A 72,089-nucleotide genomic window follows, 5' to 3' on the forward strand; every position below is an offset into this window, starting at 1 on the left:
TGCAAACTCGAAAGTGGGAAATGCAAATGGAATTTTGGGAAGACAGGACCTGCCATGATCACAGTGACACTGCAGCTTGTTGTGCAGAGCAGTGGAGGAGGCACTGATGTATCCCTGTGGTGATAACACTTCTGTAAAGAGCTTGGGCCCCTCTGCAGGTACTGACAGCTCTGTACAGCTGCACTGCCATGGTTTAACAGCCCAGGAAGCAAAGCTGTTCCTATATAGAAACTGTTTCTGTAAATGAAAACCAATTTCATTCACAAACTGCAAATTGTAAAACACTAGAAAGCAAAACCTCCAAGTTAATAAAAGGCAAAATCCCAAATTCAACAAAATGCCAGCAATCAATAGATTAGACACACACATGGGGTAAGATTTAGACAGGGTGAGTTTGCTTTTCCTTTTGGGAAGAATATGTTTTTGGAAAGCCCAAGAAAAACTCCCAACATAGTGTTGTGGAATGTGAAAGGATAAGTGAGAAATCAGCATGAAAAATGAATTATAAGGTTCTATTAGAAAGTAAATCTTTGTAATAGTGCCTCTGAAGAGCCACACTTCAACTGGAGTGTCTGCAGCTCTGTCTCCCCAAAAAACCTCTCACCTTTCAGTGCCACCACCTCAGCACAGAGTGCACCTACACCACCCCTTCTGGCAGGTCTTTATTGCTCTGAGATTGGCCCAGATGCATAATTATGAATCTGGTAACAAACACCACCTTCTGCACTTTTATCCTGTTTCACAACTCCCCAAAACACTTTAGAACTCCACCCCACCACAACTAAAACACAGTGTTCCCATATAGAAAGAATATTTAGGTCTTAAATTTATGTTCAAGATCTTTATGCTTATCTGCCTGCAGTAGGGCACAAAGAGCAAACAGAGGCCCCCAAATATACCATATAAACAAATATTTTGGACCTATGATACAGTTTGTATTTATTACTTTTACTGAAATCACAGAGTCAAGTGTTTTAAGATTACAACTGGTAAATTATACATATGTAATACTTTACAAAACAAAATATTGGCCTTCTGTGTGTCATTGTACAGTGTAGACCTTGCACAGTTCAGTTCAAATGAATTTATATTTTGCATAAAATATTTTTATGATGTAAAGTGGCTGACACAGTGGTGCTCTAAAAATATTAACTCCCTCTGATTATACACAGACTAGGGTGAAAAATAAGTTTTGTGACACATCATGGTTTCTGTACTGGTATTTCAGCCAGGTGACAAAGGGACTTCCCACAATATGCTGACACCATCAGTGCACAAAGAGGCACAAGAAGTAACTAAGCAAACCCAAATTTGTACTTTCCCCTTAGCCTTGCCTGCAATACCTTGCTCATTTTCTCTTATCTCATGCTAAGCAGATGACCTGGCAATAGAAGTTAAATTTATTGCTCTACAGAATTATACCCTGTCTCCAACTTACTTAATTCAGCACATTGTTTCCTGTATCTGATGGGATTTTAACAATGCCTGTATGCCTGTCACTATGTTTCATAAGTTAATCTATCTGCAGATTTCACAGTTCACATGGTACATTGTGTAAACCAGTTACTATAAATAAAGAAAAAAACTGTGCTGTCACAGTGGTGTAAGTCTGAAGCACCTCCAGCAAAGCCAAACAATGCCATGAAGTAATTCTAAATTTAAGTAGGTATTACTAAACCCAGTGTAACTTTTTTTTCCCCTGTGAGTGGGAGTTCTGGAGACCCAAGCAGTCACATACACAAGCACACACACAGAATATGCACTGGCACTTAGCCACAGGTGTCTGAACATGGTCTGCACCAGGCTGATGTTTGTGGAGAGGATTTTACTGTCCTTACATTGACTCTGAGCCTCCACAGAAAACTTCCAGGGATATTTGGTGTGGTGTGGGGAGCAGCTCTTACACCACTCACCTGTGTTCAGGGCTTTTCCAATTTTATCACTCAAAACTTGGGTTTGTGGTTAAACCTTCTAAGCCCCAAAGCACCTTTTGGGGTGCCAGCTGAGGACCCAATCATCTCTCTTACATTAACAGACACTGTTGGTGTGTGTAATAAACCAGAAGTATCTGCATTTGCAATGTTACTTGAAACAAGAATTGAAGCAGTTTTACTATGCAAGTTACTACAAGGGCACCCACAGGAAATAACTCTTGAAAATGTTGCACATGGCAAGTATGAATGCAATGAGGCACTCTGGTAGCTCTATAAAAATCAAATCACTTCATGAAAAAAAGGAAAAACCCTCCAAACCACAGAAGTTTTTTTTCCTGAAAATTTTGGTCTATGCTCAGAGAATCTGATTTTGCCTCCTGCTATAGGCACCACTTCCTCAGTGCCAACAGCATGGCACGAGGAGAAACATTCACCTGAACATACTGCAGAAAGCCCACAGCTAATGATGAAACCCTGTTCAAAACCTGCCCTTGAGATCATCAAAGCCCAGGCTTGCATCCCCTGGCATTTTGGATTGGTCCTTGAGACAGGGAGCATCACCCATGGCCACCCCTAATCCCTCAGAGCCTCGTGGCTGAGCTGGAATTGAACCCAGGGGGATGTGGGCACTGGGGAGCTTGAACAGTTTATGTGCAGTGTGCAGTACTGCCCTGCAGAGCCATTGGTATTGGTAAAGGAACTGCAGAAAAGCTGGAGGCTTGTCCACAGCACATTTTTCCCTCACACTGCACCCAATTCTAGTTCCCTTGAGGTCTGCAGTAGTTGAAGTGGAAGAAAAGTGGAAACAAACAGGTATTATTTTCATGGAAACATGCTTTGCTGTTTTTTTGTTTTTCATCTAACATTGCCTGGTGTGGTGCAAAGAGCTGAAATACAATGCAGTAAAACATTGCAAAGCTTTCCAAGTTGGGCTTTTGACTTTTTATAGCCATATATACATACTTATATATGTATATAAACAGTGATAACATGGAAAAAACAGTTTCTTAATGGTTCAGTCCTCACAAACCAAATCATATGTTTATCAAGCTATTTTATAAAGAGCCACCAGGAGCTTTCTCTTTAGTGTTGTCTCTTAAATGTAAGAAGCTGCATGAGAGAAGAGTGCTGGTAATCAGAGGAACTTCACTCCCATGGACAGAACTCCCAGGTACTGAAATTCTGCTACAATTTAAGCAAGGGGTAGGATCAGCTTTGGGGGTCAATCACTGAGGCCTCCAGCATGAATTGCACCTGCCTTTGAGACACTAAATATTTTCTGACTTCTTCAGGAGCCATTACAGAGTTTTTTTTGGTCTGCAGACCTTTGGGACTTGCTTGTTGAGAGCTTTTTGAAGTGTAACAATGAGCTTGGAGCACAAAGTGTCATCAAATTAAAAAGCTACAACTTCTCTAAGGAAAAGGTGGCAGTAGAAAAAGAATAAACATCCATCCATGTGTATACATATACTCCTGTTCCATGCAGAAGGTCTTCTAAATAAAATCATACAAAAAATGACCAGTGCCATATATTATGTAAACTCACTTTCAACACAAATCTGAAGCATAAATTAAAAGAGAGCCAGAAAGAGAGCCAGAGACGATAGCAAAACATTTTAAATATAGAATTTGCACAATTGGTATTTTGTTAAATAAGAATAAATAAATTCATTACATCCGTTCACATACCAGTTGTAAAAACAATAAATTATTTTATTTTTTTCAGTGCTGTGTTGCTTTTTTTCTTTTAAACAGTTGTTATTAATCCACAAGATTATTCCCTCTTCCCCTTGTGATAAAACTGTTTCCACAGGAGGGCAGCTGAACTTAATTTCTTGTAGACAGTCAAAGCAAAGATGCCAGGCTTTTTCCTAATGAGAATATCCTGCTTGAAAAGCAGATGCTGTAAGCCCCACTGATGCTCAGGGGTCCAAATCCACCTAAGGGCAGAGTGAATTTAACACTGAGACTGCTGCTGGCTGTGCCAAGAGCAGAATTCCAGGTTTCCACTGAATCCAGCTGTGCAACACTGGGCAGAAATGTAAACAATGATGTCACAGTGTGAGTGACACAGAATCCAGCTGAGAACAGACCTGCACCCATTCTTCACTCATCAGGTACCTGGGGCAGCCATGGCTGCCACAGGCAAGGTTTGGAACTGCACTCTGATTTAGGAACCCCTGAAAAAGCAAGTGCTGACTTACCCTTTATCTCACTTTTAGGGCCCTGCCTTGGCCTGTCTCCTTTGCCTCCTCACATCTTTGCTTGGGGTAATTTGCTTCACTGCTGCACTGGTGAGAATCACTGCAGTGGTGTGTTCTTGTATTCATTTCCAAACACACTCTTTCATTTTTAAAAGACACTCCTGATGTGAGGAAGCTCTGAATTTAGACCCACATATGGCATGCCTAGATAGCATCCAAAAGCTTTACTCAGCCTGCTGAATATATAATAAATTATCACCATGATGCAAACACAAATACTTGCACATTCTGTCTCTATTATGAGAGAACACAAACACCACTTAATGCAGCAGCTGCATGCTGAGACAAATGATGTCTATGCTGAGGCACATTAAATCTCTGGATTTTTCCTCTCATGATGGTTTCTATTTGTTATGGACTCTTTGGAAAGGTTCTAGGACATGTTTCATACATATATAAGCATCACAATTAGATTACTTGGAAGGAAAAATAAGGCATTTCAAAGTGATCTTATTTTAACAGGCAGAGGAGGCATAAATGTTTAGTTTCCAGCACTCTGCAAAATTTCTGAGCCTTGATCTCAGTTCTTAGATTGGGATCAAGAATAAATGGGGAGTATTCCTCAAGATCCACAGTTTTGCACAGGGTCTAGTTCTGAACAGAGGGCCACACCATTTTTGAATGCTGATTAATAACATTTGTTGGCAATCCATTTAACAGAGGAGGAGGCCCTGCCCTTGGTACTGTTTATTTAAAACAGGGTAAAAAACCAGATCCTTCTCCAGATTTCACAGTTGTAGATGTAGCAACTCTATGCTGTTTTGAAACCATCATATGATTTTTGAGAGTTCACACAAACATGCCACAGTTGCAAAAACATGTTTGTGTCAGCCTGGAGTCAGACCTGCCCTTCTTGCTCCACACTCCAGCAAGTTTTCCCTGCTGATTTCATGCCTGGGATTTTCAGTAGAGCCTGAGGTGTTTCAGTGCTCAAGTATCACTGACCTACAGCTGAGGCTTCTCTGAAAATCCTCCTGCAGTCTCCTCCTCTCCTGTGTGGATGAACAAAGGAGTAAAAAATGGGGTTCTACTTTCAGCAGTGGTTTTTTTACCATTTCTTTTGGTACCTGTTATCTTAGGGTCCAATTCAAAGCCTGCTGATATCAAACAGAACAATTTTACCAGGGTTGCTCTCAGGCCTCCACCTGCACAGGGTGAAATGCCCATCCTCAGTCACAGAACTTCCACAAGACAATAACAGGATTCAGGAATTGCTGCCAAGGAAAACTGTCACCAGCTACTGCCTGTGCTGTGGAAACAGTCTTATTGATATTGGACAAGTCCTCCACATCCTGATGTGGTTTGACTTCCTAGTGACCCCTCTTCCTCCCAAATGTGGTAGATATACAAAACATGATGCCATCTATAGCTTTAAAAAAAACCCAAAACATACAAAAAAAATTAAAAAAAAAAAAAAAAAAGACAAATAGTTACAAACTTTTGCTGGTAAGATGAATACCAGAGTTAGACACGATGGACAAAACAGTGATAAAATATTAACTGCTTGCTGTGTTTTTATGACCTTGAGAGCCTCTTGAAAAGATGTAGGTACATTACACATTGTTAAATTCAAGGCAGAAGCCGTAGAGAAAATACCAGAGAAAGCAGCTGAACACAGCCTCAGAATATCTGAGTCAGAAGACACTTGATTAGCTCACCTGTAAGTTTTGGTTCTCTAACTAGTTTTCTACAAAGTACAGCATGCCTTTGTTTTGTGGAGAGGAGCAGCTGGAGCAGCTCTTGTTGGGTGACAACAAGGAGCCCAGGCTGTGACACAGCTGGAACCAAGTGTACACAAACTCCTCCTGGCAGCCCCTTCCTTCTGTGCATGCCTGACACACACACAGGGAGGAGCTGCTGACGGAGCTGATGGAGCAAGGTGGGGTTCCCTGCTCTGCAAGCTGCTGTGAGGCTCCTCCTGAGAATTTCGGGGTGGAAACACAGGATTTGTCAGACATGAATGATATACTGTCAGGAAATTCCTACCACGAAAACGTGTTTCCTTTTGTCAAAACCAAAAGGTATCACTTTTTAAAACCAGCAGCAAGCTCTTCATTTTCCAGTAAAACATCTGTGGCCCTTTCTGAAGAATGGACTTAGTCCACAAGGGCTGCAGATATACTTTGGTCAATCATTTTGCTTATGTAGTTTGTCTTTTGATTTCTTTAATAGAAGGAAGTGATATAAAGTGATATACCAAATGAAAGATATTTACAGAACAGTATAAAATAAGCTACTGCGGGATCATGGGGACATGTGACATTTCCTAAGGACATACTGTAGTAGAGGTAGGTGAAAAAGGGGAGATGATTCTGTAACCTTCAAATATCCCAGGATCCTCCATTCACTAGTTTTTCTCTTCTTTTGCATTATTTTATTTTAGGTTTTTGCAGACACAGAGGGCTTAGAACAACTTTAATGCTTACTTTCTTTGACACACTGAGACCACCCTACTATTATTTAAAGCAGTGCACATCTTCATTTGGTCCAAACAGGCAGATTCTGCCCATAATTAGAGACTGAACGAGCACACGGAAGCCTTTGCTTCTCTGTGTCTGGGCAGACCTGACACCAGCACGCCGACACCGGCCGACTCCAAGCTGTCGGCGAGAAGGTCCCCGCGCGGGTTAGCACTTCTTCAGCAGGCACTGTTTGAAGGCCGAGGGTCTGTGGGAGAGCAGGCACCCCTTGGCCAGCTTCCCGTGGCCATCCTTGCACTGCACAGTCCTGGTGTGCCAGCCCGTGTCGCACGTTCGAGAGCAGGAGAGCCACGGCCCCGTCACCCAGCGGGGCTCGGCGCCGGCGCCGGGCACGGCGTTGGGCAGCGGCCGGCGCGGCACGAAGAAGCTGTAGCGCACGTCCAGCGGCTGCGCGGGGTCCGTGGCCAGCACCTGCACCACCAGCGCCTCCCTGGTGGCCGAGTGGCCCATGGCGTGCAGGAAGTCGTCCCTGTGGCTCCAGCCGCTGTAGTTCATCACCGTGCCGTTGACGTGGATGATGGTTTCCGAGGTGGAGATCATGTACTTGCCGTTGAGCAGGTACTCCCCGTTCTTCTTCTTCAGGGCCAGGTAGGCCGTGAACCTGCTCTGCTCCTTGCCCTTGAACTGCCGCACTTTGATGTGCGTGGCCCCCTCCGGGATCTTCACCACGTCCGTGTAGCCCTTGCTGAGGAAGGGAAAAAAGGAAAGTCTCACTGCAACGCCTCACTGGCTGGTCTGTCAGCCAGAGTTAACTAAACAAGGCTTACTTCTGAAAGAAATTTTACCAAGGCTGTTGGTATGGAGACCGAGAAGAGAAGAAGATAAGCAAGAAGAAACCTGCAGCTGAGAGAAGTATTTTTAGAAAAGTTTTGTGAAAAACAGTGGTGGAGACTGCATTGCACCAATGAATGTTATGTTGATCTATTGTAACCGATGAATAAAGTGTAAACTTTGTGGAGTGTATAAAAGGGGGCATGCTGCCTTTTATAAGCATTTTATATGCTGCCCCTTTTATAAACAGAATAATAATAAACAGAACTTAGCCTTCTGAAATGTAGTGCATCCCTTCATATAATATGTCCACCCCAACAGTGATATCTGGCATGGCACAGAATCACAGCATCAACCAGGCTGGCACAGATCTTTGAGTCCAACCTATGGACAACAACATCTTGCTTCATTTCAGTCCAAGCCACCTGGATTTTCCCTAAGATTAATTTAACCAGGTTCCACTCTTGGCCTACTGTGCTGTTCCTCATGTTCTCCAAGAAGCTTCTATTGCACTTCTTGCAGATTGCTTAATCTTTAGCTTTAGGGACAGCCTGCCGTGGGTCAGATACCAGAGGAATGAAAAATAACAGATAGCATATAGATTTCAGCAGAGGGTGGGAGATATGAAACACGATGCACGTGCTGCCTGCCAAGGAAAAGATAATGAGATATGCATTGGTTACAGCTGTTTCTTGCTGTCTTTGCTATAATGATGATTAAGGAAAGCACGAGCAGAGGAACAGCTGGGTAGAGGTACCTTGGGAACATTTAAAAATAGTCTTGATCACCAAGAAAAAATTTGTTTACTTTGAAATTTATAAAGGCAAAGATTAATCGTCAAGTGTCTAATAAGAGGGGCACCCAAAGGCTTCATTTGTATCATCAGGGAGTTCTCTACTACTTATGAACTACCTTAACTGGGATTTAGAAAAAGAGATTAAACTCTTTTACCAAAAGTGACGAGCATTCAAAACCTGCAAGTGTGCTGGAATTTATCACTATCTTAAGTATGTTATTTTAACTTTACTGATATATAGAAAAAAATGTAAAGGCTTTACATAGCTGTAAGCTACCAGCTGGATTTTGGAGATGTGTTTTCATTCCTAAAACCATGACAAAGCCACCCTTCAAGTACTTCATATCTGAAAGGTTTAATGAGCAAATACATTAAAAATACATAAAAGTGATGGCATCTCCTGTGGGATTGTTTAAAGAACACTGCTAATTTTGAGAACTTTTGGCTGCACAAGTAGAGACTGCACATATTACAGATGAAACATTTGTGCTGATCCCCTGCTATTTCCAGCAGTTATGGGACAATGACTTAAGACTCCATTGATTTAGCACCTCCATAAAGCTGGAGGAATATGGTGTGAATCCCAGGCTGGGGACTCTGCTCTACAGCACTGCACAAATATTTTTACACAAGAGTTGCCAGAATAGCTCAATTCAAACATGTCATTAAAGTTACAAAATCATTTGTTCAAAAACCTACAAGCAGTCCTGGAGAATTCAAGTTGTCTGCACAAAGAGCTGTAATGCTCCATGTGCACAGATTAATTCCCCTCTTTCCCAACTTCTGATGATTTGGCTTTACAGCTTTTTAAACAAAAATCTTAGGAAGCAAATTTCCCAGAAGATGCTGTTTTGCCTGCTTTAAAAGAAAAAAAAAAAAGCACAAACAAATGTTGTTATGGCAATTGTCTGCAATGGGAAATATTTGTTTTGCCTTGTTCATTTAAATTTCCCTGTACATTTAATGTATAGGTTGTTAAAGTTTATGGTGGACAGCAAAATGGGAGCTGCCATTTTTCAGTGGAGGAAAGACAATTTTCCTACCAGCCCTGTCCTTTCAAACAAAACTGTAAAAACAGTTTACAGACAATTAAGATTTCACTATTTTAATTGGGGGTTTATTTCAACATCAATTAGTCGCAGAGAAGAATTGCCTCAAACAACTTTACCAGTAAAAATAAATCAGCAGTCCCAAAGCCAATCAAAATCATATTAGAACACAACTTTACCCTCTGGCCAGTCTCATGACACTTAAAGGCATGATTTGAGGGGTAAGATGGTAACTTCACAGGGATAACTGGAATAAATCTCTCCATTTCCAAATGGAGATACAAATCTGGCCTCCCTGAAATTCATGGAGCCCCTCTAACACTTTTCCTGGAGCTTGATTATTACCAAATCACATGAAAATGTGATTAAATACATCTCTCCCTGTCATTTAGACATTCCCAGACATCCCAATATTTACACATTGGAAAAGATTTGGTTTATATAATCACTAGTTTGGTTGGAAGGCAATTCTTTTTGGCAGAGGTGTTTTGGCATCATTAGGTGAGCAATCATTGGCTTACCAGGAAGAAGATTAGTTATGTTTATTTTTAGGACAAATTCACTCTCCAAACCATTTCTGACTGCTATTAATCAGTCTGTTGAAATGTATAGAAATAAAAGACCATTCCAGGAGTCAGATTTCAACTTCTGGTAGCTTTCAACATGCTATGTAAGAGTTTGGAAGATATAAAATCCAGTTCATATATAAAAGATGCTTAATGCAGTCACTGATTCTGAGTAGAAACTGTCAACTAAAGTTTCTATGTGTAGATCAGTCCTTTGAGACCTTGGAATCTGTATAAATGATGATTTAAAATCCCAATTTTTCTACGAATCTTAAGAACTGAAAAGGGAAAAAAATTAGTTGACAGAAAGGACTTACTTGAGATTGGTCTATCAGTACTGCCCCCAGGGTGGTGAGGGAAAACCATGGCAGGAGTTCCTTTTATTTTACTTGTATTAAGTTTTATTACAGTTAAAAGGTGAACTCTGAGAGAAAAATGGCTTGTGGATAACTGCAGTAAGTATTTTGACTTTAAAAAATCCATCTGGAGATTGATATTATGCCAGTGGTTATGAGGGGATATGAAGGAATATAGTAATGAGTAAGCCTATGATACTTCTGATTTCTATTTACCTGAACTCCACACATACTCAGCACTGGGAAAAGGGAATTTTTGGGTATAATCTCTCTCAGCTTTTAAGGAAGGTGTTTACAGCTGTCTGCTTCTCTGCACTTCTAATACAAGGAATGTGTGTCACAAAATCAGGTGGGATGTCCTCAGTGCCATTTAAAATAGATGAAATGAAAAAGCATTCTCAGGGTGAAACTTGCCAATGCAGCAACAAGTGGGAAATGCAAAATTTCAGAGAGATGCAGATAATTCTGATCCAAACAACTTTCTGATTAATTTGTCTCCTCCTTTAGCTGGGTCCTCCAGGAACCACAATCCACATCCACACAGCAAGGTTTGCATGTGGCATGAGTTGCTGTGCTTTATTCCTGTCATTGCCCACCTGCCTCACTGGCATTTTGTGTCAGAAATGAGCTGGGTGCAGTGTTTTGCCAGCTGATGCTTTGCCAATTTCAGGATAATGCTAGGAGCCAGCTGTGCACATCTGGAAAGTGCAATAAGCTGCAGGCAGTGTGAAAGCAAATTGCGTTCAGAGACAGAAAGCAGCACATGGCAGAATAACTACTTGCACAAGAAGATGCACTTGCTGTTGAGACCAGTACCTCTTTTTGGTGAAGGTCCCCATGACTTTAGTGCAGCTGGAGTTGTCTCCCCCACACACCCCACACTTGTCATACTGCAGCTTGGAGCCGATGATGCCGTCGCAGCCCGTTCGGACGCACTTCCCTCGCACACACACCGAGTTGCTGTAGGGTCGACACTCCGTGCCATCTGTGACCTGGGCAAGCAAACAGAACTTGGTTCAAACTGCCACAGAAATCTGAGCCTTTGCATCCGCCTGGCAAAACCCAGTTCCTTGTTTAAGTCACCAACTCAGAGCAGGTTGCCTCTCCTGAGAGACCAGATTGAGCTTCTATAATATTGATGGCAAAAAAGGAGATGAAATTTAGCAAAAGGACAAAAGCAATGACAGCTAACTCTCAGTTTTGATTGCATCTGATAGAACAAACTGACCCCAGTTCACATCTGTACCATTAATTACCATATGCTAACTGGTCCTTTAGGAGTTACCCTGGACTCCTTAAACACAGTTCAGGGTCAGACTTACTCTTTTCTCCTAATACTTTTTTTCCTCCAGGCAGAAAGCCCTTTATCCATTACTGAAAACAAACTAGTGCAGAGAAAGCCATATTTTTCATGCATTCATACTGAGATTAGAAAAACTTATCTCATTTTAGAGACCAGCTCTGGCCCTAAGGTGCAATCACTGGATCGAACCATTAAATCTGATCACACAGTTAAATATCTGAATCATATGATTAACTTCTTTTTCCCTGGTTGTAGGGAAAGATTTCTAAAATACAGGACACTCCTAAACTGGAGCATGAAACCCTGACTGGAGCTGCCATTACCTTCTGAGAAAATACCACATAATAACCGGTTCCTTTGGCTCGGCAGGTGAGCTTGCAGACGTCTCCAGGCAGCACTCCAGCATACTTGGGGACCCATTCCACAAAAGTCTTGACCCCCTTTGCATCAGACTGATAGCCATTCCTTGCTTCACACTGCTCTTGTCGAAAGGATTTAGCTGTGGAATTATTCACATCATTAGTGGCTATTTCAGACCATGCTGCAAATATCATTATGTCCATCTATTATTCCAATTTCTTTCCTACATAATTTTTAAGTTATGTCACACCACTTCTTTACTTAGAACTGGCCTTCCAATCCCTTTACTGTTTTAACTTGGAAATCTCCCCATAGCATAACAATCCTTAAAGACCTAAAGTTTGCATGATGTTTCATGACTTTTTTTGCTCCAGTGTCCTTTCTCCACGGCATCCGGGGCGAGGTGTGGGTGAAGAATTAGGATACTGTACTAATGATGAATGCCTTGCCCTGATACATACATTTGGGGAGGGAACAGTGAGCCCTTGCAGCCTGGTTCCAGGGCAGATAACCAGCACTGAGGGCGTGCAGGCAGGGCTGGAGCAGGGGCACTCACCGCTGGCGGGGCAGGGAGTGACGTTGCAGGAGCGGTAGATGGCTCGCTTGCCCGTGCAGTACCTCCCGTTGTTCCTGGGGGCTGGGTTGTTGCAGTGGCGGTAGGCAAACTGAACTCCACCCCCACAGGTACGGGAGCACTGTCCCCAGGGTCCCCAGGATCCCCAGTTGCCATGGCTGGAAGCCTGAAAAACACATGGAACAGTTCCTCATCCAAGCATGAACGGAGCTGTTGCCTCAAAGTCACTGCCAATGCTTTCCTCAGCTGAAGGCAATTCCTTCAATTGGTCATTCAGGGATAACAGGTCTTAGGAACCTTCTTTCTCCCAGCAAAGTTAATTTCTATCTTATTTGCACACTGCTGACATCTCACTTAGGCACCATGGGTGCAAAGTCAATGCTGGACCTTGCTCCACACAGCTGCCTTCAGCCTCTTCATGGAATACACCCACATGGGCTGCTCTCTTATTTTTTGCTATTCCTACCAAAAGGCCCCTTAAACTGGCTTCAAAGGGCTCAACTCCCAGAATATATCCAAACTGCTAATCTGAGATTAAATCCAAGTATTGTGATGCATAGGTATTGCTTGGAATTACTGGCAAGAGATGGAGTTGTCAGCTCTGCTACATTGCATACAGTATTGCAAGATCATTAGAAGTACAGAAATCCATAAAAAAGGTGTAGAAATCCATTTAAAAAGTGTTACAAAGGCTGTAGCTTGATTTGAATGGCTCCCATAGTTTGCAAATATTTTCACAAAGCTCTACAAGACCACATCTCTTCTGTGGGTGTAACAGAAGGGGCTGCTGTCTACCCAGAGAATTTAGAAATAGCAGCTATGCTGTGCAGCTGGCAGCTCTCATGAGCCTGGGGATTCTTCAGATGTATAAAGGGGAACAGGGGCTTTCTGTCACTGGAAACTTTTCTGATCCAGAAGTTATATTCTGGATTAATTTCAACTGCTTTTTTCTTCATTAGAATCAGGGCTCTGGATGAGGGCTGTAAGTTAAACATGGAGATGTGATTTATCTTGCTTTCCATGCTAAGTCACAAAGCCATGTCCTGATAACTGTCATTTACTGAATATGCCAATCAACTCCTCTGAAACTTTTCCAGGAATGAAGCCTTTCCTTAATGAAGAAAATACACTTCCTGAACCTCAGCTGCATTTTTCCTACATCCCTCACCAACAACACCCCAATTAAGTGCATTTGACAGCTATCACGAGCCTGGGGATTCCTCACTTTTCTGATCCAGAAGTTATATTCTGGATTAATTTAATCTGCTTTTTGCTAAAAAAACAAAGCAGCTTTCAGCCTGACTTCCACGCCACAAAACCCATCACCTTCCCAAACCCCCCTAACTTACCGAGTAGTACTTCTTCTTGGTTTTGTCCACGCACTTCCCCTGGAGGCAGATCCTCCCTTTGCCGCAGGGGGTTCCCTCCACGGCCGGCAGCTTCTTGGTGAGGCAGACCATCTGTCCCTGGCGCACCACGGCGCACCAGAGGCGCGCGCACACGTCCATGCCGGGGCACACGGTGTACTCGGCGCCGAACGCCAGCCGGCACTGCCGGATCGCGTCGTACGTCTGCCCCGGCAGCTCCTCGGGGCCCGCCAGCTGCTGCCGGGGCTGGTCCAGCAGGCAGTTCCCTGCAACAGCAAGCCAAGCTGCTCTTTACTGGGGGGACAAACTCAGGCGCTCTGCACGTGCTGGTCTTAAAGTGTGGGAGTCCAGGGTATCTCCCTGGCTCCTTTGGGGATGCAAAAACCCCCATGGCCCCTCTGAGACCCTGCAGGGCACCATTTAGCTCCTTGGATTTAGCTCCTTGGGAGAATTTGCCAAAACATGAGAACAAGCAGAGTGTAAATTAGAATATTAGAATGTAGAACAAGTAGGTTTTTGGATTGTTTGTATTAAGGGCCATGTGGTCGAGATGGAGGAACCTGGGTCCTTCTTCCTTCTTCTTCCTGTCATCCATGTTGGGGTTGCATCCTGGGAACCACAGATTGGATGGGGGAAGAACTGGACATTGCAAAGAGACTGCATGGCATTGGGAAGAGTTTGTAAACATTGTATAGGTAGTTTTAGGTATAAAAGATTTGGCACAGCCCGCCCGGGGGCAGTTCTGTGATGGTCGCCTTGCAGAGCAGACCTGTGTCGGGCTGACTGAAAACATTTTGGAAGATAAGATAAATAAACAGCTTTGCAACAACACAAGGTCATCTGGAGAAGCTTTCTTGCTGGTGACTCTGAGAGAAGCCAGCCTCCTGACCACCTGCATGTCCTCTCTGAAGAGGTCTCACCCCTAAAGAGACCCTCGGGGTGGGACATTAAAGTTGCAGTTTATTGTAAGGGCCTGGGTGTACAGAGTGCTGCTAAGAGCTGCAAGCCACAGCCCAGAGTAGGACAGAGAGAGAATGGGGGAAGAGAAAGAAGTAAGAGAATAAGAGGGTGAGGGGGTGAGAGAGTAAGGTAAGAGAGGGGTGGTAGCAGTAAGGGAGCGATTTTGCTGTTTACAATACTATAAATCTTCTTCTATGATGAATATTCTAATTTCCACTGACCAATCTAACACAAGATACAAATTCTATAGCATTTACATACAGCCTGTAAGAATCATTACATTACCATAGTGTGTTATAAATAAATTCTAAAAACTACTCTTTGGACCCTAGCAGGGTCTTCTCTGACCTTTGGAGCTGCTCTCCAGCAGAAGACATTGTTCTATCAAGAGGGGATTACTATTGTCTTCTAGTTATTTATTAATTGAGGTTTGGTATCTCAAATATGGCTTTCATTTCAATCTCACTCATGGTTTCTATATTCCCAGAATCTAAGCATTCATATTTGTAAGGTTTTCTTGGTTCATCCTTCCCAACACTTCACTCCCTTATTTACTGCTTTATTGTTTATTTACATGCAGCTTTCCCTGCTGTGCTGCTGTTGGGGGCAGGGGAAAGGTCATTTGTCACCTGTGAACCTGATGACTTTGAGGTGACATCAGGTTTGCACAAGATCAAACTGCTGCCACTGCATTCTGACCCTGCTGCTGAGCTGCCTGTTCCCAGCTTGAGGTGTAAATGAGTTTTACCCAGGTCCTTTAGGGCTTTCAATCCTTTATACAAGACTCAGAACACACTCCATGCTATTTATCTGTTTGACTCATGTAAGACTCATACTAAGCACAGTTGTCATTAGAGTTTTAAATCAGGATGTCAGAAATAGTAAAGCTTCTAAAGGGATGCCAGAAAAATCAAAAAGCACAGACAAAACAGATCAAAAAATAGAAATTTCTACCAGGCCAAAGGAAAAATATAACCTGTGTATCAAGACTAATGTTGGCACTAAAGCTGGATTGCATTTTTCTTCTAAGGAGTGATACTTGGCTGCTTATAGAACTAGTTTGAAAAGGGTTATCCATTTTATACAAAACCCCATAAATAACAGGAAGAAAAAACTGCATTAATGTAAAGATTTGTAGATGTATTTTAAGGTCTGTAGTGGTCAAAATTTGTCTGGCACACCCTAAAAATGAGAATTCTCATTTATGTTCTAGGTATCTTCTGATTGCTGGGCTTTTTTACTATTGAAAACCTCACTTGTTGACATGCAGAACTATTTATTCAGTGTAACCTCTTTTACACTTCATGAAAGGGATATGTGGTCTGGGCAAGCTTCACTCATCCTCAGCCAAAATAACTCACTGCAATTTACCTCACTTTGGAATCCACACCAGTGTTCTTCACTTGCATCATGGCTGAAAAAAGCCTATCTATAAAACCCTCACTATTTACACAAAATGGAATAGAATTTCAAGCTATGGCAGGGAGTCTAAGCAAACCAAATACCCCATTTCTCAACAGCCTGAGGTCTCATTCCAAAACACACACTTACTGCAACTGTTCTGCCCTTCTAAAGACTAATGCCAATTAGCCAAATTAGCCAAAAATTCCTTCTGCATGATGACTTGCAACCAAAAACTCTGTCTTGTTAAACCTGTTCCATTTGCTGACCCTGATTTACCCTAGCCTTATATTTGATTTGAATTATACTGAATTTTTAATGCAGACAAAGTGTGCCAATGCTAGCTGTCATGAGATAAAGATAATTAAAAATACATGGTGCTGTTGCAGTGTAAAATATTAGAGACATGATGAGGAGTAAGAAAGCATCTATATTTTTTCCTAGAGTTTCTGGATATAGTTTGGAAAAGTTCTGGCAAAAATACTCTTTGTAAAAGTAAATAACAGTGGAAATCCTTTCTCATATACCTTGTAAGGACAGAAGAAGCTGCTGAAATGTGAGGGCAATGATGGGAAGGCTGTAGCATGTCAGTATTCAGTATTATACACTGCTTTTGTACCTATGCTGAAGTTAATCAAACTCCCAAGTAGAGCTGTTTTTCAGTATTTTAAAACACCAAAATTACACTTCATTTTGGCTGGAAATACAAATTTAGATAAAAAGGAGAGAAAAGTCTCTTCCTTGCATGTACTCATCTGTCAATCATCTCAGTTAAAACCCATGACATGTGAGTAACAAACAGGTTTCACAAGCTCACACAGAAAAGACAGCATTTTCCCCCAAATTCTCCTTAACTGAGGAAAGTTGTGCAATTTCTACAAAGCCAGGTGCTCCAGCTGATCTCACATGATAAATTCAAACCTGAAGATAGGGAAGGCCCCTACAGATTTCCCACAGGAAGAAACCATCTTTATATGGGTAGACTGTAGCAGTGTCTGTGTTTGGACAGGCTGCAGTGAATTGCAGGTGTTTTTACCACCAGCTGGTCCAACCTCCTGCTTCTCATGGCCAGCAAGGACAGAGTGGGGTGGGAGGGCAGAGAGGGCTTCAGTTCTGCACTACATTTCAACATCCACAGCATATACACACTGCTATTCCCATTTTTTCTGTCCTGGGCACCAAAGACCATCTTTGTGCCCTGGAATAGAGCAACATTGTTGGCTGATGACAGTGCTAATTAAGCCATCTCATTATCTCTCTCAATGCTATATGTAATATATCTTGGGGGAAGAAAAAAAAAAAGGGGAACAAGATCTGTGCAGGAAGCAGATAAGCAGGATATAAATTAATTAAAATACAAACAGTCCTTGTTCCAGGTTGCACAGAGCACTGGGACTGAACACACTAAGTCCCAAGCAACCCTCCCACAGCCTGGTGGTTGGCATGACAATAAAGGCAATTAGTACCTTTGGAAAGGCTTTGCTAAAAGCAGATGGATATAAATGTCACTCCTCTGGACACAAACCCAGCCTTTTCTTCCTAAATGTCAAACTGTTGTCTGGGGTCATCTCGTGAGTGTAAAACAAATGGTGATATCATGACAGAGCTGTTTATTGTTCTCAGGGAATCAGCACCTTGATCCTCCCCCAGCCCCCTGGCTGACCTTGGACCAGACTTTTCTGTTGGGATTTACTCAGCTGACCTCATGTCATGCTGGTGCTGCAGTGCACTCAGCTGTCAGGTGTTCCACTGCTGAGGAAAATGAGTTATGGTGTCATTCAGCACCACCCATGTCCCCAGTGCTGCTGAGGCCACTGACTGGCAAATCAAGGTTTCAAATAATCTGAAGTCAAATCATTGACTTCCCTTTCGACTTCATGGATGGTGTTTGTGTTCTGCTAGGATGGATCTGTGATTTAAAATAAGTAATTGGGAGACTATAAACTTCTACAGGAAAGAAGACTCTCAGAAAAGGTCTCTGAAGGGCTGATCCATCAAGAAAAGATTCCTTAAATATTATGGATTTGGAATCACACCAATAGCATCAGTAATAAAATTAATTCCCAGAGGACTATGAACCTACTTGACAAGAAATTCAACTTTTCTATTAATAATTTCATCCTGTCAATAACTCTTGAAGACCACACACCTAAATGATAGCTGCTCATGAACTGAGGAGAAATCAGTTCCTTACACTCTCTGAGAAGTCTTCCATGGATGGTGGGAGAGTTACCTCAGTAGCTCAAAAGGGAAAGTTCTCTTCATTTGTGGAAACTAATTTGGTAACATTAAGTCAATGCCAGAGCAATATGGATCATAAAACAGGATACTACAGATTAACAGAGCTAATAAAATTGAGAGAAAAAATTAAGTCATTCAGAGAAAAATATTTCAGAGAGCACTGAAATCAGCCAGCACAATATTTAAAAGCAAACCTTTACATTCAGCAGACACACCATACTTTTTATCCATAAGCATTCTGGTTACCATAACGACTTGATCCATTCACTCAATTATGTCATTTTTATCTCAGCATTTTGGAATTTGAGTGGTTTGTTTAATAACTGCAGTTGCTTTGGGACCACAGTGAAGACTTTAAAATTCATTAAAGAGTGAAGTTGAAGACTGTGTTTCTATTTCTACTCTTGGAAAACTGAATTGTTGTCCTTATTCCCCAAGGCTTAAATGTCATATTTAGCAAATAAGCTGCCATAAAATGTTCTTATTAAAAAATACAGGTTGCCAGTAAAAAGTGCCATGTAGCTGACACAGGGAGTGATAACACATACCGTGGCCATCATCAAAGAATTCTGTGATGGTTGCTGAAGTGCACTTGGACCAGGGCTTGGAAGCATCAATGCTGGTCAGAATGGAGGACATCAGGCGCTTGTCTTCCATGGAGCCAAAGTTCTCCTCACAGAACTTGGAGTCGTCATGGGAAAGCCCAAGCAAGTGCCCTGCGGAAAGGAACCAAATAAATAAAATTATGTGACTATCCAGAGTCTACCAGCTGGAGCTCACAGCCATGTGAGGGAACTGTATATTCATCAACTGATTTCTTACAAAGTCTTACAAAGTTTTTCCAAATCTCCTTCAGCAAGAAACACTTTGTGAAAATGTTCTGCGACTGTCTAGAAAGGTGCTACATCTTTTTAAACAGCTAAAAACAAAAGTATTTATGATGCAACTAAACAAAGGGTAGAAGAATGAATGGGAATAAAGCTGCAGAGAGCTGAAGCCTGAACTTACTGCTCAAAATGTTCAACCTAAGCCAGAAGTTGATTAATGAGATATGCAGGGCTAAACCAAGAGTGCTTTAACAATAAGAACAAGACCACCCATCACAGCCACTGCAGAAAAACAGCCTGATGTCCTGAAAGGGACACATTCTGCAGGATTTGGCCTTTTCTTTTTTCAGGTAAGTAAAACCATTTTTGTTTGGCAATACTTCCTCTATAAGGCCAGATAATGCTGATTTTATGCTGCACTGAGACACTGAATATCAGGAGGTACATGTCAAGTTTCAATCTGATACAGCACTACATACAAAGACTTGCTCTGAAGAGACAACAGCTTTGTTTCATTTCAGACAAATGCTGGTGTTGAGCAAAACAATTCACTGCTAAGATGATTAGTTCAAACTGACAGATTCCTCTGACCAGAGTAACCAAATAATCAGTGCACCACTTCTAACCCACAGAGCAAGTTCTCCAAGTGGGCTGAGCATTTAATACTTTGTATTTACATTGTATTTACTGATCCAAGACTGCTCACAGTTGTAGAAATTACCTCACTGCAGAATGTTAGTGAAATAAGGCAATGAGGGTCTCCAAGTGGAAAAGGAGTTTCATTTCCAAGTCTTTGCCTTGGTGCTAAACAGCCCTGGGTGAATAAAGAAAAGTTGGAGCATTGATCCAAAGAGTCTGGCTGATTGACATCCCATCAGCACTGGTTCAGGCTGGGATATGAATGACAGCTGGGCGCACACCAGTGACTCAGGGATGTAACTTTTCAGAGTGCTCAGTATTTTACAGAACCATTCAGAACTGCCCAGAACTCTGTGACATGAAGCCTTCAGTGCTGCAGGGCAGAATTCCAGTTTGCCACAGCCTCTGCAGCACCTCACCCATGTCAGAGGCAGTTTTGTTCTCAGGACAAACCCCTTATTGCATAACTGTACTTCACCCTTCAGAACTGTTCATTTTCTGCTAAGGACATCCCATACAAGTACACAATTAAACAATACAGTGCACATATTCACAGGCCTAATAAAGCTTCTGCAGCTTGGGCTGCTCTTGACTTTCTCTGCTACCTATGACATCTTTCTGTTTTCTCCTTCATAGAGACAAATAATAAAATATCCTTTAGATATGAGGAAGCTTGCAGGTAAATTTCAAGCTCTTCACTTTGAGAAGAGAGACTGAGGATTTCTTCACAGCACTGCTGTAATTTAGCCCCCTCCTCAGAAAAAGGCTGGACAGCCTCTGTGGAGAACTTGAGAGTAAATAAATAAAATGAAATGCTTCTCAGGCCACTGTTCAGCACAGAACATTTCATCCCAAATACTTTGGCAAAAGCAGAGGAATCTGAAACAGGGCCATCTCCTGCAAAGTGTCAGGCTACTGAATTCACCTTTAATTAGAGAGCAGCAGAAGTTCTGTGCTTTACACTGATAAATGGGGTGAGCTGAGGACACACCTCATTAGCAGAGTCTACTTTGTCAGATTAAATCAGGCCATTGTTCCAGTGCATGACAAGAACTAAGTCACTTACTTGGCAGACTTCAGCCTTCTGGAGGAGAAGCTTCCCAAAGTATTTGTGAATCTCCCTTGTTATGTTTAAAATTTTCAAAAGTAATTTTAAGAAGCCACCGTGACAAGGAAAGAAGCAGTAAGCAGTGAATAATTTCCAAAATACATAATTCTGATTGTCAGTATTTGGGCTTTTAAATTAGCAACCAGTGATGTCAGTGGGGATAACAGCATTAAATATATGGATTTTAGCTCTCCATACTGATTTGCCAGTTAACTTTGTATGCACTGGGGTGACAAACACATTCACTTACAAACACTGTGAATGCAAGTCTCTAAGGATTTTATGGAGCTAAAATTCCTAATTCTTACCACAACCTTAATTTCTCCCTGTCCTAACTTTGCCTTTTAAGGCCCTCTGACCAGACTTAGAAGTGATTATAGCATATGACAAACTCCCAATGATGCATTAAAAAGAATCAAAATTCAAAAATATCACAGGGCTGTGTAATCTCTAAACACTGCTTGGCTAAATTTTGCTCTTTTTAGCACAGAAGTGAGAACAGCAAAGTCCTTTAACACCTGTACCCTTCATCTTTTTGCACCCAAAAATTAAGGAAGGGATTATTTCCTTTCTTTCTTTGGGAAGTCTCTCCCCACCACCCATCCCATGCAGATGTTATGACATGACATTAGGGTGGTTTCTGGCATTTTCTGGTGGGGTACCTCCCTTCTAAATTGCAAAGGTTGATCCTCCAAGTGACCCTGCATGGAAGCAGAGCTCTGGAGAAAGCTCTGGACAGAAGTGAAGACTCGAGGAATACAAACCTACAAAGGCAGCTTTCAAACACAATGCCAATTTTAGCCCCACCCCATTTTGTACGAGTACAAACGTCAAACCAGGCTATTGAAGAACAAGAAAAGGCTCCCAGCAGCTGTGTAAAATGATGACTGACTGAGAATGGCATTGTAGATCATCTGCTGTTTTCTACTTAATGAAGCATCTTACTGGTGCTGACAGTTCCCACTGAGTGAAAATGACATAATATAATTTTACCAGCAGGATGGTGTTTAGTTAAGTTATGCTGTAGGAATGCATGAAATGGTGAAGGAAGCAGATGCAGGGGAGGCAAGGTTTGCCCTCTTGTAGCTGAGGATGCTTGTAAATCCATCTCAAACTCCAAAAAAGACCAACCACCCAAATGGAGTGACATCCTCCCCTCTCAGCTTTCCCTGCTGAAGGCCAACACCTGCTACAGCCCAACAGGAAATAATACCTGCAATGAGCTCAAAAATGATCCTTACACCTTGCAGGAATGGGGGGTGTATCCCTAATCCAAGGTGGGAATACTTCAGAGACATTATGACAAGCCAGTGAAAACTTCCATCCTCTCTAAGGATCAGGACACAGGAGCCCTGCAGGGAAAGCAGGAGTGCAGCAGAGCTGTGCTGGCTGTGTGGTGAAGCAGCTCTCATTCCCAGGAACACTGGGAAGCAAACCAGAATCACAGAATATCCTGAGCTGGAGGGAACCCACAAGCATCATCCAAGTGCAGCTCCTGGCCCAGCACAGGCCAGCCCCAAGAATCCCATCCTGTGCCTGAGAGCATTGTCCCAACACCTCCTGAAGTCTGGATACTTCTGGTTTTTCTTAAAAATCCAGTTCTAGACTATCTGCAGAGGTTCTCTGAGTGAACAGCATGCAAAATTACCCTGCTGTCATACTGGTATTTCAAGCATTAGAAACAAGAGAACAGAAAATATCCACAACATACAGCAGGCCCAAGTGGGTCTCCTGGAAAAGAGCCACCAATCCCTGCTTATGGACAAGAACTTGGAGAGCACCTTAGAGCAGCTCTGGCACTCCATCTGCCCACAGGAGACATGCAAGGTGGCACAGCAGGCTAAAAAACGCTGCAGGCTCTGGAATTGTTTTGTCAGAGAAGCTCAGCTCGGATGAAGTTTTCATGGGGTTATGCCTTTCACCTCATTTCCAGCTGGGACAACTGGGGAGCAAAAGAAGGGAAGAGATTTGCCCCAGGTTCCCCCTGAGTCAGTGGCTCAGGAAGCTCCTGGCTCCACATTCCCTGGGCTAATCACCAGCCCAGACCTTCTGCATCAGGCTCCTGCTCTCCCCCTGGCTAAACAAACACTGCACGTGGGAACTCTCTCAAAATAAAACCATTTCTTCTGGCATGGGCTGTTTTTCTAACTCCTGTTAGAGTCAGTATCTGACTCCTTCTTAAGAACTTCATGCTGGTATCACTCAGGAATCCTCCTGAAGTCATGATGGACCTATGCAATAACAATTAATAAAGTTGGTGGTTTTTTTAATAAACAGATGTGATTTGAATTACACAAGCTTACCAAAAAATTGCAGAGAATATAAAACAGGCCATTCCTCTTTTTTAAATTTATTTTATCCTTGAACTTTCCTTCAAGTTTTCTTTTCTTTGACTGCTATCAGTCACTTATGAAAGAAAAAAGATTTTAAAAAAATCACTCTCTCCTTTAAATCTCCAGCCCAGAGGCAGTTTTTAATATTTCTGGCTTAAAAGAGTTCTTCATACTCAATGAAACAATAGTCTGGAGTGCAGCTTCTTCTCAGGAGCAGACATTAAAAAAAAAAGCCCCAATCAGACATTCACCCACCAGTGCTGCAGACTTTACACAAAACAAACCTGTGCTGAGCTGGCTTGTTGTAACAGACTTGTGGGAGATCACAGACACATCACCCCTGTCAGACAGGCAATGTGGGCCAGGCAGGCAGAGACCACTGTGCCCACACTGACTTTATAAATAATCATTAAAAAGATGAGGAGGGCCACACTGCACTAATTAATGGGGCATGTAGAGGAGAAATAAATGTTCATTTTAATGAAGAAGCAGGAGATGGTGACACCTATTTCACACCTGTTCAACTCAGAGGAACTTTAAAGGACACAATCCACAGCAGCTCATGGTAAATGAATGAACTCTGGGAGTACACAGTGCAAGAATGTAAAAATGGCATTGTGCTGCACCAGAAGTCTCCCTCCACAAAAACAACATTATTGTATTGGTATTATCTACCTGCCAAGGAGGAATGCAATCCCTACTTTACCCTGGAGGCCCAGAACTTCTTTTAGTATCATAAAATCAGAGATCACTTAGCTTGCTTGGAAAAGACCATTGAGCACAACCATAAACCTAACACTGCCAAATCCACCTCTAAACCAGGTCCATAACATATTTCTGATAATGACTGCTGTGAAATATTAGGCAAAACACGAAGTTTTACAGTTTGCTTTAAGCACCATGTCTGCTGCAGGTGGAATGATTATATATTTTATATAACTTTACAAATTAATAAAAATATTGCTGGGCAAGCCAAGAATTTTTATTCAAAATCTTAACCAGCAACCTTTTAGACAGCTGATGTTTGCTTTCTGAGGCATGAGCTTAATTTTCTGCCCCACCTTCAGCTTTTGTGAAGGCTTAGCTTTGTCTGCCCACCTTTTCTCTTAATCAAAAGGGGTATGTTCATGAAAGCTTAATTTGAGAGCTTTTGCAAGCAGAAGTCAAGACAGAACTTTGAAAAAAGGTTCAAAGAGGAGGAATCAAGCAATTTTCCTGATGTATGTCAGCAGAGAAGACTTGGATGAGTGTACTCTCTGGTTTTTGTGTTGCTTAAAAAAAGCAAATCTGCCTAATTATGATTACCTGGATATTTGCCTAAACTTCATCAGTCCTGAAGGAAACATAATATGAGACTCACAACCTCCACTGTTTTTCTCATGTGGCTGTGAGGCTCTGTGCCCTTGGCAATGTATCCCCCTTGAAATGAAAGGCTCCAGGAGATTTGTAGCTGTCAGGTCTGAAGCTTCTCTTTATCTGCTTTATCTTGACAGCCTCGAAATCAAAGGGCTGCATGTTCAGCAGAACATGGCAAAGAAAAGATTGCTGCATTTAGTTACTTCTGAGTGTACACAAAATGATTGCATGTGGTAAAACAGGGAGTGGGAGGATTTTTTGACTCTTCTAGGGACATCAAAAGACTCCTTTAAGTATCACACACGTTGTTCTCAGTTTCATTTGTTACTGAAGAAGTCAGGATCAGAGTTTGCTGTAAGTTAGACAAGGCATTCCTTCCTCAGTGGCTTGCAGCTCAAACACAGCTCAGGCTCTCAATAAACAGCTCCAATCCACTCAGAGCTCATGGAATTCTGATGTCCTTCAGTGAACCACGTGAGCAGGGATGCCAGGAGCAGTACCTCACTGCTAAAATGGCTTTTTTACTGAAAATTATGCTCTCCAATACATTTTGCTGATGGTACTTGTGACACTTTTGTCCTCAGTGGTGACAGAGGTCTCAGAATGATGCCATGCTGGAAAAGATTTGGTATCAAACTCATCATTTCATATATGAAGAGAATTCCTGGCTGTGAGGGTGGTGAGGCCCTGGCACAGAAAAGCTGTGGCTGCCCAGTCCCTGCAAGTGCCCAAGGCCAGCTTGAAGCAACCTGCAATTGTGGAAGGTGTCCCTGCCCATGGCAGGGGGAGGAACTGGACCATTTTTAAGGTCCCTTCCAAACCAAAGCATTCCATGATTTCCTAGTTTTAGTTTCTGTGCAGTCCCTTGGCTTCAGGCATTACACAGCCCAGCTGTGAAGGATGTTGTGATAACTCCTCAGAACCACAGAAAATGATGCTGAGCAGAGACCTTGAAAAGGCATCCTGTGCATCCCTCTGCCCTGGGGTAGCATCAGCATCCCCTGAGCCACAGCTGCTTTAGCCAGCTGGCTCCTGTGAACCTCCAAACCTCCCCAAGCACTTCAGTCCTGCCCTCAACTGTCCTGCTGTGATGATTTTGGCTAATCCTTAAAGCAAATCTCCCCTGCTGCAACTTCAGGCCATTACCCCTTGTGCTGTCCCAGGTGGACATGGGGAATGATTTATTATGCAAATTTTTGCAGCAATTTTTTGAACATATTTGAAGGCTGCTTTTATCCCACCCTTTGGCCTTCCCTCCCCCAAAGTCACATGTGAAAGATAAAAGGAAACTAATGAACAAAGGTTTAATTAGTTCCACGTAGCAATGCTACAGCTATAGCCTAAAAATAAAATCCTTGGAAAGAACATCAGTAAACCATATTACTCAGGAGGACAGAAGGAGTAATTGCATGCCAGAGTGTTTGTGTAACAGAGGAGTAGAAACATTGCAAAAGGTCAAATGAACATTATCACTGAGAAAAAAGGCTGTATTGCCTCTTTTTAAAAAATTAAATTTCTCAAGATTGATGGAAAGAACAAAGATAGATTTAATTTAAGCTGTTAGACCCATGTAACTCCCACTGAGCTGAAATGGAGCCTGCTTGAAGGCTGCTTTTGTATTTAAGGACTAGATCAAAACCCAGGAGACTCTAGATCAAAACTCAAGTTGAATTCTTGGCTTTCCCTGGGATTCCCTTTGTGATTTGGGGAAATTTCCTATTGATAAAACAAGCAGTAGCTCCACTCAGATCCCCTTGAACTCTTCTCACTTTGCTTTTGTGGATGGCAAACTGTTTAGGGTGGTGGCATGGCTGTGCCAAAGCACAGTGGGATTCCAGCACAAACTTCTGCCCATGACTGTACCTCCAAACACAGCACCAGGCTGCAAAACATGGATGTATCCCATCACAAAATATGTCCAATGTCATTCCAACTGGTGACTGTGCCTGTTGCTGATGCTGGATCACACTGATCTTCACTTGTTTCTAATTCAGCACTGTCAAAGTAACAAATCTGTGATCCAAAAGTCCAGAGCATTAGTGCAAATCTCATTGTTTTTTGCTTCCTGATGGTTATTTTACTAAGGGATACATGGAGAAGCAATGTAGTGCTGCCCTATGAAAACCATTAAATAACTGTTGAGATTATCAGGAATCTCAGGCTCTTTAATGCTCTCCTCCACATGTCTCCAAGAGACAGGGAAATGCATGAAGCAAGGAAACATTTTTTTTTGCAGACAATAGACTGCTGACAACTAAGGCTTGGAGCATGCCTACATACTCCCAACTGACAGCAGCATGTCCCCTGCTAGAAAATAACCAGATATGGATTTACTGTTGGTGGCTGGATGTCTTGGCAAGCTGTGATTTCAAAATAACATTTATAGTATGAGCTCTGCTCCCCTGTGCTCTGAGGAGAAACTGGGTGATCACATTCAAAGTTACCAAGTTTCTTTCTGGCTTTTTGTTACATTATCCTCTTTTTTTTTTCCATTCCACATTGGAGACAAGCTATTACTGATTTTCCTACATACAAGTAGGACAAGATCCAGGTCCTACCTTATCAAACTTTATATAAAGATCTCCATCTCTTATTGCCAGCTACATGAATTTGGTTGCATCTATTCATGCCTGTGGAGGTTTTGCCTATTGCTGCTCATTCCTTCCCTCCCCCTCAAAAACCACTGGTCAAAATCCATCTATTTTATCTGAAAGAAATAAAACAAAATCCATCTACTTTATCTGGAAGAAATAAAGCAAACACCTCACATGTGATGTGGCAGAAACCCTGGCAACAGAAGCAGCAGGTTTGTTCTGCAGCAAAGCTGCTTTTTGGCTTCCTGTGCACCAGTCCAACCTGAGCCTCTGGGCTGTGCATCCTCCTGATGGGTTGAGCTGCACTTCAAGTTACTTTGGCTGCCTTCCAGAGAAAGGATCCAAGCCTGGAAAATGCTCTTGGATCCTTCAGGGGGGAAGCAAGAGTGTTCAGACCCCCTGGAAGTCACAGTGAGGACACTCTGAGGATCAAGTCCATGTCAAAGATGCTGCATCTGCTCCCACACACAAAAGCTGGTGAGGGTGACTCTGCTTCACTCAGTGCCTCACCCTGACCTTCCAGCTGACAGAAAAGAACATCTGGGGCTCACAGCATCCCCTCTGACTGAGGAACTGAGCCACTGTAAAATTAAAGTTACACCCTGCCCACAGGACAGGGGAACTTGCAGATTTCTGGATTGTAGGAAGAAATCTGGTCTCCAAAAAAAATAAAGCAAGGTTTTCCCCAAAGTGCTTAACTAAAGGGTATCCATGCCACACTTTTATTTTTCATCCTTTTTTGACCTTTGATTTAATTTAAGTACTCAAGCAATTTTAGCTGTGTTTTCTTCTCAGCTTCTCCCACTTCAGGCCACACACACAAAGATCATTCTGTGACTTGACACCCCTCCTTTCTTAAAAACTTCTGGTGAGGAGGAGAAAAAAAGAGGATGTTATTTTAAACAGCCTCAGACTAGAGGTTTTATGTCCATTAGGGTTCTTATTTATTCATTTCAATTCATGCCTTTTTTACATTGAAAATTATAGTTTTCAGAGATTCCTGTAAATGCCTAGGTATGAAAATGGCCTTTTTCCAAAATGTGCTTCTAGGTCACTAAAAATAATTCACTTTTGCTGATACTTTCTCTGTGTGGAATTCAAGGTAACAATGTGAACGTTTGCCACTCATCCCTGTCTTTACTGATCTGTGTTGTTTCATTTTTAATCTACCTAAAAATGTATTTACTGCTGATAAAAGGGCAGGGAAGACATTGCTCTCCTCTTCATCCATCAACAAGAGAGCTCCTCACCCAACCCTACCCTCTGACCCTCAGCAGAGACATCACCTCTGGGTGCAAGGGACACAAGCAGTGTCCCCAGCACCCTGGCTCTGGCTGACAGGCTGTTTGCCATTTAACACATCCCAGGTTTGTGATGGCTCATTCACAGCACCCACATCCACATCCCATGTCAATCTGTCTTTCCACACTGCTGTAGCTCTCTCTAAAGGCACTCAATTAGTGATTCCAAAGGACTTTTTCTTTTACTGTGACATTATTGCTTACTGAATTAAAATTTCTGCTTTGGGGACTCATCCTGCCACTGTATTCCATGTTTTCATGCAAAGCCTGATCCCTTCTCCAGCCACTCCAGATGGAATTCCTTTGCAGAGCTGTAAGAGGAGCAGGTTTAAGATCACTTGTCACTGAAGAGTCAGGTCATTTTCCACCCTTAGTGACCTCTGTTTCCTCAGCCATATGTGTAAGGCGCTCAGATCTCAAACTCTACCTGCAAGCTCCTTGAAAATGGAACCACTGTAATGATATTCCCAAAGCAAACTTTACTTTGGTTTGGCACGAGGTATAAGGCAATTCAGCAGCTGGCTCTCTGTGAAAGTTCTCCTTTCCTTGTTATTTCCTTCCAAGAATATTTTTTTAGAAGAAGAAAAAAAAGAACATTCTCCACTCTCAAATTGCTGTTCACTCCCCAAAGTGAACAGCCCTCATAGCAAATGTATTTCCAGTGAACACAGTTCACAAGACATCAGTAAATTAAACACAACCAAAATGGCAGCAGTCTGTCTTGAAGGGATATATCATGACAGAAGTAATATCCCAGAACACAAACTTTCTTTTGTCACTAATTCTAGCTTAAACCCTTCTGAAGGGCACTTGCAAGGCTCCTAACTTAATTACTGTCCACTGAGGTGGAAACTGAAACAAAGCTAAGCAGGTTTTGTGACCAATCCTTTATACTATTTCACTTATTACAGGATTCATAAATGTCCTTACACTTACAAGGACACTAGAATTATTTTGGGTTTTTCCTTCCTAAGAGCAGCGCATGCAACAAGCTGAAAAATGTGACTTATTTTCCAATAAACAAGTGCATGCAAATGACAACAGATGGGCCAAAAGCTTTCTCAGGAGGGCCATGCACTGACATCTCTGGGCAGTAGCAGCAGCCTTTGAATTTTCACTTCCACTGCTGCTTGGAAAGGCACTGTCAGGGAGGAAACACCTACTGTGCTCCTTCCCCTGCCTTCTGATCCCTTATTAGTTAACCCTCAAGTGCAGATGTACACAGCCCTAATCCCCAGGCGGGGCTGGGGCCGGGGGAAATCTGGAATTAATTGTGGGGTGTTTTGGCTGCTGCTGCAGCTGCTGGGATGTTTGGCTTGGCAGGGGAACAGAAGGGCAGTGCATACCGATCTCGTGAGCCACGGTGAAGGCGGCGTGCAGCCCGTCGTCCTCGATCACCGCGCAGCTGCGCTCGGGGGAGCAGATGGTCCCAACGTCTGCCATCCCCAGGGTGTCACAGGAATGGTGCCCACATAAATCCTGCCCGGCAAGGGGAGAGGGAAAAACAAAAAGAAAAAGAAGAAAAACGGTTACAATGGATTTTTACACCCGGAAACAACCGGTTAAAGTCGCCTCTGCCAATGGCTGGAGCTGGATGAACATGGCAGTGTGAAGCTCCAGTTAAGATGGTAAAAGCTCAGCAAGGCAATCCCTGCTAAGGCCAGTGGGACTATTTGAATGGACTTTAACAGGTTTGGATATGTTCTGCAGCTAATTGCTGTTAGGTAAATTTGTATTTCTGTGATGTTCACACTTGCATTGAGGTAGGCACTGAAAACATGCTGTGGAAGAATTTCCTCATTGACAATAAAACCAGAAAATTCTCTTTATTTACAGAAGGTAAACAAAGGCACAGAGAAAGCTTCAGTTTCCTGATCAGTCCCTGAACCAGAGATCATATTTTTTTTCTGAAGCCAATGCTACACTCTCACTTAACAGAAATGAGATTGTTACATATGCAACTTCATTCCACATCTGTCAAGCAGTACAATTAACAGTGTGTTACCCAATAACATTCCAAGTATTTAGCAATTCTCAGAGATTGCTGAGAGCCACTGATATGAGAAAGTGCAACATCCCAACAACTTAACCACTTCTCCCACATGTAGATATGGGATGTTTCTGAAAACCATGCAGGTAGCATCAGGTTCTGTCTTTCAGCTTTGGTCAGACATTGTGTTTTATCACCAGCAGTAATTCCTCCATGCTGCTGTTGAAGCAGAGGGAAGAATATTAGTGTGAATGTGCATATATACACATTTTTTGGATGAGAAGGAAAAGCAGGGGCCATGCTATTTGGAACACTTAAACACTTCACTGTGCTTGAATGAAATTATCATTTTCAAGGCATGACAAATGTTATTATCAAAATGATCAAAGAGCACTTTCCTCCCTTCATTTTCAAGATTCTCTTCTTCCCTTCATATCTCTTTCTACAAGAACTTCCTTTTATGAAGCCTTTCATGATTAATCCATCTGAGTAAGAGACACCTTGTAGGAGGCTTCAGAGCAGCAGTGTTCACTGATTATGACAGGTTAGGCAAACTTGGAAATGCACAGGATTCAAATCTCGCTGAAGTCAAAGAAAACCACACTGAGTGCACAGATACTATGACAGAGCATCTCTTTAAAAATACAAAAAAAAAAAAAAAAAAAAAAAAAGAAGAAGAAAAGGGGTTTTTTCCCCCAACAGAGAAATTTTTCAAGCTACAAACACAAAGCAGTATTACATATATGGAGGAGAAATTTCAGGTTCAGTTCTGACTTCCAGCAAACTATGAATGGGACAAGAAGAGACAGTCTTAAGCTTGAAGTTCAGATTGGACATTAGGAAGAATTTCTTCAGAGAGAGGGTGATTAGATATTGGAAAGGGCTGCCCAGAGAGGTGGTGGTCACTCATAGGATGGACTCAGTGATCTCAGAGATCATTTCCAGCATAACTGACCCTGTGATTCTGTGACAGAGCAATGTGATCTGAATCCACACCAGCAGCTGAACTGAAATTTTTACAGAGTACCAAAAACCACATAAATCAGACAGAAAGCAGCTTGCTGGAGGAGGGCTAGACAGGCTGACAGTGCCAAAACAGTATAAACTGCATTAATTCAGGCTTTGTCTCTGCAGGCAGATTCTATGTCACTCAGTCTTTGCTGAGTGTCATTATTACATAGGTACTGACATCAGTGCTGCTCCCAGCGTGGGCACAGTGGTATCAGCACCCAGATGCCTCATGCCACTCAGGATTTACTCCTATTTGCACACAAGAAGATATGCTGGGAATTTACACCAGCAGGCACAGCCAGATTTCAGAGTGATTCACCAGGCTTGATGACACAAATATAACCAAAAACCAGAACTTTTCTAAGCAGGCAATCTTGTAAGCTTCTGTAGAGCTAATTCTGATGGGATGTATGGAGCACAGAACCATCATCTCACCCCAGCATTTCAAGAGCTGTGCAAAGGATTGCATTACAAAGTCTTCCCTAGGTATCAGGGCTGCACCAGAGGCTGGTCCTAGAAAATCCCACAGCAGGAAAGATGTAAAATCACCCAGCTCCTCCAACTCCCCATGGACAAGCAGGTGTTCTCAATGCTGTGGGACCAGCCATCCCCAGAAAGGAGAGTGCCCACCCTGTGTCACAAAGTGGTGGCCAGTGCTACAGCAAAGCCCTGCTCCCTCAGCAGCCCTCTGGCCACCTCCCTGCAGCCTCCCAGCAGTCAGTGTGGGATCCTGCAGCCAAATCCCAGCTGGGAAGCAGCAGAGGGGTTGTACAGGATTCTGGAAACAAGGACAGGAAATATTTTGTGGTATCAGCTGCTTTGTAAGAAGCTGTTATGGGGATGTCTGTGGGTTGTCCATCTGCTGCTAGAGCAGGGCATGCCATGGCTGTGCTTCCAGCACAGCATGGATTCAGCATCCTGGGTTTCCCTGCCAATTCCAGCCCTTGGTGACTGCCTGAGGATGCTCATATTCAGCTAAGGCTGACATTATCAATAATCATTTAGGCAGATTACTGAGGGCTCCTCTATGTTGTCATTGTGTCACTCACTTCTGTGCTTCTCCTGCCTCTGCATGATTTGAACTGGAATCTATTCCTATTGATAGTATATACTAAAAACAGAACTGCAGCCTATAAGTGGTTTCTCTGAGACAAATATTCTGAAAAGTTTGCTTTTGGGCCAATTCAACAATACCAGCTTCCATAAAACCTGACTGCAAGTGATGTTACTGAAAATCATGCCTGCTTAGCCATCAAACACTGGCTATGGATTATTCATTACCAGAATCAAGTTTCATTTGTTTTTGTGCTTTCCTGGGCAGTCCTGGAAAGCAGTCTTCTACTTTAATGAAGCAAACTTTCTGAGAGTACAGTAGAATATTTTCTTTCCCTGGAAAATATTTTAATTTTTTGTTAAAAACAAGCTTCAATGTAATGATGCAATCTTAAAAAATCTATGTGGGCAGCCCCAACTTTTCATACTCCAGCTAAAGCATGAGGCAAGAGGGGACTCATGATACATAAAATCCGTTTCCAATGATTATTTCACTCTGTGGTTTTTTTGCTTCTATTAGAAAGTTAATCAGCTACTCACATCTGGATGCTCAATTGCTTTGAAACAGTGGCAGAAGCCTTAAAGAATGTTTTTTGATATTTCTAAAGAAGGAAAGCAGCATGGTCCTTGAGCTGCTTTACAGAAGTTTCAAAACAGAAGAATGACAAGTAAATGCATTTGCTATGCAGGAGGCAAGAGATGTTAAGGCTTAAGTTTTGGCAAAGGAATGGCTTAGTAAAACTAAGCTGTACATCACAAGTCTAGTAGTTAATTAGACAGCTCATTAGAGGCCAAGTTTTCTTGGCATTCCAGATCCATCAGGAGCAGCTGGCTGGCTGCCATGTGTACATGGCCTTGTTGTGAAGGGAGATAACTGTCACCATGTCCTGGATGGAGCAGGGAGTTTATTTCACCTGAAATGTGCTCTACAATATGTTTCAAAACAAGAATAAACTGTTTAGTGAAACCTGGTATTAGGTCAGAGCCCGCTGACCAGATCCAAAACATGATGTGAGCACCAACGTGGAGATAGGTGGGATTTAAGGGCAGAAGAACAGCTCCTCAGGTCTTCTGAGTTATCTGCCCCCCACAGGGCTTGCAGTTTGGATCCTGTGGGCCCCAAAGTGCCACAGTCTGGAACAGTTGGGCACTTTGCTTATTGGGGTTCAGATGTTTCATGTTTCTCCACCTTTGCCCTGAAGGAAGCCGAGCCTACAGAGAAGCACAGCTAAAACTTTCACAGTTCTGCTCACCTGCTCTCCTGTTCCCTTTGCAGCAGCTCATCAGCTAGAGCCTCTTCCCAGTAAGAATGTGATCCAGCTACATGTTCCTGCCAACTAGAAGCACATTTTTTAGGACTGTATGGTCTACACCAGGCTCCTGCCATGCACACAGGGAGCTGTGGCTCCTCCTGGAGCAGCCCCCAGCCCAAGGTTTCTCTGGCCCAGGCTGCAGCTGAAGTGCAGGCAGTGAAGGGATCCAATTTTTGGTTCCTACTGCTCATCCTTCTCCTTTCCCACTGAACAGCCTGTGATAAATCACAGAAACAGCCTCCTGTCCATGCCTGAGGAACCCAGACCACCTCGCTCCAAGCCCTGCGCTCCACTCAGCTCCAGGTCACCATTCCTCTCGTTCTCACCACATGAATTACTCACTAAACAGTGACAGACCTTTGGTCAGAGGGGTGGAAAGTTTCCTTAACACCTGGAACAGCTTACAACCTCCTGGTTAAGGACCTCTCCTGGGAGGTGGGCATACAGACCTAACAGCCCTGAAGCAGAGGAAGGAATTAAGCAGGACTTTCCACCTCCTGCAGCAGCTCCCACTGCAGGGCTGGGCAGGGAGGCTGGGCTGAGCTGGTGTCAGGAACACACACACACACCCTCCCAGAGCTCCTCTGCAAAGGGGGTGAACTTCCACTCATGTCACAGCAAGGTGGAACAGCACACATGGTTTCAAAAAGTAATGGTCACACAAGCAGAAGGGATTCTGGCTGAGGAAAGACTCACTGGGTCACTGCTCTGTCCTCTCCTGGTCACATTTTGAGAGGGTGGCCAAAGCCTGGTCACCTTCTGAGGAAAACCACAATGGTGATACATACCATATCTACCAAAAAACCCCAAATATATTTCTCCGGTAGCTTAGCTAAAAAAAAACAAACCAAAAAAACAAACCACAGTAAACTACAGGTTATTCAAAATATTGACACAATGCACATAAATCATTTGGAATCTGCATGGGGGGGAGAAGTTTCTGTTATGAAACTGGTGACTGATGACCAAGTAAAAACATGTGATTTAACCTGCCTAAGCTACAGTTCCTTTGTGGGGAAACTCCACAGCATCCCTCCAGATCAGGGTGAATCCAACTTCTTCTCTGTCAGTTATGTCCCACTTTGTTTTCCCTAGAGACATTATTTAAATGTATAAGATGTGCAAGAAAGTTGGTGAAAACACTATGAAACTGGTATACACATCACACTACAACTCCTTCACAGTAAAAATAACTAACAGTGAAATCTATTCTACCGACCATTGGTACAGTGACTTGTTTTACTACTAGGGGATAATAATTGTTGGAAGATGATAACAGGGAAAAAGAAAAAAAAAAGAAAAAGAAAGTAGTAGAGCCAAAGAAAGCATGTGCTCCATGCAATGAAATTATCATCTACAGAGCTGAGATAATACAAAGCTTGCTGTTAAATTTCAACAGCACTGCCAGATGGACAGTTAAACTAAATCAAACACACCAGCCCCATATAATTACTGTGCAGAAAAAGGCAGGACAGTGGCCTTTGGCTCTAGCATGAACCCTCTGCTCGAGCCAGGCATGATGGCACTATCACAGATGATGCTAACAAGCACTTAGGACTTCTTTTCTTGCTCCTAATGTCTGCATCTACTGTGAGAAACATCTATTTTAATCTTCAGATGATTCAGAACTGGGGGGAAAGGAAGAGAGCTGGATTTTGTCCAAATGCATTCAGTAGTTCACTTGAAATTTAACTAAGGGCCACTAATGAAATAGACTGGATGAATTCTAGAGGATAATTGCAGAGAAGGATGGACCTCAGAAAAAGAACAGTGTGAGTTCAACTGCAGTTTGCAAGGCCCATCTAATCTATTTTGCTGTGACAAATAATCTGGCAAGTGTTTTGTTGCACCCATAAAAATCTGAAGATAATCTGCTTCCAGCTTCTGCAAACTGTTTGCTATAAAAAAAAGGCTGAAACAGAATAAACTCTCAATTTTCTGTTGACTTCACTGCCACTGAGAACAAGTGATTTCATCTCCAGGGAGAAAGGGCTTTGCAAGCTCTTCCTCCTCCCCACCACACAGTCACTTCTCTGTGGGGTGGAGACCTCACCTGGCCACCAGAGCTGCATCCTTGCACCCCATATTCCAGGGAGGATGCTCTAGGACCCATGTGGCCCCAAGATTTACAGCTGCTGCCAAGGACTCAACCACAAGGTAGCCCAATAGCAGGGGACCCAAGTACTCTCTAAGGCTGTTATGGTCAAGCTGCCTTGAGGAAATTTAGAAATATCAGATAATTATCATGTTTTCTTACTGTCAAGTCAGACCTGTGTCATGCCTTATCCTGCTCCTCATGGGTCAAAATGTGACCACTGAGAAAATACACTTCTCATTATCAGATTTAAATAACTACTGTGGAACCCAGTATTTAGTGACAGATAATTTCTGTGTCCACTGAAGGTTTTTACAATGGCCAGACATGTAACTCTAGGGCTCCTTGCATTTACAGAGTAAACACAGGACCCATTGCATCTAATGGACTCTTGCCATCAGTGATAAGCAACACAAAGCCTACACACAGCTTTAAGATGCTGCCTCTATCACCCCAAACTGAATTAATGTTCATATTGATTTAACATGATCTGCAGGATAATTGCTTTAAAGCCCTTATCCAATTAAATACAGATTATGACCAGAAGTAAGTAGCTGTTTTAACTCATTGTCAGTGAATTTCCTTCTTTTTTTTTACCATAGGAAATACTTCCTAGTATGAATTATGATGATGACAACCATAATTTGAACTTATATAATATGATGTGAACCACTACTAATATAATAAAGGAGAGCTGCCAATGCACTCTCACTCTACCAACAGTTATCTTTACCAACTCTACCAACAGTTTATCTTTAAAGAAGTAAAGACAACCGAAGAGGATGAAGCAACACTCCTGAATTCCGTCAGGATTCTTCCTTTATAAGGAACTCAAATAAAGCCCTCTTTTGGTGTAAAAAAATAACATCCAATCAAATGTCACTCTGGAACAAAGGTAATTATTATATTGGGGATTTGTATGGCACCAGCCACGCACAATGCAGATTGTATCTACACAAAACCAATTCCATACAGCTGAGGCCATGCATTCAGCTGACAAACCATCTGCAAATATTATTCTGTTGACGGAGAGACACGAAGCTCAAGGTGGCCTGAGTTAGTAAACAACGATGGATCATGTGTTTGCCCAAAGCCTGAAAGCCAAGGCACTCAGAAAGAGACATCTGGATGTTCAGAAATCAGCATGACGATATTCAGAGCCCATCAAAACACGCAGCCACGGCTCGGCGTCTTGTAGCTTAGCAACCAACTTCATCCATCCAAAACAGAGTTGTAAAAGTGGTGTTCTCCTGCCAACTGCTGCCACTCTCATTGAAAAGCTAAACTGGAAAAAATCTCTCCTTTAGTTCAAAGTGGGGCTGTTTTCTCCAGGAAACATCTCCACTGCTTTTTCATCCTTTAACCCTTTTCGTGTTTACATTCCACAGGCAGCAAATAGATTCGTGTTGACGTTTCAAGGGTAAGCATATAAAAATCGTGTGGGCTCACACACACTCTCTGCAAAGAACATCATGAACACATGTAGCAAGAAACTCCAGTCAAACACTGCCAAACAATGTCCGTGTGCACACGGCAAAGCATTAAAGCAGATTAAGTTGTCCTGAACTGCATCGAGCAGCTAATCCCAGAGTTAAAGCTGTTAAAATGTAAACCAAGAAACACAAGCCTGTGCTTTTTTTTCTCATGAAGCAGCCCTGAGTAGCAGTGCAAGCCACATTTGCATCTTAAGAGTGGCAGGAGACCACAGGCACTGCGGTGATTTATTTATTCTATGCACCACTTACATCCCAGAGAGGCAATTCTATGCATAGCTCATGAATCTTTGAAACTGTGAATTACTGATTAGCAGCACCCTCTTATTCTGGCAGGAGGATGCCCATGCAAAGCTAAGCATCTGCAAAGCAACTGCACTTTAAAGTCACATCCCATCTCAATCCAAATTAACTTAATAATTGATGTTAAGGTTCACAGTCCCACCTTAAGCATTTCTGAATTGTCATAAATGAGCGGGAATAAAATAAAATAAGTGGGAATACTGGCAGAGAGAAACACTCTTCAAAGAGAAGTGATGGATTTTGGCCCACGCTTAATAAGCCATTAGAAAAGATGTTTATAGCAAACCCAGAAACATTCTGACCCAGTCTAGGTAGCCTGCTTCCATTCAGGTCATAGCGATTAAAAAATGAAACTTGCAAATTGCACTGATGGGCTTTAAAGTGCTAAAAAGGGCTCCTGTTGTACAAGTGATGCCTGACACAGAACCTAATGTTTCAACTATTTACAGCTATAAAAGCAAGCCAGGCGCTTTTTTTCCCCCTTCTGGAGCAACTCCTTCCACAAACCATCCAAAGCATCCTTTTTGGCAGGCTCCTCCGATGTAGCAAAGCCGGAGAACTCAAACGAACGGAAAGTCATGCAGTTATTTTTTTCGTACTTGGGGAAAGGGAAAAAAAGAAAACACCAAACCCAAACCGCTGAAGGGATATTCTTACAGAACTTCATTGCATAAACTCGGCCACATGTCTACCAGAGCAATGTCCCTTAACGACCTCTGGCAATGCAATTAATCAACAACCCAGCGTGGAGCAACAAGGCCGGGCTCTGCATGGGCAGCAGAAGCAGACCCAGGCAGAGCTGATCAGGGCACCCACGGGGGACAGGGCAGGGACTGCAGCCCTGCCACCAGCCCAGCTCAGGCAGCTTGTGCAGCCCTGTTTACCTGCGTCTGCACTCACCTACACCTGAGCCACAAGCTGCCTTCCAGGGCGGTGGAGCTGTTCTCGCTGGGAACAGAGGCCAAGGTGCTCCACAAGCAAGACTTTACTCTTAAGGTGCTCTCCACCAGCAGGTTTGTTTGGGGACTAACTTAGGCTAGGAAGTGCTATCATCCCTTCCCGACTGGACCACCTCTGCAGAGAGAGGGTGTTAAACATCACCGCACAGGGACGGGCAGGGCACAGTCACGTCTCAAACACAGGGATGATGTTAGGCTGAGTCCCACGGTCAAAGCTCTCACCTCCGCACCAGGCTGGGGTCCCAGCACAGCGCTGGTGTGACAGCGGGGTGACAGCACAGGGCAGGGGACACAGGGCACGGATCCCAGCCCTCTGCCATGCCCGGCAGCCGTGTGACAGCGGGGTGACAGCACAGGGCAGGGGACACAGGGCACGGATCCCAGCCCTCTGCCGTGCCCGGCAGCCGTGCGGGGCTCTGCTCCCGGGACGGCCGGGCCGGACCCACGGGCGGAGCAGCGCGGCTGCCCCTCGCTCGAGGGACACCTGGTCACTGTCACGGCCTGCCGATAGCCAGTGCCATGCCGATAGCCACGGCCGATAGCCACGGCCACGCCAATAGCCAGGGCCTGCCGATGGCTAGGGCCATGCCGATAGCCAGGGCCGATAGCTAGGGCCACGCCAATAGCCAGGGCCACGCCGATAGCCAGGGCCATGACGATAGCCAGGGCCATTCCGATAGCCGGGGCCATGACGATAGCCACGGCCGATAGCCAGAGCCATTCCGATAGCCAGGGCCACGTCGATAGCCAGGGCCATTCCGATAGCCAGGGCCATTCCGATAGCCAGAGCCATTCCGGTGGCCAGGGCCATTCCGATAGCCAGGGCCATTCCGATAGCCAGAGCCATTCCGATAGCCAGAGCCATTCCGGTGGCCAGGGCAACGCCGATGGCCAGGGCCGTGCCTACCTCGCGGGTGAAGAGGATGGCGGCATCGTAGTGCTCCTCGTGGTCGTCGTCCAGGCGGTTGTGCTGGTGCTGCCACTTGCAGAAGTTCTTGAGCGTGGTGGCGGCGTTCCTGTTGACCTCCAGGCCCTTCTCCTTGTCGCCCAGCGCCACCACCTTGACCACGGCCAGCCGCACGTGGTTCTCCAGGCTGGCGTGCGCGTAGAGCCGGGAGGCGATGGAGGCCAGGGTGAGCAGGTAGTGCTGCAGCCCCTTCCCGTACTTGCGCACCATGGAGGCGTCGGCCACCAGCAGCAGCTCCACCTGCCGGGCCCGGGACACGGAGCGCCGCCGCCGCCGCCGCCGCCCGTCGCCGGCCGCCGGCCTGGCGGGGTCGCGGGTCTCGCAGCTGGCGCGGGCCGGCACCGTCTCGAAGCTGAAGCTCTCCCTGCGGAAGACGTGCGGGGCGCGGGCCGGGCCCTCGCCGTAGATCCGCGCTCCGGCCTCTCCCCGCGCGGCGCGGCGCGCCGGGCGCACGGTGTAGCGGGAGCGGCCCACGGCGAAGAAGCCGTCGAGGCCGCCGCAGAGGTTGAAGACGGCGAGCGAGCGCGGGCTGCCGTCCACCGTGCCGCGGTAGCGGCAGCGCGGCCCGTCGCGCTCCAGGTCGAGCAGGAAGCGCTGTCCCCCGGCGTAGAGCACGTAGCCCGCCCTGCCGCCCCCCGCGTAGGTCGGGTCGAGGCGCCGCACGGCCCCGCGGGGCGGCCCGGGGGCGGGGGGCCGGGCGGGCGGCGCGCCGGGCTCGGCAGGTGCGGGCGGCGCGGCGCGGCCGGCGCGGGCGGCCAGCAGCAGCCACAGCAGCGCCGGCAGCATCCTCGGCCGGGCGCCGCGCGGGGGGACCGCGCTGCTGGCGATGGTGGTGGGAATAACGGGACACGGCCCCGGGAGAGGCGGCCGGCGGAGTTGGATGGGAAGGAGAGGAGAGATGCGGGGGAAGGGAAAAAAAACATAAAATAAAAAGGAGCAACAATAAAAAAAATAAAAATAAGAGAAAAAAAGTTCTCCCTCCCGAAGTCAAGTGTGAGTGGGAGAGATAAAAACGTCAACAAAAGCCGCTCGCGTGTGAACTTTGTGTTTCTCTGCAGGGAAGAGCCGGGAGCACATGGAAGGAGAGAGATAGAGAGAGGCAAAAAAAAAAAAAAAAAAAAAGAAAAAAAATCCCAAGTCTCTGCTGCCGGGGAGGCAAAGTGAGGAGAGAGGAAAAGGAGAGGCGGCTCGGAGCCGGCAAGTAGAGAAGTTTGAGCACTTCCCACTCCTCTTCCACTCCTCTGCTGTAGTCACCGGATCATCACCAGCAGCAGCAGGGGCAGGTCTGCTGCGACTCGGCACTTTGTCGGGCTCCGGTGGGCTCCTTTCCTTCTTTTGCCCTCTTTTGTTTTGAAGAGAAGGAGGAGAAGAAATTCAGGCACCCAGAACCGCCTCGATCGCCTCCGGTGAGATGGTTAAAAAGAAAAAAAAAAAAAAAAAGAAAAAAGCCCAAGAAGCGGAAAACGTCCTGGATTTCTGTAAAAGCCCCCTCCCTGTATCTTTCCTGTTGTTGTTGTTGTTATCCCCAGTCTGTCGATGTGAACAAGAGGAGAAGGGAGAGAAATGTGAAGATGAGAGGAGGTGGAACAATGAATTTATAGCGGAATGCCATCCTGCAATGGCAATTTCAACAATTCGTCACTGCAGGCTGCCTCTTAAAGGGAGAGCTTCAAAACCACCACTCCCACACTTCCTTCTCATTTAATCAGACAGAAGGAGAAACTTGAGGGGAGGCGGAAAGGGGGAGGGGGGGCGGAGAAAAGCAGCGAGAGTGAGCGGGAGAGAGGGAAGCGGGAGAGGAGAGCCGGAGGGAGCCGGGCAGGGAGAGCGGGCAGGAGGAAGATGTTGTGTGTGTGTTTGTGTGTGTGTGTGTGTGTGTGTGTGTGTGTGTGTGTAAGGCGAGGTTTGCCGGGTCGGAGCCGCAGAGCCGGGCTGGGGATGTGCCGCCGCTTACCTCGCGTCCTGCCGGGCTCGGGGACGAGGAGGAGGAGGAGGAAGAGGAGGAGGAGGAGGGAGGTCTGTGCCGGGCTTGGAGCGGGCTCGGCTCGCTCCGATGGAGCCCCCGGGTCCCGCCGTGTCCCCGCTCGGCCCCAGCCCTGCCCGAGCTTCCCGTCTTTGTCCCGTGTGCGCCCAGCCCGTCGCCGGGTGCCGGGAGCTGTCATCCCCCGGGCGGGAGGAGGGGATGCTGCCTGTGACCCCGGGGTCACTCCGGACCCTGGTCATCCCCCCGGTGTGGGACACAGGTGACTGAGTCACTCTGCACCTCGGCGCTGCGCTGGGCTCGGCGGAGACGGCAAACAGCTCCTCCCTCCCCTGGGCTGGGAAAGGGAGCAAGGGCACCGCTGAGGATTTCCCCCTGCTGAGGTCCGGACCCCACACCGCCAAACAAAAGCGGCTGCTTGTCCCCTCCACAGCACGGAACAGGTGCTCTCCGGCTGCAGGGCTCTGCAGGGATGCAGGGCTCCAACCTCACCCTCACCTGCAAGCAGCATCTCCCTCCTGAGCGCTCCGTCTGTAAAAACATGCTGTGCACACCTGGAATGCTTGGCAGGGTCAGGAAAGGTGGTGGGATGCACAGACCTGCCCCTGTGGCTTCCAGGGGCTGCTCAGCAAGTCCACCATTTCTTTAAGGAACAGCTTAACTAAAGCCACAAAAGCTTCAACAATTAATATTCCTATGTAAATGATTGCATTAACAAAACCCTGAGTTAGTGCTTATGAAATGTTTAACTCACCAAAGTTTTACAAGTGTTCAATCTTCATTTTCCATTTTTCTGGAAATGGTGATACCTGTGAACTAAAGTTCAAATCTCAACCTCCTGCTATTTATTTTTCTACATTTTAGTGTTCCATCATCCCCAAAAATTCTTGACTAGAGTCGCTAAGTTTCAAAATTAATAAGAATTATGTATTAGGAAGGTCACATTAACTTTTTTTGGGCATTGGGCCAGGACTTTTCAACATTTAAAAATTTAAACATTTTCTCAGTTACTTACATTTGCAATAAAGTTAAAACAGCAGAAAAAAAAAAATTTTAAAGGACGAGAGAGAGAAAAAAGACATATTTTGATTGAAAAAAGAACCTGTAATTTTCTTGGATGGGTTTTACTTTTCCTTTGAGCCCAATGCATGTCTGCTCAGCACCAACAATATTTTTATTGACTTCACTGGGACCTGACTGAGCCCTGGATTTGCAAATCTGTCTGGGTCCAAACTCCCAGATCCCCCTGGGAGAGGTGCTAGAGATGAGATGTGGGATAAGGAATGCATTTTGGATAACAACCTCAGCACATCTCATTAAAGAAGTGTTAGTTTGTCAATGAAAAGGCATATGGTGCACAAGAGGCCAGTGTAATGTTCTCCCAGGCTGCATCCTAATTCCAACTGTCCGGCCATATAACCTTGGAAAAACAGGAATGCTTAGAAAGGCTGGTGATAATTAAATGGTGTGTCCCACTGCTCATCTCTGGAGTTGTTTTTGATTTCCCAAATGACAGAAGAAGTTGGCTGGGCTGCCCTGTTACACCAAACACGGATCCAGGCTTTCCAGGAAGGTACAAATTATTTTGTGCAAACTATCCCAGGGATTAGGAAATCTGTCCTGTTTGCATTGCAAAACTGCAATAACTCAGCACAGCAGTGCAATAATGGAAAGATGGGTCAGCCATGCCTCGTGCAAGGAGAGGGAACATCCTTTAGTCTGACAGCCTGGAAGAGTAAGGATAAATCACTGGAATGAATCATCTCTTTCCTCACACTTTTGCCCTCTTAGCCTCTTTTTACAGTTAGAGCACTGCCTTTAAACAAGAAACCCTGTTAGCATGTCCCAAGTCGTGGATGACACTAAATCCTTGTCAAACAGCTCTGACCTGGAAATTTCAAGGCTGACCTTTCCCAACTGAGAGATAGAGAGCCACAAATCCTCAATTAGCTTTGAGGCACAACACAAGTCTTGTACACATTGGATCAGATTCAATGCTGATGAAAGGAGACCCAATCCAGCTGCTGTCATTAAAGTTGTGTTTCACCCCTGGGTTTGTCCATGAAACCCTTTAGGATCCTGCAAATAACAGCCTGGGTAGCAGGGGATTCCTGATCCTACAGTGTCTTAGTCACATAAGAAACTTTGTTAAGTGCATTGTAAGCACTCACCTGAAGGAGTAGCTTGAGAGATGTGGAGATACTGGAAAAGTTGTTAATGATTTTAACCAGGTGTCCTTCCAATTTTTTATAAAATGGTTCTGTTTTCCATCACCTCTTTTTCAATGCTCAGGCACATTAGAAGGGGACAGAACACCATGAATCCAAGGTCCTGTCTGCCTACAGCTCCCTGACAAAGAGTCAAGGCCTAGCAGGGATGTCCTGCCCAGCAGAACCTTTCACCATTAACTGAACTCTTCCTCCTTGGAAATGAAAATAATTCTGTTCTGTTTTCCTTGTTCTGGTGCTAGGACTGTCTGGTATTTCTACGTCAAGATGGCAATTACTGTGGGAAGTAACATTTGTTCTGTAAAACTATAAGAAGGCTGAACCAAACCCAAGAAATTTGCCTGCCCAACATGTTCTAAAAAAAAAAAAAAAAAAAAAAAAATCAGCATTTGATAGATTTCATTTGATAGATTTGTGATTGAGTTTGGCTAAGATCCTACTCAAAAATCTACCTGTAGGTACACAATTCGTAACACAGGACAGCTTTGTTCCTCCCTCCCTCCCTTTTTTGAAAGCCTCTCTTCTGTTGACTTTATAGGAAATTTTAATATGATAGTGATCAGTGATCAGAGAGGTGGAACAGCTCTGAGAATAAGGAAAGGCTGAGAAAACTGGGATTGTTCAGCTTGAGGAGAAAAGATTTTGGGGTGACCTAATGCAGCCTTGCAGTCACTGAAGGGAACTTAGAGGAATGACAGGACAAGGGGGAATGGCTTCAAATTGAAAGTTAGCATGTTTAGATTAGATATTAGGAAAAAAATGTATATTCTGAGAGTTGTGGGGCACTTCAGCAGGTGGCCCAGAGAAACTGTGGGTGCCTCATCCTTGGCAGTGTCCAGGGCCATGGTTTGTTGCTCTTGTCAGAAGTTTTAGCAGTGCAAACATAATGATTACTGTGCTCAGTTCTGCTCATCTTAAAGCTTCCCTTCAGTGATGTATTAAAATCACTGAAGAAATCTATTTCTAAAGGGCTTACTAGTAAATAAAATACTCATTATTAAATAATTTTGCAAAGAATTCTTAAAGATTAATATTTTAGGCTAGTCTTTTGGAAAGGACTGTTTTTGGTGTGAACAGCTGTGGCTTTAAGGCAAAATGTTTTACTTGCTTCTCTGTGGTCAATGACATCTTCAAGGGAGAAAAGGAGATGCCTTTGCTTAGGGCATGTGCAAGCAGTGGATCAAGGGTATAACAGTTCCAGTAGGCTAAAAATTTTACATTTATCAGCTTTGTTTTTCTGTCAGGGCTGAGGAGGCAGCCACGAGGGCTGTGGAGTTAAAGTGGGTTGGGCACTTTTAAAATACTGTATTGTTTTACTGTAACAACACAAGAATATTGTGAATTTGTGGGTACTGGATCAAATTAAAATAGGAAACTTTCTGAGGCCTGGCTAGAAATCAAATTGTTGAGGTATCATGGAGGAGAAAAGGATATTTCTGCAAGATTAAACATAAATAAAAATATATCATGTAATAACAGTACCTGTCTTACAGGTATCCAGGAGAGGGGTGAGCTGATGGATGAAAAGAAGCAATGGGATTGAACAGCCAGGAGGAGAAGGAGGTGCAAATGACAAATTGTATTTGTTACATTTCCAGGCATTAACCTGGAGAATAGACTGGGATGGTGTCCTCACCCTCCAACAACTGCTGCAAGAAATGGACTCACATAAGCCACAACACAAGTGAATAATTGTGACCATTGAACCCACCATGAATTTTGTTGAAAAACACATGTTGGGTGGAGGCAGTTCTCTGCAGGAAGTATCACATGTTAGTAGAGTAAGCAGCAGACCCTGCTCCTTTTTCATTTTCTGAACAGCAGCAAGATAATCAGAGGAAGGGTAAAATGTTAAACTTTCCCTGTAAAAAAAAATGACACTTGTTATAAAAATACATCTTAAGGGTGCAAGATATGCATGTGATGTATTCTACAGCTGTTCCTTCAGAGGAGTAGAAGGCCTGAAAAACTCTTGAGTGTAGTTTATATGAGGAGCAGCAGACATTTAATTAATCTCAGCCCTAGAATTTTACAGCCAATATGTGGTCTCTGAACATCTCTGCTCTAGTTAGCAGAACATCTGTAGTAGAAAAACAGAGCTCAAATAAATCTGCATTCTCTTGTAGCCCTCCAAACCTTACCACTTTTTGTCATTATTTCTTTAAATATTTTTCCAAAGATGTGTATGTTCAGCTTCTCCCAGCCCTTCTTTTGCACATAGCCTGGATATAGATCCTATGTTCTGCAATATATCTGAAATTCTGGGGCAACTATAATAATAATAAAAAAAAAATTCCTCAAATATTACTGTTTTAAAATTATTTTCTTTTTCAGTTAAGTTCTCAATTGCTGCAAGTTGGGATGGTTCCATGTGGGCAAATTGTTGCAGGCATAGCTTTATGAATTTACACATCCATAAATGATATTCCAGTACTGGAGGTGGAATATCTTTTTCCATGTCATCTGAGGCATAAACCAGAAAATGTACTTCCCTAGACTTCAAAGTGGAAACTGTAAGAGTGATTAAAGAGAAATTTAAAGCAAACAGTCTCTTGCCAGATCTCACCTGGCATCAACACACAGGCTGCACCACTTCAGAGATCAAGGTCTGGTTGCCTGTGCACGGATTTTCCCATCCCGCTGCAGGCTGCCCTGAAGCTGGGGAAGGAAGGGCTCTGCAGGTCCTGTGAGGAAGGAGGGAATGCTCTCAGGTGGCACCACTGCCTGGCCCAGAGCTACATCTGGCCTTTCCTCCCTCCAAAGAGAAATCTTTGCCATGGTAGAGGAAGGTGGAGCACCTACAGCTGCCTGTGCCAGCATGAATCCCCAGGCAGGAGCATTTTGAGAGCTCTTGCTGTCCTGTGGGTGCTCCCAGGGTGTTTCTGGGGTAGGGTCAGGATCCTGCTTCTGGAGGGATTCTCCTGCTGCCTCCACTGGCTGTGCTTTGCTTTGCACCAGGGAGGGCTCAAAACTCAACCAGAAATACCTTCCCAGGGGCACAGGAATGGAGAGAGCTGACCAAATCAACCCTCCCAAAGGGTGGGTGCCACGTCCTGAGCAAGTGTTCCACATCCAGATCTCCCACCCAGCTGCTCTCCTTCCTAGAGAGCCATCCTGCTAATTTAGAGGAGCACCAGGCTGCAGTGTCAGCTGAGCCCTGCACAGGGCTCCTTTTCAAAGGTTCAGACACTGTGCTGGCTGAGATGTTCCATCTGTAATGCAGGGATGCAGCTTTTGGGATGTATTTTCCTGTCTCTAGCAGTGGAAAGCATCCCTTTAATGATTAGCACAGACATGTTAATGACCAGCACATACATTTTAATGTTTAGCACGTATCTTGCAGTGCACTCACTTCCCTCAGAAGGGCTGGGAGGTCCATGTGACATTTAAATGCTATTTTAGTCTTATTTTAAGGGCTTCAGTGGGTCTCAAATGATGCATTAGGCTCAGGCTGGCCTTGGGTGTAAGGGTGCAATTCACCCCAAAAGAAAAGCCCAAACACAGGTCTCATCACAGCTGCAATATTCATTTCTGGAAGGCACCCAGCAGGTCTTATCCAAGCCACTACAGACAGGCAGTTTGAGTTTTTCCAGTTCCTAATGATTACACAGTATCCTGGAGTCAGTTGGACAACTTCCACCCAGAGTGAAACTCTTTGTATTTAATATCCCCCGAAAATAAAAGTGGTATAAGAGAAGGGCCTCAGTCTTTTTCTTCTTTTATTGCTGCTGTTGAAAAGGTTTAGCCCACAGGGATTGGAGCACTGGGCAAAAATACAAAATATGCAGTACATCCTGTTAGACCAAAGCAGGCAGATCCTCTCCTGTAACAACCAGACCGGTACAATGGGAGACTTTGTCTGGTTTTCCTGACCATACAGCCTGCATGGGCTGTCATTAGGGTTTCCATTTCAGGAAGTTAAATGGTGGAAATTGATGAATATCACGACTCCTTTTTCACCATTGTGTGTTTGAAAGGGATGGGGAGCTCTATTACCTGATACTGCAGGGGGAGAATTCCTGCAAGAGGAAATGATTTCCCTCCTCACTGGACACCCAGAATATCACCAAATATGAGTCTTCAGCAGCCATGATGCAAAGAAATTGGTAAAGAAATAAATAAATGCAGTGCTTAACAGATATAATACATTATATATATATATAATACACAGAACAGCTTGATCTTGAGTTGATGTGAACAACTGGTCCTTTCAAAATCCATCTATCCTGACCTCCAGCAGGAGAAAACTAGAACTAGGAGAAACTTTGTCTAGTTTTGTCCACTAGGGAAAAACACTCTTCCACTCTGTATCAGGCTACAAAATCTCTTCTGGCCTGAAATGGATTTATAAAGAAGTATAAAAACACCCAGCCCACCTTTCAGGACAGTCAAACAGGGCAAGAACCTTCCCAACCAGACCAAACTTTTGCTCTCTTTCATAGTCTGAGTTGCAGGATTTCATCATAGCCTCAAGGCTGTTTCCCAAATCACCTATTCTGTCTCAGAACCCTTCTGCTTCTCTGCTCTCTTGCCTGCAATATTTTCAGATTTTTTTTTTTCTCCCAGGGGAACATTTTGCAACGTTCATGTCATGGTCTAGATCATAACCACACCAGGCAACCTGATTTCCTTCCTGATGTTTACTGGGGTTTATGTGCTCCAGTATGAACTGACAAATGTGTGCACTCAAGCCCTTGCCAGTGAACAGCACGACTTTCCATGGTTCATAAAAACTCACCCATCCCCAGTGCAGGGCCATTCTCCTCTGCTCAGAGCAGGAGTTCACCACTTCCAGCCATGGAAACCATATGGTGACGTGTTTTAAGAGAAAACATAACCAAGCAATGTCCCACCCCTGACCTTTCCCAACAGAAACCTCCCCTTTCCATGCTGGAACTCCATCAGTGCAGGCACCTGGTGTCCCAGCTGCTGTTGTGTGAGGAAGATGAGTGTTACACTGTGTTTATGCCACATATTCACACCCAAAACACGCAGATTGACCCACCTGACTCATTAAAACTTGGTGTTTTCAGGGAAGAAATGAGAGCTTTTGGAAAGGTGTTCCAATGCTTATTAACCTTAACTGGTAAAAAATGGCATCCAGCTCCTAATCTGAGATCCTTTCAGCTGCAGTGCCCAGACATCACACCTTATTAAACATTCTCCTGCCAGTCTGAAGACTTTGCTACTTCTTTTTCCTAGTTAGTCAAATTATAGATAATAGCTCATCACTCTGACACTTTTCTTGCAAGGCTTAAGCACAGTGAGGACTTTGTGCTTATGCAAAGGACAATTTTTCAATATCTCACTCCATGTTTTGGCCTCCTTCAGCCAATCAAAAATATCTCTGAGCTGTGGATATTGCTGCTGGACAAAGCTATGCTGCAGCTTGGCTCCCAAAACTCTGCTGGGCAGAGACCAGACCAGGAACTCATTACCTGAGGAACAGCAGCAGCTCCTCCCTTTGCTTTTGCACAGCCCCTGCTTCTCTGCAGAGAATGTTCCTCTTCTGAGGTTGGGGTTTACAGCCTTTCTTTCCAGAGGCTTCAACAGCAGGATCCTAAATTCTTCATGCCAGTGTCCAGCCCAGTTTAAAGCTTAGACTGCCTCCAAAGCTGATTTTGTGCTTAATGTGACTCTGAATTTGTACTTCAGTGACCAGTGGTGTCCCTCAGAGGTCTGTGCTGGGATAAATTAGATAAAAGGAAGGAATTGTTCCCTGTGAGGGTCTGGCACAGGGTGCCCAGAGCAGCTGTGGCTGCCCCTGGAAGTGTCCAAGGCCAGCTTGGATGAAACTCTGAGAAACCTGGGGTGGTGAAAGGTGTCCCTATCCACAACAGGGGGGTTGGAACTGGATGCTCTTTAAGGTCCTTTCCAGCCAAGGTCATTTTGTGACTCCATGATTCTCTGTCTATTTGCAGGCCACTGATGAAATTATTAAACTGTGTTGTGCTAAGAATTGTGTGTTTTGCAGTAGAGGAGGAAAGCCTTGCTTGATGCTGTCTCTACAATCACACACTGAGGTCTCTCCCTTCCCAATCCAGTCAACGTTTGCTGCATATTTTCTATTCCTCAGCAAATCCACATGAACAACAGTGAGCAACCACAGCATAATGAGGGTGAATAATAGTTCTTGGTTGTACAGTCACTTCCTCCTCATCCCCTGTGAGCTGCCTTCCAGGCCCAGGGCTGAAGGGGTCCCTCAGAGTGAAGTCAGGCTTTCCTCAGTGCCACTGACAAAGACATGACCTCACTCCAACCCTGTTTTGGACACATTTCTACTTATAGGGCTTAGGTAGCACCTCCCTCCTGCACTTCACAGAGACATAAAACCCCCCTGTCCTTTCCTGTTTGCATCTTCTGAAGAGCTCATTTTGGTAAATTCTAATTGCAGGGGTTTTTTTTTTGTCTTACTTAGAACAGTGTGTCTGCAGTTTTGTGCAGATGAGGTCAGAGCAATTTTCTAGTGAAGAGCATTATAGCAGTCTCACATTCTCACTCCCCCATCAGTGGGATCAGGGAGAGAATTGGAAGGTTAATGCTGGAATTCTCATGGGTTGAGAGTAGGACAGTTCAATGGGGAAAGCAAAAGCTGCACACAAGCAAAGCAGAACAAGGAATTAATTTAATTTTTCCCATGGATAGGCACTCAGCATCCCCAGGAGAGCAGGGATCCCCATCACAGCTAATAGTGACTTGGGAAGACAAACCCCATTGCTCTAAATGTCCCCTCTTCCTCCTTCTTCCTGCACTTTATATCCTGAGCAGGATGTCACTGGGACATCCCTGTGGTCAGCTGGGGTCACCTGTCCTGGCTGTGTCTCCTCCCCAGCCTGACAGGACAAAAAGCAGCAAAGCCTTGGCTCTGTGTGAGCTCTGCTCAGCAACAACAAAACCTCTGTATTATCAAACCTGTGCTCAGCACAACCCCAAAACACAGCCCCACACCAACCACTGGGGAAGAATTTACCTCTACCCCAGCTGAAACCAGCACAAGGAGAAAACCCTTAGTGGGTGAGGAAAATCTGCAAGTCCATGACAAAAAGCCTCACTGCACATCACTGTGCACCAGCTGTACTTGGAATCAAATGCTGGGTGAGGTGCAGTATTTTATTGGCCTTGTTTGGGTTCTGGTGTTTTTTGGATCTGTGTGCTCATTTGCAGTGATACTGAGTTATCCCCATTCTAAGCAGTCAAGGAATGCTGCAGGAATGCAGCATGCATGCTCATGTGGAATGAATGCACAGCATGCAAGGCCCATCAGGCTGTCACTGTCTGCAGGGTAAGCCCTGTGGCCCCCTCTCCTCCCTCATCTGCCTAAGCCTGGTCTAACAAGCACCTGGAAAGGCTCAGCTGTGATGCTGCTCTGCCCTGCAGCCCCAGAGGAGTCACTCACATCCTGCTCTTGACACAGTGACTGCACGGGGCAGAGGCAGAACTCCAAAACAAAGCCAGCAGATGCTGTGGGTCCATGAAAGCCACAGGAAGTTGGAGCTCTGATGGTTTTCATTATGTTGTGGTGTCGGTGCCCTGAGTTCTCAGGGCCTGATGGATTTTAGCAAGCTCTGCCCTTAGTTTGGGTTTCAGGCTCTTTCTGCAGATTTGATACTCAGTGTGCATGTAAGGGGGGATTTTATTTTATTTTTTAATGTTGGAAAGCAAAACCCTCTCTTTCTCCAGCTTCTTTACTTGCTGTGCTACCAGCAAAACACTGGAGGAGTTATTGGTCAATACCTCTTAGAGTAAAAGTTAGTAATGCTTCCCAGTAGTAAATGTTGTGGCAAAGACATGAATTCCTTTCAAGTTCTGAATCAGATTCTTTTTTTTTTTTTTCCCCTTCAAACCATCCCTCAGATCTGAGGAACTCTGAAAAGAAGGGTTTTCATACTGAGCCCAGAACTCTCTATTGTTGATGGGACTGTCAAGGTGCTGTTTTTACAAGATGTGTTTCAGAGAGCTCAGCCACCCACACGGCAACTGCAACCACAAGAGGCAACACTTCAGAGCATCCTATCTGAGAATGCATCTAGAGGACATTTCAGACAGACCTGAGGCTCCTCTGCCTCTTGGAGCTGCCTGGACACGAGCCAGCTCTAATTTAGGAGTCCTGCAGACATGTTAGCTCAGTTCTGTGTTTGAGCTAATATCAAAGCCCTTGCAATCATCTGCCTTGAGATGATGCCTTGTAGGCAAAGCTCAGTCCTCAGGTGATCCAGGGTTTTGGTGCCTCGTGGATGTCAGAGGAATCCCACCTCAGAATGCAAGCACTGATTAATAACCATTGATTTGGCCCAGCAGGTTTCCCTGCAGAGGCTGCAGCTGGTTTCAGGGAACCTCTTTGCACCCTGTTGAACATGGAGCAGGTTTTTCACAACCTCCACCAGCTTTCTCTGCCTTGCTTTGCACCCACTCAGGCCTGGCCAAAATCCAGCCCTCAGCCACAGCCTGCAGGACTCCTTTCCTAGTGCACATACTTAGCAGATAAAAAAAAAAAAAAAAAAAAAAAAAAAGCAAAACAAATTGAATCAGAAGAAAACCAGGCAGAAACCCCCTGCCTGCAGTCCCGTGTCACACCCCAAGCAGAATCAAGGGTTCTTGGCTCTCAGTCTCAGCAGACAACAAGTTTGCACCTGAATCATTTGGAAGCAAAATCTTTTCAGGAAAAAGGCATCTGGCCCAAAATGCAGCACGGATTCCTTTGTTTAGTTTAGCTGAATCCCACGGTTTTGCATTTTCATCCCTCAATCCTCCCGAGCAGAGGAACAAATCTCCGGTAATTTGAACACATGTATGCTCTGCCCTGGGTAACTTGTTCCATATTCTCAGCACTATTTGCATCAAACAGCTCTGCCACGACTCCCCTGTGCTCCCGGTGCTCAGAAACAGATGGGCAAACAAAGCAAAGAACAGCCCTCCCTGCACCTGAGATTTGGGCTGAAATCTGTGCAAACTGGGGACCAAGCAGGTCATTTAAAATTCCTGCAAAACCTTTTTTGCTTTTTCCCCCCCCATTTCTTCAAGCTAAGTGAAATGTGAGACCACTCCAGATTACAGCATGTAAATTGATGTGGAGATAAGATAGGCTTTGTTTTGTTTGAGACTCAGAAAGATAACTTTATGGAAAACTCCTTGTTGTTGGCAGCCTACTTTCTTTGCTGAAATATGATTTCAAGTCATCATTTACCAGCTTTTTTTCACAACACTTTGATGGGAGTAGGAGGAAGGTGATAGTGGGAAGTCTTTCCATGGGAGGTTTGCTGAATAATTATGAAAATGTTGGATTTAAAGCCCTGTGCAGGAGAAACTCTCCACATTTTTTTTTCTGAAAAATCAGACCCACGGTTGACTGTGTCTTTCTCATCATGTTGATACTGTCTGTACCTTTGAAAAAAACACCCAGAAATGAAACTGGAAAGAATGAAATCTCTATTCTGTAAAGAATGTTCTCCAAAAGTCTGTTTAAGCAGAGTTCTAATCTGGTGTTCTCCTGACTCAGGCAGCAATGCTTAATTGTTCTGAACAGTATTTAGTGACTGTGAGTGTTCAACCTCTATTTGCTTTTGCTTTCTATTTTCTCTCGACTCCCTCCACTAAAAAAAAAGCTCCTGAAAAGCTGGGAAATAGTTTTGCAAAATTTTTGCAAAAAAGCTGGGACATCTTTGTGATGTCGAGTGAGTTTTTTACTCTCTGCCCTTTCCAGCTTTTCCACCTCCAGGAGCAAGAATGAGATGGAACCTGCTGATTGTTGGAAAGCAGGACACCAATTGCTGAACAATAACTTCACAAAATAAATAAGTTGTCTTCAGCTTAAAGTCTACCATCCTGATTTCTGGGGTTTTTTTTGGTTTGTTGGTTTGGTTTGGTTTTTTTTTAAGGGCTGAAACTTTTTCTTGCTGTTTAGTATGACAGCAATAAAAGTTTGTCAGTTAAAAAAAAAAAAATGGATTTGGTACCTGAAAAGGTTCACTGCTGCTTAGATAAGTTTAAAAGGGTAAAACTCCTGATGAGAGATTTTCTGGAAACCAGCTGAGTCTCCAAGCTGAAGTCACATAGCAAAGTGGTCTTGAAATGTCCAGAGCCTCTTGTATGCACAGAAAAACTTGGGGTTTGGGTTTATTTGGGATGACTTGGATATGGCAGATCTTTATCTTAAGCATCCAGACTTGCAGGGAGCTGGAGCTGGAGCACCTACAAATGACCTCAGGTCTTGTGAAATGCAGCAAAACCATCCCCACAGGTTCCCACTCTTGCATTCCGGAGAAGTGCCTGAGGCCATCCTGGAAATCCTAAATACCCGCTGAAAGTCCCTGACAAATGGCTGTGGAGTTCTGTAAAAGCCCTACATAATTTAGGAACAGGTTTAGTAATCCCTTGGAACTGCTTGCTTTGGAAAATCCCAGCAATGTGGATTTATCATTACAAATGAGAGACAAGTGTGGAAAACCTGTGAAAAGGGGAATCTTATTGTTGGCCTGGAAGATCTCAGCTATCACATTTTATCTTCTCCATCTCTGCCTCAATTTGTTCCAAATCTTGCAACAAAAGAACACTTTGGTGCCCAAGCCATTCAAGAACAGCTTTCTTACAGATCAAATGACATGTCTGAAAGCATCTTGAACCTATTAATATTATTGCTATGACACTGAGGAGCTTCTCTTTCATGCATTTGATATGAGGACAGTGCTGACAGATCTGCAGCCTCACCTATTAACAGTGCTAGAAGAAGTAAGATTTCAGTAACCATTAATCCTACATGACACAATTTTATTTTTATCATCCTGTTTGCCTAAACAAAAGCAAACTTGCCTAATTTTTCCTTTACTTCTGGGAGTTGTACAAATATTTACTGACTCACCTAAGCTGGGTTTCCACTCCAACAGGCTGAATGAGGTAATTTAAGTGGTCATTTACAATTATAAAGAATTCTCACATACATCAAAATACAAGTTTTACTTTTGGTGGAAGGGGAGGTAATTTACTACAATCAGTTTGGAGCTAGGCATGATTTTATACTGCAGTAAATGTTGCTTCCCATCAAATCCAACCAGTTAAAATGACATTGGTGTGTGATCAGCCTGGCCACAACCTCACTCTGCTGCTCTTGTTCAGAGGGAAAGGATGAGTAAAACGTCTGCAAAGGGTGTTTTATCTAGGCTGGCACTGCAAAATGAGCACTGTGAGGGTTTTGTTTGTTTTGCTGGAGGTGTGGACTTGTATCCAGGTTCTCAAACAGTGGGAAAATGCAATCCCTGAGAGGCCACAGGCACAAGACACATATTTTTTGAAGGATTCTTTCCTCCTTTTCCCTCTTTTCAGTTTTGGTTTAAAGAAATAGGATAAAAAAGGTATAATGCCATTAGTGCTAGTTTTGTTAGAAGGAAGACAGCATTAAATCTTGTTTCCTTCTAGGATCTGCTTTATATTTTGGTGATGTGAAGAATGGGATCTGAATCCACATGGGCCCATTATTTACCCTCATCTTCCTTTCTACTTTTCCTCCACATTTTTAGTTTAACTGCAGCCCTGATGGTCTGTTTCTAAAGCCTTGATTAATGGGAGCAGCCCACATCCTTAGCAAAGCCAGGAATGCTGCTGTGACATTTTCCAAGCCTAGCCCAGGTAGGATATTCCCTGAGCTGCAGTGGAGTCATCCAGCTGCCCTCAGTGGTTTGGAGCTCAGACCAAGGTGTGTGGTGGAATGTGCAGGAGAGATCTGGATCAAATTCCTCTGCAGTGTCTGTTTTATAGAGGAAGGAACTGGTTAGTGAGGCTTCCCAGCCCAGGTCTCAGTGCTCAACCCTATCATCAGCCAAAAAGGGGAGACTTAGAAAGAGCCTCTGACTGCTGCTTTCAAAAGAAATGCCTTTCTCAGGCCTCTGCACTGGAAGCATCTGTTCTTATTTATGCAGTTTTTCATATGCAAGAGGATAGCATACATCTTCATTCTGGAGAGATTATTCCTGACTGAAAAAAAAAAAAAAAACCAACAAAAAAACCCAAACCCCAAAAACCAATGCAAACCAACCAAATCTTAAAAAAAACCCAAAAAAACAAAAAAACAAACAAACAAACAAACAAAAAAAAAAAAACTCAAAATAAAAAACAACCCCAAAACATTTGAAAGGAAAATAAAAATCTCATAGCTTGAAAATATCTCAAAAGAAGGTGAGACTGGCTCCTGGGTGAGATGTTTTCACCCAGGCTGGCCCTGCTTCAGCAAAGCACTCAAGTGCATCCATAAGCTCCAGTGGGAAGGCTGGATTTTGACTGGATTTGGTGGAACAGCTGCCAAGCAAGCTCACAGTGCATCCTGGTGCAGGGAGGAACCTGATTAAAGCTGTTGTAAGAGACCACTGGAGAAAGCCAAGTGCTCTGTACAACAACTTTTATTGATCCCATAAAACTCAGGAACACTCCTCTTAGCCAGCCACCTATTTTTGCCTGCTCTTTACAAAAAATGAACCCTGCTATTCACAAACCCAAAGCCAAAGAGCACTCTTGCAGTAAGTCCCAGCACTTAGAGCACTCCATGGAAGAAACATCAGTGCTCTCTCCACTTGTGCAGCTACAGAAAACTCCTCTCTCCCTTGGAGCTAGATAGGAGTGACCCATGGTGATGGAGGGAGGAGAATCCTGAGTCAGGGAGCTCATTCTAGCTCCCTAATATCTGAGTGGGAAATGAGCAGTTGAACCATGTGCCAGGGGATGCTGGGCTGCAGGAGGAGCAGTGTGATGATCCTCCTCTCTTCTCTGGGCAGTGCTGTGCCCAGCTCTGGCTCCCCAGCTCCAGAAAGAGAAGGAATTACTGGAGCAGGGCCAGCTGAGCTCTGTGGAGATGCTGAGGGGCCTGGAGCATCTCCCTTATGAGCTGGGGCTGTTCAGCCCTGAGGGGAGACAATCAGGACATCAGACTCTTCCCTGTGGTGCCCAGAGGCAGAACAAGGGGCAGGACGCACAAACTTTGACACAGAGAGTTTTGTCTGAATTTGAGGAAATCTTCCTTACTGTGAGGCTGAGAGAGCACTTGGAACAGGCTGCCCAGGGAGATTGGAGTCTGCTCCTCTGGAGATATCCCAGACCTGCCTGGATCCTGGGTGACCTGCTCTGGGTGAACCTGCTTTAGCAGGGGAGCTGGGCTGGTGAGCTGCAGCAATCTGTGAGTCTGAATCACTGCAAGTTTTAAAGCTGTGCTGCTCTTTGGGCAGTATTCAGATGTGTGATTTTCAAATTGGCACTATGGAGACAAGCCTGGCTTTAGCAGGGAGTGACAGAGATGGTGGAGAGAAAAAAAAAAAGAGAAAATAGGGAAGCCCCATTCTGGAATGCCACCCTCTTAATCCATTATTATTGCCTGTGTACTTCTATTTATTTGTGAGTAGCTCAGCTCTGTTCCATTGTTCCTGTCCTGGTTCTCTTGTTCCTTGTCCTGAGAGATTCCAACTTCAGCTGAAATCAGAGGAAATGAGTTGGGTTTATGTCTGTAGAAGGGTTGCTCAAGCAGGATCTCTGTTTATTAAAGTATTGTCTGGAAATTCTCACAGGGTGCCTATAACATGTAAACCTTTAATACAAAAGGAGATTCAAAATACAAGGAAGGTTGATTGTATTCAAAATACAATTAGGTTTACAAGTTCATGCAGTTATCCCTCTCCAATCCTATAATCCATCCTTCTGTGGTGACTTGCATGGTTCTGGCCTGATCCTACAGCCCTATTCACATGGAAATACAGATATTCTCATGAATAACTGTTTCAATTCAATGTATTTTATTGCAGGGTATACACATTCCAGAGTTAGACCTTCTGAGCAAAGGATAGCATTGTTTGCAGACAAAAGAGCAAAGTGTTCCTTATGCTCAAATGGGAGATTATTAATTTCCCTCATATGGGGAAAGCACTTTCTATATATTTTTTCTAAATGGAGAGGAGGAACTTCAAAAAAATGTTCACTTGAATTCAGAGGCATAAAACTGAGCCTTGGAGAGTTGTGAAGTTGTCACCTGATCCATGTCTCTGAGAACTGGCTTGTAAGGAGAAACAATGAGAGAAAAACTTTGTCTGGTGTTAATTAATTATATTAACATAAAATACACTTTTACTAGGTGGTGATTAGTTCTCACATTTTTAGGAGAAAAGGACAGCTCTGTCACTTGGTGTTTGATAAAGGATGTCATCAGCATTGGATTTCTTTAAATATATTTTTGAAAATTATGTTTCCATTTCTGAACCAAGGATAATTCCTGTTGACTGGTTATCCCAGTACAGAAAACTTAGAGTGGGTGGGCAATTGTATTTTCATTTATGTTTGATTGCTTCTCCTTATTTTATTGAAAAAGTTAGACTCCCTCACACAGCAATGTTATCAGCTCTTCTAGGCAGATAATTTATGAGCCAGCACAGATTACATTTGGGATGAAATAACCATAAATCTGTAGTATCTAATAACATGGCTTTGTGGAAGAAAAAGTAATTTGGAATTAGTAACCTTAAGGACAAATTTGTCTCTGATACCAATAAAACCCTTTTCCCTAGGAAGAGCTAATTCTGTGGCAATCAGCTTCTCTTCTTAGCCTGGAAAGAAAAACAGACTCTCACTTCTACTAAAGTGAATACTGAAACACAGGATTTTCACCTTCCCACCAGTGCTGATCCAGACTCTGGAATAAATTAAACCCTCGAAATTTTAACTGGGGAGGGCTTGCAGTGTCTGAGGCTGCTTGAAACAACAAAGATTCTTGGCACCAGACACTCCTTGAGATGCTTTCCATTGTAAAAAGGATTAATAATAACCAAACATTGCTAGTTCATTTCTCCAGAGTCCTTGAAGGGTGGAAACAGTGTGTAGATGAGGTAGAACCCCTCACTCCTCTCAGCATTCCAAACCCTGCTGGGTATTCACAGCCTTTGAAATGTCTGCTTTTAATTATGCAGGGAGCAGGTGGAACAGCTTTCAGCTCAACTGGGAGCTCACATAAACTCTCAGCAAAGCCTCTTCAAGAGCATTCTCTTCTGGGGCTGCCTGTGTCAAGCTGAGCCTTTAGTATGCACAGCAGAATTTTCTCCTTCCAGTTAATTGTACAAGAAGTAATTGGGAAGTTGGTGGAACCTGCACTTCCCTTCTTGCTCTGTTATCTGCCCACCAGCCAGCTCTGTGGCTGTGCTGTGCTTTGGTGGAAAAAAACCCTTTCTCTTTGTATCCAGCCTGGCATGGAACCATAAATTCATAGAATATCTCAAATTGGAAAGGACCCATCACAGAGTCCAACTCAGCACTCCTCACAGGACTGCCTAAAACTAAACCATATGACTATGAAAAAAAAATAAAGGAATGTTAACTGGGAATGTCCTTCAGAAAATGTCACATTGGTTTTCCTTCTATTGTTTTTTTTTCTCACAAGGTATTATATATCCAAGGTGTACACACCTGTGTGCTTCACTTTGGGGCTGCTCAGCCTGGAGAAGAGAAGCTTTGGAGTGACTTAATTGTGGCCTTCCAGTGCCTGGAGGAGCTAAAGAAGGATGGGGAGAGACAATTTACAAGGAAAGGAGTGACAGGATGAGGGAGAATGGCTTCAAACTGAAAGAGTGGGTTTAGATGGGATGTTGGGAAGAAATTTCTCCCTGTGAGGGTGGGGAGACCTTGGCATAGGGTGCCCAGAGTTCTTGGATTCCCTGTCCCTGGAATTGTTTAAAAGCAGCTTGGACAGAGCTCTGAGCAACTTGGGATCATGGAAGTTGTCCCTGCCCATGGCTTGGGACTGGAGGATCTTTAAGGTCCCTCCCAACCTATTCTGGGATTCCATGACAGAAATTCAAACAATGAATTAATGAGAAATATCAACATCAAGCCTGTCCAAGCACCCAGCAGTCACTTTTATCTCTCCCCTATCTTTTTGCCACTCTTCATTCCAATGGCAAGAATAACTCCTGGACAACCAACACAGACCTGCCATTTGCTCTTATCCCTTCTCACTTAAATTGAATCTGCCAGGGAAAAATTTTTCCCCTTTTATGGCAATTTTTTCCCAGGTTCCTTTCCCCTGTGCTGTTTATGGACAGAATGAACACAGCTGCAGATGCAGGCATGACTGGAAGCCAGGCATCCAAGCTCCCTGCCTGTGCCAAAGGGCTTTGGTGCACAAGCTGTTTGCTGACAGACACAAGGAGGTGCAGGTTTGGAAATTCTTGCAGATATTGTTACACTGTACCAGGAATATCTGTCAGCAATCAGGAGAAATCCTACAGACCCAAGGTCTGCTCTTTGAAAATGATTCACAGAAACTTCACAGGATCTTTGGTAAAGTTTGGTTAGAGAAGACACAGCTATTTACAGACTGTTAGGATATTATATTTTTACAGTTCTGGTTTGAGAAGCAGCCCTAGATGTAATTGCTTTTATGAACAGTGTAAATGTAGATAAAACTCCAGTCTACTAAAATGCAAACTATGCAATAGCCCCAAGCTGCCCTAAGCCTCTCATCCCCTTTGGTTTCACCTACAGCCCGTGGGGATGAGAGAGAAGAAATTGTGAAAAGACAGCATGGGCTTGGCACAGCCACAGCTTTAGAAACTCTTGGTATTTGTCCTGAAAATCAAAAGCATAGGCTACTGCCACTCAGTAGCTGGATTTTGCTAGGAAAATGATAATCACCCATCCTATTTTTCCTCTGTTGGCTTCATTGTCAGGAGGTTCTCCAGTTCAAGGCTTTGGTTTTGCAGAGAATGCAGGGACAGCCCTCAAGGGCAGGGCTATAAAAGTAGAAGATACTCCATCCTACATATTCACTTTTCCTCTGAGAAGAAACTTTCCCCACAATTCTTGTGGTGCTATGAATTGGTAACTAAGAAGAATACAGAAAGAAAATGTAACAAAAGCAGAAGAACAGAAAAATTAAATGGAGGAAGGACTAGCAGAAGTCAGAGTGAAGGAGAGCAGCATCCTGAGGTTATTACACTCCTACCACAAACCTTTAAAAAAGCAGTTCCCTACACAGGTGTCAGCATTTCTCAGATCAAGTGGGCAGCTCCTCACAGCTATTGACAGAGGTGTCACTGTTGGTTTTCATTAGCTGGAGATGCAGGCAAAAAAAATCAAAGTAGGGCTTAAGTGGGGCTTAAGACTGGTCTAAGCTCCTTGCAAAGCCTGAGGAACAGCTGGCATGGAACAGGCCTAGGACTTGTCCCCTTTCAGGAACTCCCTCCTGAAGAGCCTGTTAATCCCTGCAGGGCACTGAGCACCAGCAACAGCACGAGAACCCTAAAAACCATCCCTGAAACATGCACTGGGCTGTGAAAACACCCATGTGGGACAGTGAAACCCTGCAAATAGTGAAACAAACCCACTCAAAAATGTGGATTAGAATAGCAGGAGTGATCCTCCTGCTCTGAAAGGTTCCCTGTGTCTTCAGCACTGTAATGTAACTCCTCCCAAAGCATGTCCTAACACCATGTTTTTTCACATGTACCCATCTCATGCTTTCAATAATCAGAGGAAATAATTGCACATCTTTGATGTGCAAAACCCAGTTGAAAGTAACTATTTACACTTGAAACAGACCCCAGGAATTCTTCCCCTCTCTCACCCTCTTGTACTGAAATTGTGGCGTGTTAAAAATCATCTAAGAAAAACTCAGGCCACGAATAGTGCTAAAATATCTGCTGCTTTCCTTTAATACTATTCTGGTCCTATCAAAGTGCAGCTTAAAATACCTTTTTTTTTTTCCTGCCTCTCTTGGTTTAAGTCAGAAGTGTAATGGCATTCGAGCTCTTTTTTCAAAGCCTTGTAATTGCCCAGATGATAAAGCTGGACACTGTGGCAAAAGGCATAATGGAAGGAATGTGTTTCACTTCTCACCTGTCTTTCCCAAAATGTGCTGGCAGCCAAGGATGATATTTGAGACTGTTTCAAAAGAATGCTTCTCTTCTCTAATAAAAGGAAGCTTTATTCAGATACTCTTTTTAATTCCAAGGTCCAAAAGAGGCCACGCTCTCAAACATCCTCAGAAGCTCAGCTGGATTGAAATAGAAATGTTGGAGCCAGCACATGTGTTGCTACTTCTTTTGACTCAATAATTTAAAAGGAAAAAAAAAAATCGTTATTAAATCTGCTAAATGGTTCAGTTTTGCCTGGTCCTCAGTGACCCCAAACTCCCAGAAGGAAATGAAATGCTCAGCCCCTTCTGGGATTCTCCATATGGCCCCTGCCCAGCACATGGACTTCCTGACATCTGCTGAAGCAGCTCTACCTGCAGAGCATGAACTGCTTGAGGTACTGGGAGGGTGCTGGAATCCAGCCCCTTGCAATGAACATCACAAACATCCCAATATTTCAGTAACTCCTGACAGCTGCAGGCAGGAGAACCTCTCAGCGTTGCAGCACTGGGCAGGAACAAGCCCAGAAATACTAAATAGAGGTAATACAAGCACAGAAATAATCAATCTTTAAATTTAAATGGAAGCAGACATCTTGTTTATCTTGCTCAGCCTTGCCCTCCAAATTTCCAGTCACTGCAGTGGCTTGCAAACAAATCTGTTGCCTTTGCAGGAGATTGTTCAAGACCAAAGAACAAGTCCTGAAATTTAATCTGACTTGGAAATTACCTCCCTAAGCTTTTCTTGGGAGAAAAAAATGTCCCAAGATCATCTGCTGCAGACTCCACGCTGTATAACATAACATTTACATAGGTCAGTGGGAAATGTCTCAAGATTTACCAGTGCATCTCCTTGTTTTTGGTTTCCCACACCTCCATCCCTTCAGAAAGTTGTGAGTTTTCACAGAAAACACCCAAACCCTGTCAACATGTGCTTGCCTTCTAAAAAAAAATAACAACAAAAAAAGTTCTTAAAAACCCCAAATGCTTTCAGCTGAGAACTCATTTTTGCATGGTTTCCACAGATTTAAACTGTCTATGTTTTCTTTATGGCTGCCAGCATCATCCTTTTATTTCTCTTTTTTTTATTTTTTTTTCCTATGCCCAGAAACCCAGCCTAGTTGAGTTGAAATAAAACCCATCACCCATGATGTACATGTAGGGACTGAAAAACCCTTTCCTTACAGAGCCAAACTAATGTCAAGTAGCCAGAAAGCAATAAAAATGTTTTTTAAAAAGCATTAAAACATATTTGCAGAATTGGCCAAAGAATTTCTTCTCTGCTGGGGAGCTTAAGCTTTCAATTTAAACCCTTTAATAACAATGTCATGATTGCTGTTATTTAAGCCCTGTTATTTTTATTTTAAGCTTGCTACTGAGCACTTATTACCCTATAAAGCACTTTCATAACTAAAATCCTTGTCAAGGGGTGCATTTCCCTGAGTATTTTCTGTTTCCTGCATTTCACTCCACATTTTCTGGAGGCTGTGGTGTTGCACCAGGCACCCCATGAGTGAGGGGAGCCTCTGCTCTGCTCTGTCCTCCCAGAGCAGCCTGAGACTTGAGGCATTTCTCTTCCTTCACCTCTCCACCTCTGCAAGTTTTTCCTCTCACCACTCCTTCCAGCTCCAAAGGTTCTTGTCTTATTATTCCTTCTTTTTCTCCTCTGGATTTCTTTGCACTTACCAATTAAAAATATAATGTCACTGTGGACTCCTTGTGCTAGAGTGACCAACATTCCAGGGAAACAAGGTCATACTCCTTCTCCCAGAGTAGTGGATCCCCAAAAATCCACATAAAACACCTGGAGCTACATGCACACCACTGGTTTAATTCAAACACCAATTAATGACATTCAAAATGAAAAAAAAAAAAACCCCAAACCTTCAGGAGTAACTGGACCCTGGAAATGCTCTGGGATGGCTCTGCAGGGCTGGCAGCACCAGCAAAGGTCCTTTGGGAATTTTGTGTCCTTCTGGATCAGCAGGGAGGCCAGGCGGGATCCCCAGGTGTCCTACACACCTGAAGGGCACACTCCCATTCCAGAAAGTGTGATCCTGGTTAGACTGACACTGATGCCACTCCTGATAGAGCTCAGCAGATAAGGACCAGTTTTTCCACTTCAGGCTGTAAAGAACTACTCTGAAAAGTGAAAAAAAAAAAAAAAATCTCACCAGATTTCTAAACATGTAACACAAACTTGCTTCTTCTTTGAAATTATTATACTTTATAGAAAATGACTGAAAATTTTGTGCTCATATCTGGGTTTGTTTCTAGTGTGTTAAGCCATTTTTGCAGCTTTTCTGCAATCCTAAATGATTGGAAACTCTTCTTTGTTTACTGTTGGTGTTCCAGGACATGCATGGTTGTAGGAGATATAAGTTAAAAAATAAAAAACCTGCAAAACTTCCAACATGAAACATTCAAAAAACCCCACAAATCTTTGCAACCCTGGAGCTGTCCTCATTAAACCTGACTTTGTACAGCTCAAGACTTAGAAGAACTGGATGTGTTAGGACATGATTTTCAGAAAAGTTTGCATTTCTTACTGAGGTTTTGCTAAAACTTTATCCCAGGTTTTATTACCTATAAATGAAATGCAAATAGATTGGAGTGAAAGTGGGTCTGGTAAATAATCACTTCTAATTCAGATTATTTCAAGAAGGAGCAGAACAATTTGCAGCATCCACTTTTGATTTGTATTTGCTACCTCTGTAGCAGATGTATGGAGGATCTTATGAAACTGGAAAGTCAGAACAACACCAACTTTTAAGAGCATTTTAAAAAGCTGAAAGAATTTTTTTTTTTTTTTTCAATGAATCAAAATTAAACCCAGGCTGTGTGGAAACTGCCAAGGAGGCCCAGAAAACCCCCTCACTTTATAACTCCTGCCTTGCTGCCAGGAAATCAAGAAATCTTTTTATCAGACAGGTGGCCCTGACAAAGAAGGAGCATTTGATGGTAATCTAATCTCTGAGAGTGTTTCAGTTGCAGAGAAGATGAGAATTATTAACAAAAAAACCCCAAAAAACCTTTTCAGCAAGAAAATTAATTAGGGATCCAAAAAATCTATTTAAAACTAATCATAAAGCAAACTAAATAATGAGCACAAAATCCTGGAAACAGTGTTTACTGTTTAAAAAATAACTTCCCTTAAAAGCAATTTCTCAAATTGCCAGCCTGCCTAACTCCAAGAAGAAATAAAATTATCAAGTTTTGAGTGTTTTCTATTTCAAAAAATTACTTTAAATTTGGATTGTGCTGCTTTCCATGAATTGCTGGGGCAACCAGTGAATCACCAGAACAGTTAAATCATATCTGCCTGGTCTTATTCTTCATGTATTTTTCACTTCCTTCAGCACAGACAGAGCCTTAGGAGTATGGCTGCAACATCTAAAACAATTATTAAAGCAAGTTATTTTAAAGCTCTCTTACTCACGTTTTTGCCACCTTGCTACTGCCTCCCTCAGTTATTTGACACACACTTGATGTAAAAACAGTTTTAAGGAGAAGAAAAATATTACACAAATTGGCTCTAGCAGACAAGCCCAACTCTGCTCCCACATAATTGTGAAAACAGGGATTTTCTGCTGGCTGGGAGCAGATGTGTGGCTTTTCCCTGATTTCCCTTTAGCTGTGCCCAGCAGAGATATTTTGCTTCTATCAGGTACCAAATTCATCTGTTTGTCAAAAGCTGAAGCCTGAGGTTTTGCACATGTAACAAAACCTGTCTTAGCTCTGACTCAGGCTTGTGTTCAAAGCAGAAACCTGGGAGCATGGCAGCTTGCTTAAAGTGGAAAATCTGGAAAAGCCTGGAAGTGTCATTTAGTTGTCTCAATTTCCTTCTTTCCCCTGCAAATATCATTATTATTATTATTATTTTATTTTATTTTATTTTATTTATTTATTTATTTGTTTGTTTATTTATTTATGTATTTATTTAATTTATTTTTTTTTTTTTTTGGTAATACAGCTGCTTTCATCCCAAATTCAGCTGGGGACCAGTGAGGCAGCTCTGGTCACCCATCCCAGCTCCCAGTGTGCAGGAGAACACCTGGGGCACAGCTCCAGGGTGGCTGCATCACTTTCCTGGGGAAGGTCCTGCTCCCTTCCCAGCTTCTCATGGCTCAAATACAATTTTCATACCCAGCTCCTTGGTCAGGAACATCTTCAGAGGAAGCAAAATCCTGTGGCATGAATTAATTCATCCATGAGCACCTGCAAATGATTATTGTTCATTATAACAATATATATTGTTTTGGTGTTTGTTTGGTTTTTAAAATATTTGGTGACTTTCTGGCAGGTGCATTGGAGGGAAACACATTTCATTAGTCATTAAAGAACATATTAGTGGTGGACCTGGAATTGTGACATTTTTGGTTGAGCTTGATGTCAGAGGCCTTTTCCAACCTCAATGATTCTGATTCTTTGTGATTCTTTATCCTCCCTCCTCTTGGGGTCTGTGGGATTTGATTTGGGTGGGAATCCTGACCTGCCCTGGCACTGCTGGAAATTTCCAGGGAGCTGGGAATGAGGCAAGAGGATTTAGTGTGTTTATTTACATTCAAAATGTACCTTCCAGTAAAAAAAAATAAATTAAATACTCAAAAGTTGAATTAATCCATAGCAAATGAGAACAGAATATTGCAGCAGCAGAGTCTCAGGTGAGTTCACTGGACTTTGAATCACTGACACCCATTTGCCCCAAGCCCCTTTTGCTATTTTATTAGAGTATGAAAATTGTGGTTTTTTTAAGAGTATTTTCCTTTTTCATTACTGTCTCATGGAAACAAGAATGGGAAAACATTGCAGTTTTAGATTTTTCCTACAAGGTCTTTCATTTATAACTCTATTCTTACTCCAGAACCTACAAACTCTTTGCTATTCTATTTTCCTCTCAGAAGAAACTATTGGAGAACCTTCCTCAGATGCTAAAGCAGCAACAGAAGAAACTGATGTTTTATAAAAAAAGAGTCAAACAAAGATTCAAACTAGACATAGCCTAAAAATATTTCCCTTCTCTTTCAGTTAGAGCAAACTTGCACATATCTCTTAAGAATATATCCTTTGTTTTTAAACTAATGCTTCCTCTTTAAAGAAAATTACCTTCTAGCAAGCTCAGAAAATTCAAGATCATTTACATCTTGCTTTACATCATCTTTTAATGCTGTAAGATGAGAAGAAAATAGTGTCTGCTGCACAGAGGTCTATGTGAGAGCCTCTGCATTTGTTCTAAGACAGTCACTGCAAAATGATCCCTCTGCTCATGGCTGGGAAGTTCTGAAAACCCAATTTTCCTCCTCCTCAAGGCCTCCTGCACTGTACATTTACTGCAAAATCCAACCTGCAGCCGTGTTGCTTTGTAGAAGTGCAAGGCAAGGATTTGGAGCAGGTTTTAGGTGAATTGCTTTGCATGCCCTGCTGAGGTTTATTTCTCATTATCCCGGGTTTTATCACAGCTATTAACATTTATCAGGGGGTACTTGATAGGAAGATTGCTCCTGAATAATGAGCAGGATGAAAGGCCCATTTGTGTCTCCCATATCAAGCACTCTGCAGATCTCTTGCAAACTAATTACCTGGATGAGAGCAGCTTGCAAACACAAAGCACTCCAAAAACCCAGGCTCACATTTCTCAATTTGTATGAAAATGCACTCAAACCTTAGCCTTAAACGAACTCTGCTTTGATTTATACCTAAATATACACCAAGAATAACTACTCCAGCTCCAGTGCTGCTTTGTTCACTCCTAGGGATCTTCCCAAACAGATGTACTTGGCTTCATTTGTAACCCCAACATCAACATGCTTGTGAATCATCACTGCCAGAGCCCTGAAATTGCACACAACTTGGCAGGGGGGGTGGCAAAATGGATCTTTAAGAGCCCTTCCAACCCCAGTCTTTCTGTGATTCTATGATTCTATGGAATATTTCCTTTCTGGATGATTTTCCCTGCAGTGACATGGTTTTGTCCCTCAGGTGTTGCACCTCTCCTCTGTATCTTGAACTCCCTGTGGCAGAAACTGCACAGCAATGCCACAGCAGAGTAAAAGGAAAACATTTTGAAGATCAAGATGTCAATTGTGTTGTGCAGCAGCAGCAGAAAAGAGGAGAGGAGAAGGTCCAGGAGCAAAGGAAAGACGTCGATGTGAATTAGCAGGGTCATTGTCTGAACTGTGTGATGGCACTGACTTAATTGTTGTGTTCTTCAAAGAGTAAAAAGTTATTTGATTAAAAGTCCAGATACTGGTAGTACCATCGAGCTGCACTTCAGTCCCTTTAGAGGAGGACAAGAACATGTGGGGTTTTTGTACAGCAGTACAAAATCATTATTCCTGATGCAGGAGCACAGGAATTCAGTGGCAGCAGGAGGGCAAGAGGAGACGAAAAGGTGGTTCCATGGCTGGCAAGGGGAGAATCCGTGGGAGCAGGAGGGGAAGGAACAGCTGAGAGAGATTCCTGGCAGTCAGAGAGAGCTTCAGGGATGCAGGGGAAGGCAGGGAAGGGCCTGGCAGCCAGGTCTGCTGGGCAGAGAGAGATGATTTTGGCAGAAAGTGCTTGTGCACTCATGCATTCAAGAGAAGGGAGAGCTGTGATGGGGAGAGAGGAGGGAAGGGAGAGAAAAGCTGTTTAGCCAGTGGAACAAGCTCCTGGAAATAGATTGAAAGCAGAGTTGGATGTTTGGGGTGATGGAGAAAGCAGTCACAGATTTTTTCTAATCCAGTAGGACGGAAGGGCAGTAATATTTCTAACAGTGATAAAGAGGTAGGAACACAAAACTGGGATAGAACCTTGGCCATGACATACACAGGATAAACTCCTCAGGAGTGACTGTCAGGAATACAAGGATTGGAAGCAATGATGGGAGGCAGTTTAAAAAGAAATAAATTCAGCATTTTTCTTTTCTACTGTCCATGTTTGCCTCAATTCCAATTGGATAAGCAAGGAATCTGTTTGTCCATATCAGGTCACAAAATCACAATGTTCTCCCTCATTAGCCTCAGAAAAGGGGAGAAAGACAGAATTAACAAAAGTACTTTTGCTATTGCCCTTGAATCCATGGGATTATTGTACCTGTCCAGTGTATCCTGCACTGCACATTTTCACTTTTTTTTTTTTTTTTTTTTTTTTTTTTTTTTTTTTTTTTTTGTTCAGCCGGGCAGGATTTTATTCATTTTCACATTTTCACGTTTTCATACTTCAGGTCTGCAAGACACACACCATCCTCCAGCATAAGAATTTCCTTCTAAGCATCAACCAAGAGCACACATGGCACTTCACAAAGGTGTCAAAGGGAGTCAGAACTCCTTGCACATTAAAGGGTGGCCAGATACTGTTTTCTTTAGGCACCCAATTAAAGGCAGGTGTCTGGCCCCTCATCAGTTCTAGGTGGTCTTTTCCTCTTGAGCTGTTTTCCTTCTCTTGGTGGTGACTCAAGTGCTTTCTTCACTTTGGAAATCTGTAAAACTCCCCACGATCATTTCATATTCTCTCTGGTTACACGTGCAAAAGTTTCCAAGGAACAGTCAGGACTTGGTAAGTCATTTTTCTTTCTTCTTCTGCTAGGTATAGTTTTATTCCAAATTCCTAGTGGTGGTTAGTGATCTCAAAAGAAAGGGAATTACAGAAGCAGGAGTGTGGATGGCAGGACAGGCCATTTTCCATTTGATGAGTTCAGAGGACACTGAATTACATCTGCTGCTGAAAGATCCCAGAAATGGAACAGTGATGAGGACTCCTGCTTTGTTCATCCTCCACTTTTGGGACTTGAAATTTAACTCCTCTCACTGTCTCTTCCTCTCCACAGAAAAGCTGAGGAGGCACCACGTGTTTGGATTTATCTGCTTTTGGATGTAATTGCACAAAATTCACATTGACTCTGGGCTCTCTGCCAGGGTACATGCTGACAGAAGACAGCACAGACCTTGGGTTGATAATGAACCTCTCTTCAGTCATCAAGATTTTACATTAAATGATTATTTATTAGAGTGAGCTCGAGAACTGCAGAGGGTAAAGGGACGTAGAGGGACAAGACCAAAAGATGCTCATGAGACTGCATGAGGAGGATCATTTGGTGTGAGGACAAATTAATTTAAAAGGGATTTTTTTACCTGTACAAGTGTACTGGAGATAAGCTGTGGGGGACTGGTGGAGGCAGGAGCTGCAGAGCACAGCTGTCACAGCATTTAAAAGGTTTTTCCCAGGCCATGGGAGCATCCCACAGAGCTCTGGAAGGAGATGGATGCTAAACTGTGCCCACAAACACACCTCTTCTGAAAAGTGGGCAACTGCACAACAGCTGGTTCAGAGAAACTAAAGTGGCCATTCCATCACATTTTTTATACAATGCCAGCTGCTGGCAGGGAAATATTCACATTTCTTGCTCTCCCACCATTACAGGGCACTGTTGGGGTGTAAGGAAAGCACAGCCAGTGGTCTAGATGGGATTTAACCTTACTTGGGATGCTCCAGAGCTGAGTGCAGTGAGATAGTCAAGAATTGTAAAAAAAAGGGTTGCAAGCGGCTTCTGCAGGCTCTGTAATTCCAGCTCCAGGCTAATTACAGATTTGGCAGGGTCTTGTCCAGTTGAATTTTAAAAATCTCTGAGGATGGAGAGACTCCACAGCCTCCCTGGGCACCAGTGCCAGTGCTTGGCCACTCTCAGAATGAAAAGTCCAATACCCCTTTAAACAGGAAGGGAAGAACTTCAAATCTCATTTGTACCCTGCTGGTTTTTCTCCAGTTAAAACCTTGTACTCTATTTGTTCATTCTTTCACCATCAGGAAATGCAAGTTGCATTTAGCATTTCATATATTGGCCCATTTCTGCACAGTATCAGAGGAGGATTACTATCAGCAAAGTGAGAACTATGCCTAAATATTAGAACAAAAGACAGGTCTTAAATATTTAAGCATTTATTTTTTCTTCTGAGGGGTGAATAATCTGTATAGTCTGGGCAAAGCACTGCACTACCTTCTCCTTTTTTTTTTGCATGGAATTTCACAGATGTATCCTTACTCTCACTTTTTAGCTTGGATTTATAGACAGAAATGGGGTATTCCTTTATATAGGATTTTTCCTACTTCACAGAGATTTCATGAGTGTAAATGTAAGAATTTTTCTGCCCATAGCTCAGGAAAAAATGTGCATTTAAAAAAAGATTTGAGCATTTTTTTTACTAGTGCTCTACCTTTCCCAAATCTATTCAGGAAGATTTTGGAAGGGACAAACCCACCACTGAAATACACTGCAATTTGTACCCCTACTGATCTCTTTGAAAATCTTTTTCCCTTTTCTCACAGCTTTTGCTACCTCTGATTCAAATCAGCCCCCTCAGCCATGTTTTAGGTTTCATGGCCATGATTCAAAGAGCCACAACACAAAGGTCTTGTGCTCTTGTTCCATCTGCTCAAAATGATCTTAACCTGACATCAGAAAAGATGGGACTGATGCCACCATAAACAAAGTTTTATCCTTTTAAACAGCTGCAAAAAAATGCCTTTCAGCTTGAGTGAATGCTTGTTTTTCACCCCAAAGTGACTTTTTGCTTGTGGCCTTTCATTGTTAATCTTTGCAGCACAGGTGTGGTGCCCACAATGAAAGGTGACATCCCTCAGGCTACTGGGAATGTTTGAAGCAGGAGCAGAAGCAGGAGCCAGGTAAACAGAGACTATTTATACCCTGCTGGAGACAAGTCATAAGGCTGTAATGGACAGCTATAGACAGGCAATGACATAGTGGCTAATGAAAAGAAATAGGAAAAAGCAATTGGAAAATTTTCTTACTTATTCCTTCTATGAAAAATAAGTAGGAAAAACACCCTGCTAAATGGGAAAAAATGCAAATCTGAAAGGTGTCTGATACCCTTCCTGTTATGTTGAAAGAAATGGGGAACTGGAAGCGAGTGAGAAGGGAAGGAAAAAACCCAAAGCAAACAATCAGCTTGTTTACAAGGAAGATCCCAGCAGCTGGATGAGCAGCAGGAATGGGATGGGATGGGATGGGATGGGATGGGATGGGATGGGATGGGATGGGATGGGATGGGATGGGATGGGATGGGATGGGATGGGATGGGATGGGATGGGATGGGATGGGATGGGATGGCCCAAGCCCACACTCCCCACAGGAACAGCCTCCCCAGCCAGTGACCTCTTAGTCAAAAATCAAACTTCACTCCTCCCCGGGGCTGGGGAGCAGTGCTGAGGCTGAGTTAACCCTGCTGGGCTTTCCTGCTCTGCTTTCCCTT

At 43.6% G+C, this 72,089-nt stretch overlaps 1 protein-coding gene across 1 annotated transcript; it reads right to left on the reverse strand.

Moving 5' to 3' along the window:
• Positions 1-3,626: 3,626 nt before the first annotated feature.
• On the reverse strand, positions 3,627-40,487 carry ADAMTS5 (ADAM metallopeptidase with thrombospondin type 1 motif 5; the record flags this gene model as incomplete). Its single annotated transcript, XM_056506034.1, has 8 exons — positions 3,627-7,363; positions 11,033-11,208; positions 11,843-12,018; positions 12,436-12,619; positions 13,803-14,086; positions 18,971-19,138; positions 29,927-30,059; positions 39,705-40,487. Coding segments are annotated over 8 exons (2,442 nt in total), but the record flags the coding sequence as incomplete, so codon positions are not given.
• Positions 40,488-72,089: the final 31,602 nt, after the last annotated feature.

This window comes from Oenanthe melanoleuca, chromosome 1 (assembly GCF_029582105.1).
Source record: "Oenanthe melanoleuca isolate GR-GAL-2019-014 chromosome 1, OMel1.0, whole genome shotgun sequence".
In the NCBI taxonomy this organism is placed as follows: Eukaryota; Metazoa; Chordata; class Aves; order Passeriformes; family Muscicapidae; genus Oenanthe; species Oenanthe melanoleuca.